The 72,089-nt window shown below is 40.0% G+C and overlaps 1 protein-coding gene and 1 non-coding gene across 2 annotated transcripts; both read right to left on the bottom strand.

Moving 5' to 3' along the window:
- Positions 1-1,134: 1,134 nt before the first annotated feature.
- Nedd1 (NEDD1 gamma-tubulin ring complex targeting factor) lies at positions 1,135-38,708 on the bottom strand. Its single transcript, XM_028783118.1, has 15 exons — positions 38,617-38,708; positions 35,915-36,058; positions 32,510-32,604; positions 29,972-30,088; positions 26,921-27,061; positions 18,703-18,932; positions 16,518-16,719; positions 15,960-16,155; positions 12,725-12,853; positions 10,650-10,697; positions 9,555-9,757; positions 8,340-8,496; positions 7,352-7,508; positions 3,094-3,160; positions 1,135-2,694 (listed from the first exon to the last, which is right to left on the bottom strand). The coding sequence occupies exons 2-15, from the start codon at positions 36,048-36,050 to the stop codon at positions 2,590-2,592; spliced, it is 1,983 nt and encodes a 660-aa protein (XP_028638951.1). The 5' UTR covers positions 36,051-36,058; positions 38,617-38,708; the 3' UTR covers positions 1,135-2,589.
- LOC114634533 lies at positions 6,619-6,764 on the bottom strand. Its single transcript, XR_003713348.1, has one exon. It is a non-coding gene; the product is annotated as a small nucleolar RNA SNORA79 (small nucleolar RNA).
- Positions 38,709-72,089: the final 33,381 nt, after the last annotated feature.

A 72,089-nucleotide genomic window follows, 5' to 3' on the forward strand; every position in this document is an offset into this window, starting at 1 on the left:
ATTTTCACATATCACATTTCACAGAACTGAGGCTTTCAACCCTATGTGCATGTCACACTTGTGAAGTTTACCTTCTCGTTGGAGAGCACAGGGCACAGGTCTTTTATCAAATCTATCTCTCATTAACTCATGTTTTTATGCTATTCTAAGTGGCATTTAACTTTCTTATTAAATGCTGCTCACATAGAAATGAGGCTTTTGCATATTCACTTGCACCTGGGCTTTAACAGGAGTGAACACTGGCTTTATCAAACACTTCTGCAACTATGAAAAGAATGTTTGCTTTGTGACAGTCTTCTCTTAGACTGCCTTGTTATCCCAAGTTTGCATCTTCAAGATGTTTCCTATATCATTTAATAGACTGCTGTATTTGAACTATTAAAATGTGATGTGGGATTGTCAGGATGCTGTCTCCTTTGAGTATCAGAGTGTTGCTGGCCTTTCTGAGTTGGGTATCCCACCCTGGTTTCATAATACTACAAGCACTTGTTCAGTACTGGGTGTTTTCTTTAAATATTTGAAATAATTCATTAGTTTTCATACTTAGCTTTGTGTGTGTCTGTGCACACCTGTGCACAAGATGGAGAAATACTTGTAGAACAGGCAATTTCTTTCACTTCCAATATTAATCATTTAAGTCTGGTTTTCTCAGTAGAGTGGCTGGTGGCTTATGAGTTTTATTACTAAGAACTACTGTTCACTTCACTATTTTTGCCAACTGATTTTGTTTTCCATTTGTTTTTCTTACATTGGGGAATACATATCCTTCTACTTGCATGTAAAACCTGAGGTCACTAATTATCAGGGTCTTTCCTTTTCTAAGATAAGCTTTGATGCCATACATGTACCTATAAATAACACACTGTGTGTTTTCCACAATTTTTAAGGATTTATTTAATTATTTAAGAGGAAGAGAAGATGGAGATGACAGAGAGGGAGGGCAAGGAGAAAGGAACAGGAGGGAAGAGGGAGAGGAGGGAGGGGAAGGGTGAAGGGGAGAGGGAGAGGGTACTGTTTTGTTGCTGTGTATTAGTAACCATCTTGTCTTTTGTTTTCAAATTCCCAGAGGACGGTTAAGTCCCCTTCTTATTATTCCATTTCAGCTAGAGGTGAAAGGTTCAAGCTCAGACTGTCTACGTTTTAAATACAAAAGTTTATTGTACTCAGTGCTTAAACCCACGACAAATGTTTCACCTATATACACGTTCTATCAGACCCCTTTTAAAACACAATATATACACCTATAGAAAAAGTAAGTAGGAAAATATTAATAGATTAAAGTGTAGTATATAGACGAAGGACTTCTGCATTCTAACATTGTTTGAGTGACATATAAGGGGACTTGTTACAAGTCATAATGCCGCCACATCTGCCAAGAAAAGACCACAGAAACTTGATACACAAATAGACTTTCTGAGTCACCTGGGAAAAGTCCTATTCCTGTTCCACTTTTGGAGATAATTATTCATAGGTTTATATTTATTAAATACACACAGCTTCCATCTCTTTTAAAAACACATAAAGTGAGTAATCTAAGCTACATTTTAGTAAACATCTTGATCCTGGAAAGCAAAAGTGGGTAACAGATCTATATATAAAGTACACAGTTGAAATCTTTGGGCAAGAGCCAACAAGAATATAAATGGGTGAGTAGCCCCTTAATCCAACCCTATCAAAGTGTGGATCACAGCAGGCAGATGAACACAGCCAGTGCTGCCAACGTGTAAATTCTTTACATGATGAACCTTTATAAATAATATTATCATAAGGCTAATGATAGAAAGTGCTGTTCACAACACACTATAATCAGAGAAAGTTAATGGTACACAACACAGAAGACATAATCTATGCCTTTCACTTGTGAGGAAAAAATGGCAACAATATTGTAATATTTAGTATCTTACAAGAAAATATCACTCACTGATCCTAAGTTGAGTCACGGTGATGATAATCTTATAATATAATTTTGCACATCGTTAATTCATTAGACAATCAGCAGATGAATAGCCCTTGAATCTTCCAAACCCTTAAAAGTTTTTCATATGTAAAGTTAGGTAACCAGAACAAAGGTACCATGTATCTGTACAACGCAAAGTTCCAAAATGTATTACATATACACTAAATAAATAAGGCATACCTGATGTCATCATGTTAACAAAATAATTCCTAAACTGTGAAAAAATCCAATTGCCAATTTAAAATTATTTCTTCATAAAATAGAAGGTATACCAAGGTTTTAAACATTGGATACCTAAAAAAATTTGGAATACAATTTGTCCATCAAAAATATATCTGTTTTAAAAAGTCATTTACAAAACATAAACCTACTCTTATGAAAATTTTCTTCTTTTAGGAAAAGGGCACTTAGTGTATGGCTAAGGCATTCAAAAAATAAATATCCTGTAGACTTCCCCACTAGGAAGATGGTATTCTGAGCAGTTTTAATATAAAAATATAAATATGTCTGACAGAGATGGAATAGTGCATGCTGCAATATCCATTTTCAAGGCCATGTGGACAATACTGATTCTGTGTATTTTAGTTACCAGAAACCTCCTAACTCATAACAAATCAAGGTGTCCTGAGTCTTCAGAAATGGGCCCGCAGCCTTTTGTTTTCTTCTCGCAGCCTTTCGATCTCAGCCACTAAGCCTTCATTCACTGAGTATCTTTCCATTAAAGAGTGCATTTCATTCTGGAAAAGGGAACATGCATCTTAAGTTATGGGCTCTTCACACTATGCAGCGAGCAGTGTTACATGTATTGAGCTGCCACTCTGATGCTTAATTAGCTAGCTAAATGGTATTTCTTGGACCTAACCAGAAAGATTGCAAGAGAAATTAAATATCGGGGAGATTTACAGTCACACTTTTGAGGATCTTTTTGTTTACTCACCAAAGAAGCCTCAACTTCCCCAAGTTAAAAGCACATGTGTAGCCGAGATTGGCTTCACTTGTTAAAACATCCAAATTCTACTTACTTATATTAGAAACTAGCTGTAACAACTAAATACAAATAGACCATTTTTTCATGGATTCCTTTTCTCAGATCCTCACCCTTCTACACTCTTTAGGGCACTATTTACTATACATACCAGTTGCATATGAAACTGTTTAATCATTTCCACTTGCAGATTCACAATGTCCCTGTGGCAAGCTTCCCTAGAAAGAAGATAAATCCCTGTTAGAACTGGAACAATGTTACAGTTTTAGATCACTCACTCACAAAGTATGTTCCCTGTTTAAATGAACAGGTATTAACCACAGGTTTACCAATGTACCAGTGATGTTTGCTGTGTGACTGGCAGAACAGTGATTCCTTTACTTGAAAATTTAGGAACTGGTTAATCTCCACAATGTAACAGGCATTTTGCCAATGAAGAAATGAAGACAGGCTCACTGGAGAGAGGGGGTTCTAGGCAAGTCAGAACGCTCATAGGTTTCAAGGCCCTCTCACTGTCAAAGTCTTAGCTACTAAGAGAGGACTGCCAGTAGAAAGGGGGTATTTGATAGGCTCTAGCTAGTTAACACTGAATAAAAGTTAGTAACTATGATAATAAAATGACAGTACATACAACACACATCATCAACTCATAGAGGCTTACCATGTGTTCCCAAATGATGTTACTGCTTAATGCTTGCAGAAAATCTTAAGTCTTCTGATTATTATGCAAAGAAATGATTTTCTTTAAAAGTATATCTGTGTACTATGCTTGGGATATTGCTCAGTGATAGAACATGTGCCTAACACACCTAAGTCCCAGCATTCGGCCTGTCTTCCAGTACAAAAATAAATAAATAGAAGAATTTTAAACTGAGAAGAATTAAAATTTATATATTTAAAATAAAAATGAAGGTATTAGAAAGGTTGGAGGCAAACTAGTAGAGTGCTTGCCAACCATACACTGGGCCCTTGGTGCAGCTCCCAGGAATATAACAAAAGGCAATAAAAAGAAAAAAGACATCAGAGCATACTACCATAGCCAGGGTTTCAAAAGTTACTGTCTTACACAAAAGAAAAGTCCCACTTCTAGATCAAGTCCATACTTACTTCTGCTCTCTCATCCCGCATGTATATTTATTTCAGTATGGAGAACGAGGCTGGGTGAAACAGGGGCCTGGCAGTTGAGATAGTCTCCTCTGGTAGGGGAGTGTTAAGAGCACATGACTACCAAGAAAGTCAAGATGAAAAGCCTCAGTAGGCTCAAGATCCGTAAGAGGAAGGTCTAAAGCAAAGCAAGCCTAATGTATGGGGGACACGGGTGAGTTCCTGCACTGGGCTGGACGGCGGGAGAGCAAAGATACAGGAGCAGCTGAGGAGCAGAGCATTTGGACATCCGTGGGGTGTTGATAAAACAAGACCCCCCAAGATAAAAAGCTGGAGTTAATACTCCAGACATTCGGCTGCTGTCCCACAAGGGCAAAGGTTAAATCGGAGGAATAAAGGGAAGCTAGGGGTGAACTAACTTACTCTAAGAAAACCTAACCCAGCGACTACAGAAACAAAGGGAGCTGTCTGACAGATGGGAATCCTGAAAGATCACTTATGATGCCATCTCTCGATGGCAAGAACAAGTCTGTAAAACGTTAACTGTTAAAATTATCCACAGTTGCAAATACAAAGAAATTTAAACTAAAGTCAAAGAAAGGAGGAATTCTTCCTGGGAGAAGAGGCTTAAGCTTCTATACTGAGCATGTGCAGGAGAAACTCCCTGTGAGAAGCTGAAGAGAATGAGCTGAGATTTCTATAGATTTTCAAGGTCAACTGAGACTGGCTACAGAGTTTAGAATTCTAAGAACCTCTGCTGTCAAGTCTGCCATGACCAACTTATCCCCCTGGGCCTTCACTAAATGCATTTATTAAAATTAAGCGATAAACAAAGAAGAGTGGAAGAAAGAGACCCCTTGGGGCACAGAGCATGTGACACCTGGGGTCAGGGAAGACATACTAAGAACAGCTTGCTATGGTCTCACAGAGAGGAGCAGCCATGAGAGCTAAAAGACATGACCAAGTGCCTTAACACTGTCCCTTCTGTGCCCACAATGACAGGGGTAGCTGTATATAGCCTACTGGAAGCAGAGGCAGAGCAACTAACTTAGAAACCCTGAGCCACTTGGGCCTAAGGCACAGAAAGCCAGAAACAGCCTTAGTTTGTAAAGGAAGCCCTGATAATGCAGAGGTGGTGGCCTAGCTTCGAACCAGACTCCACCTAGGACCCAGAGCCTTCTCAGCTGAAAGGAAGGCCTGAGCCCACATCTCTAGAATCAGCAGATCAGTGAACTGACACTCGGATGCTTGTATAATAAACAGGCAATAAGTACTACCATGTTCCATTAACTCTGTGTTTAGGCCTTCATAAACACTACCCTCTACTCTTGTGTCTGGCATAGTTCCTCCTCTCTGTGGACACACCTAAAATTTATGACCATGCCTCTTCTCATGCTGTTCCCATACTCTTCAGGGTAAAATAAACCTCTCTTCAGTGATACTTTCTTACATTTGCTGGAGAAAACTGCTCTCTTTCTCTGTTTCCAACATCATTTTATTTGCACTAGACTTAGCTGTTATCCAGTTCTCCTATCAGGTCATAAATATTTATGGTGTCCTCAAAACCTCTTATATCTTTTAAAACCATGCACTGAAAATAAGAGGACACAGAGAGAAAGGACTAAAGCAGATTACTCATAATCTATGCAACTGTCTGGGGACAAACAAGCCCTAATAAAAATACCAGCATAATTAAAAGCATGATAAAAGTCTGATACAATGAATATGATCTTACTGAGACAAACTGATGGTCACTTAATGGAAGGGGAAAGAACAACAGATTGAGGATGCGGCATTAAGAGATGGAAGGGCGGGCTGGAGAGATGGCTCAGCGGTTAAGAGCACTGACTGCTCTTCCAGAGGTCCTGAGTTCAAATCCCAGCAACCACATGGTGGCTCACAACCATCCGTAATGAGATTGGATGCCCTCTTCTGGTGTGTCTGAAGACAGCTACAGTGTACTCATAAAATAAAATAAATAAATAAATCTTTAAAAAAAAAAAAAAAAAGAGAGATGGAAGGGCGGCATGCCCAGCGACGGAAACAAGAACAGACCAACCACCACAGCAAGGAAGCAGGAGATGGCCAGACTCGCTGTATCCACTTTAATCCAGTTGCTGCTACATGACAAAATTCCCGTCGCACCGTCTACAGTACCCTATTTGCCAATCATGAATGAATTGATTCACATTAAACAAACACATACATCACAATAGGATACAATGTACTTATTCTAAAGAAACAATGGTCACTGTGGGAAGATTCCCACTTCTGATACATATGATGTCTGATACATATGTAAAGTAGGCACAACATTTTTATTACAAAGACAATCTTTTAAAAAGAAAATCTCTAATATTTAAAAGTATATTTAAAAATATTTTAAACATTAAAAAATGTACACCAATTAAAAACTATGTATCTCCAACTTTCTTCTCATTAAAATCCAAGTAATTACAGGTTAGAAAGAGGAGAAAAATCTCATAAAAAAAACACTAGCGACTGAAAATAACTTCCAAACTCTGAAATAACCATGAAAATAAGCCACAGTGTTCTAGAACACATTAATATTTTTTGTTTGATCCTGCAAATTTCAGAGAATACAAAGAGATAATCCCAATTACCTTAATGTTCTCTGAGTGAAAAAAATCTATTTTAATTTATGATGACCTAAAATCCTAGTGCCATACCTAAAGGCAACAGGAGGAACAGTCATCAAACATAACTTTATAATGAAAATTCAAATGGTAGAAAGAACAAAGTTAAGTTATAGAAAGATTTATACCTATATACATACATATTTGTAACATCCTGAAGTCATCTATCTAAAAACATTTAGAAGTACATGTATAGGGTGTCTTTCAGACCTGGTGAGGTAGCTCAATGACTAAAGGCACTTGCTGCCAAGGCTGAGACTAAAGTTTAATCTCTAGAATCCACACAGCAGAAAAAGAGAACTGACCTCGCAATCTGACCTCTGACCTTCACATGGGTGCAGAGACAAATGCTCCCTACCCTAGGTCCCACATAGAATCTAAACCAAACACAAAGGTCTGTTTCCCACATCACTTGCCATAGAGCACTTGAGGTGATCTGTAAGTATTGGATTAAGAACAACATCTGAATATATAAAAATCTGCCCCATTCTGAAGACTCAGACAGAATCTGCAAGGGCGCGCTGCACACTAGACGTCTCCATCAGGTTGGCAAATGTGCCTCTCCATACCAAGATGAACTCTGGTTCTGCTTTCACACAGGTAAAGACAAACTCAGTGACTAGGGGATAAGCAGTCTCTGAGAGATACCTGAAGTCATCCAGTGTTTCTTGGATCATGTTCTGAATAAATCGGATCTGGACAGAGGAGAGAGGTGCACTTGGCCGACTGTTCCCAAGAGTATCGACTATTTTTTCTGAGAGTGAACTGGCTACTCCAGCAGTGACGGACGATGCTGCCTTTGGTACTAAAACAAATGGAGAAAATATTGATAGTTACCTTGGACTAAAAGACATCAAGCATTTCTAAATAAGATTTGGTAAAGAAAGACTTCGGAAACTGCAAAAGAACAGTGTTCCTATGACATTTAGAAAAACCCACTGTCTGGAATACAAATTTTAGAAACTTTCTACGACATTATTTCTAATAGTCATTTATCTGTATATATAAACTGCCAACTGTCTAATGTAATAACACATGACAGAGGGATTAATCTTGAAGAATCCCTGAACCATTTCCTCTTATAAAAGATGTATGTGACAAGCCGTACCACAAAGCAGATAAACCAGAACTATTGAAAACAAACAGGAGGAACACAGGCTTGAAGCCATTGGCACTGGCAAAGCCTTAGATTTTAACAAATGGAGAACTACCTCTCTGTAAAGAGATCTTCTGAACAGGCCGCTTCTCTTAGAGACCAGCTCAGCTCCCTTAAATGCAACTGGGTCTTATGTGTCTACGGCATAAACTCTAACAATAAAACCTAATACAAATTTTCTACAGATTTCAGATATTACCCAAGCCTTTCCAAAAAGCCTTTCTTCATTATGCACACTGAGTTAAATCAAGCCCTTATATACTGGGCTGAGAATGAAGCTCACATCATAACAATTAAATCAGGGTTGATGGATTTAACCACTCCTGCCTCCTAATAAGAAGTCATGCTGGTGAGCTGTCTATAAACGCATTCCTTTAGTGTTATCTAGTCCATGGATATTCTACTTATCCTTTAACAGTGAAACAGTCAGGGACCTTTCCAACTGCACATTTCAAACCTAAGAATGTTCAATGTGCTTACCTGGAGTTGAGGATCCGTTGACTGAGGGTTCATGTATCAACTGGGCTTCAATATCTTTTTCTGGCTTTTCAAATTTCTCAAGATTTCTCACTTGGTTAGATGATGGAGAGGTATTTAGAATTCCAGGTTCAGCACCAGAGGAGATCAACTTTGTAAACTTGTATTTAAAACAAACAGTCACTTTAATATGCATTTCTTATATTATTCTATTACCCACAAACTTTGTATCTAGCTCTTACTGCATTCTCCCAATAGGCAGGGTCAGGAAAATGAAGAACAGAGACAAACTGAGAAAGAGCTGGTGCTAGCAGCGCAGCCAACACATTAATCAAAAATGTGAATGTTACAAAAACTTAAATTACTAAGCACTTGTTGACTACACTCGGAAAATGCAAATCCCTGGGAAGAGGAAAGAGGGGAGAAAAGAGAACTCTGACTTTCCTGTGGTACCTAGACAGAAATAATGAAAACTAACGACATTTTTGTACTTCTGACTTGATTCTCTTTTATCTTGTAGTTTTAAATGTAAATAAGAAGATAAACACTGTGATTTGAATATCTACAGACTTGACCTCCCTCTAACCTGTGACCTCAAGGTGCTAATCCTTTAGTCATTCTGAACAACCTCAGATTTGCCCTACCACTAAGAACCACCTGATCACCAGCTTGCTTTAAGCTACAGTAGAAATACATTTTAAAAGAATTTCCCTTTTCTACATATCTCTTTTATGTCTCCTTAAGAAATCAGAATTTTACTCAAGCAGACCCAGTGAACTAAAAATGAAATGCATAAAAATATATTCCCCAGTGTTTTAGCTTTACTTCTCAGAAGTAAGAATTAGCTGGAAATTTCTTTTCTTCAATAAGAATGAAGAATGCACAGACATAGGGTTATAATATACACTATTTTAATTTGATTTTTCTCTATTTAAACATGAGGTTTTTTCTTTCCCTTGCTTTCATGAGAATAAAAATTATTTCTCCTCAAAAAAAAAAATCAGTTATGAGGTATTCTTTTGTAGATATGTGGTTAACTGTAACACAGACACAGTTTGACAGACTATGAACTGTTCTTCAGTTATTAAAAACTGGCATCAAGATTTAAAACTATTCTCCTGCCTAGTAAGTACAAGACGTTAATAATTAAGACACATATACTGGCAGTCACCCCTTGAGTGCTAACCCTTAAGTTGGATATTCCTTTCAGGTGGATACCTGCTTCAAGGAGTCCTTAGGTTCCTGCTTCCCTAGGTATGTTCTCTTAGACTCGGCTGACAGCTCATGGCTTTCCATTTCTTCTTTCCCTGAGGACCCCATGAGGACATTAAGAGGGCTGGAGTGAAGAACCAGCGTGCTGGAGGTGCCTGCATTCTTCCTCAGGGGGAACACTGAGTTTAGCTGTGGTAGAAAGTCAAGGCCTGGGAAAGGAAAGGAAACGCCATACACATAAGATGTCTCCCAACCTTAAACATTGGGTATAAGCACTTTCTTCAAATAATGTCAAAATATTTGGCAAAAGATGGGGCATCAGGACTCGGAAGGCTGGATGACTAAAATGGTGTGGATTTGAGGGGTTACAACCTTTCAATCCTGACACGACTTCCTATCTGGAAGTACGGTAAGCCTTTAAAAAACCATGTGTCTAGGAGCTTTGCTGTGCTCAGGAGCCTTACGCAGGAAAGCCTGGCCTACACGGCAAGAATGTCTCAAGTTTCTCTCCTTGTGCAAATACTTTGAAAACTACAAAGCACAATCAATGAGTGAGGTAGCACTAGCTTTTGATAACTGAGAAGTGTAATGTGTGTGGGTCTGTGGCAGCCTGTGAGACGACCTGAGGATCCTTGCCTTTGGCTCCTACGCCGTGTGCATTCCCCTCAGTGTGCCTGAGTTAGACTAAGGAAAGGAGTATGGTTAAAGGGTAAGCTGTCACTTCCAAGATGAGTTAGTCTGGCTTCTCTCAGCTGCCCTCGATCTCACTGTCCACTAGGAGGGAAGGAAGCACCTGCTGTTTTCAATTCAGTGGAGAGGATACCCAAGGGGGCAAGAAACTGGTCTCTCCAGTCAAAAGCCACACGAATGAGCTGGGAAGCAAAGTTGAATGAAGCTCTGGCCCATTCCTTAATTGACGTATCAAGAAAGGACAGACCAGGAGCCAACAAATGGCATCCGGCCAGTGATGCTTAATGCCAAGAGGCAGTGAGATGCCAAGTGTTTGCTATCTAAAGCTAAAGGAGCTGAGGTAAGTGGTACACGGCAGCAGCAGCAACAGTACTGTTTATCTTCATGAAGATACTTCTCAAGATTTCTTACCATCTCCCTTGCCTACAGATTCATCACCTCCTTTGTTGACTACAGCATCTATAATAAAATAAGAAAGTCAAAATAACTTTTTATTGCAACATTTTTTATAATACAGTTTAAAATTTTTAAAAATTGCAAAAAAGAAAAAAAAAAAAAAAAGAAGAAGCTGAGGAAACTTGGGCTTCCTGCTTGCTCTCCCCAGAGGGCAGAGACTCACACTCCTGAGCACAAGTGAGGCCAGACACCAACACTAGACTCTTCTTTTACCTCCCACAGAATCCCATGGTCATGTAAGGAGACAGCATTGCATGACAAGCCTAAAAGTAGGTGCTGGTGTCCAACAACCCAGTTTCCCTTATTCTATTTGGTATCTTTCCAATTTGGGGCAAGCTTCCAATACAGTTAAACGTCAATGTTTTTATGTTTACACTAGAGATAATGCCTTGATTGTCTCATGAAATTGTTTGGGTAATTAACTGAATTAAGAATATCTTACAAGTATTACAATGTTACAAAAACATGTGGCTTTATTGATACTAACTTCAATTAAAGACTACTGCAATATTATAATTATTCATTTGTCAAAACATAACAAAAACTGTGAACTGAACATTAACATATTAACAGGAGAATGGGCATAAGCCACTATAAACACACCAGAAATACAAAATGGCCAATAAGCACATGATTACCTGCCCCCACCCCCTTCTCTCCAACCCTTTCTCTCTTGAGCACACCAGATTTGTGTGTTAGGCAACTGCTCAGTTGAGCTTAGATGTCAATTCCCCTAACACAAAAAATTCTTGAGTTCATCTTAATATAAAAATTATTTTTATTTAACAGATGAAGAAACAAAGATTAAGACTTTGCCTTAGAGAATTTCATCCTTGAAATTAAAACCAATTTCTAGTCAAAAAAACAAGCATTATGGTTGTCTACATTTTCCTTAAATTAAGAAGAGTTGTAGCCAGGTGATGGCGGCACATGACTTTAATCCCAGCACTCAGGAGGCAGAAGCAGGCAGATCTCTGAGTTGAAGACCTGCCTAGTCTACAGAGAGTTCCAGGGTGGCCAGGGCTACAAAGAGAAATCCTGTCTCAAAAAACAAAACAAAAACAAACAAACAAACAAAAAGGATGAAGCCTCAATGAATGGAGACGTATACCTCAAATTTTTACATTTGAAAAAATGATGCAGCAACTAAACGAAAAGCTAGGCTGCTCATTAAAAAGTCCCTCTTAAACATACAAAAGTTGCAAAAGTTGTGTGTGTGTGTGTGTGTGTGTGTGTGTGTGTGTGTGTTTAAATCCTCTACTGTGGACATTTAGAGTCTCTCTGGTTTTTCAATATTACAAATAAATCTGTAAACATACAAATCTTACAGATGTCTGTGATTATTTTGAGGTAAATTGGTAGAAATGGAATTAATAGGCCAGAAAACATGAATAATTTAACTGTCCAATTGCTCTTCAGATAGTTGCCTGGATCACTGAGTCTGCTATTAGCACTGAAACCATCCCATTAGGGACTGTGAGCTTCAGCAGAACTGAAAAGGCTCAGCTGGACAATGATATACATTGTGTCCACACATCAAGGCGGCAATGGTTTCTTCTCAGTAGTGACTTCTAAAGGGTAATGGCAGAGATAATATAACACACACATTAAACTATCATATACAAGTGCACAAGAAGAGGCAATCTCTTTCCTAGCCATGAGAAAACTAAGTAAATACCAAATAAATACTAGTAATTCTTATTTTTGCATACCGAACAATCAAGATTTTAGGGATTTATTTGAAGCAGATACAAGTCAAAGGTTGTTTATAATGGCAGAAACTCCCTTAAGAAATTCTGTTGGCACCTAAGCCCAGGGGCTCTAGCACTAGCTTAACACAAAAAAGACCCTGGGTGGAGCCCCTCCTGACAGTGGTAGGGACTGGACCCATGTACAATGACCAGCATTTGCTTGAACATGCCAACTTCTCACATATCAAATACAGGAAAGATCTAGAACAAACCACTGTATGATTTAGATACCCACATCTAACAGCCATGGGAGACTGGGCCTGATCTGAGCACACTTACCATCTCTAACTGGTGAGAACATGTCACCTAAACTATTTTTCCCAGTATCATCAAAGCTGGAGAAATCTTGACTTTTTCCAGGATCTGTTTCCTTAGATAAAATATCTGTATTTTTGCTTCGAGCCAAACCTTGGAAGAATTAGATACAAAAGTCAGTGTTTTTATATCCATGTAAACAGCTGCTAACATCAGAAGTTAGACTCTAAAATGAACATTACCCATACTGTTGCAAGTTTATAATTAAGCATCAAGAAAAGCAGCAGAATATGTCAGTGAAGGGCTTTTCTAAAGTCATTTATTCACAGACAACACTTCACTGGAAGGTTTATAAAATCATTAATATGCTTCTGCTGCCCTCTTAAAGTATACTAAATACAATCTATGTTTGTTACGCTTATAATTGCCTATAACCAACTAAAACAAATCCGCAAGGCATCCATCATGATGCCTAACATCTACAAGAGACAACAAACATTTGCTCTCCAACTTACAGAAAGCAGGCCTCTTATCCCCATCCAAGTCTTCTTCCATTCACAGTGGGAGCTTAACTTTCCCTACTCTCAGCACTACCCAACTACAGGACTCATAACGCAGTACATTACTAGCAATAAGGAGAGTACCAAACTTGTGAAGCGTGCAGGAGGCAGGAGCAAAGGGCTTGCTAGCTCTTGGCTTTAGAGCTAAGGCTCTGTGGGAGCAAGCATGGAATAAGGACCACCTTGCTGTGTTAGTGGTGAACTCTAGCTTCTGACTGGCAGCGTGCTGCTGTATATTTTCAAAGGAGCTTGACTTGACATCTCAGTCTCAGATGGAAACTGAGAAGCCAAAGATGACAGTCAACTGGATTTCCAAAGCTGACAAAGCTGGGCTAAGAAAATGAACTTAAAAACAAACTGATAAAAACCCAAAGTGCCTGTGTATCATAACCCTGAAGGGTGTTTACAGCAGGGGCTCCAGCCTGGCAGTGACACACAGCGGGAAGGAGCACTGTGAGGCCAGAACTTCAAGGTTAACTCGGGTTACACAGGCACTGGGATGAAAGCGGATCACGTGGGGAGGGAGGGGCTTACCTCCTTTTTCTAGGTTTTTAATGTACTTGAATGGATAAAACAGAGAGTTAGTATCATAAAAACATAGTACTGAAGCCTTACTTTTCACCTCTTAAATTGCTGCTTCCTACTTAAACTGAGGGTCAGCAACAAATTATAGAGGTCCTTTTCAATTACTCAATCAGTTAACTCCAGTAGAAACAGGAATTTTTTAAAGTTTAGATTAATTCAGATTAATCTCAAAATAAGTCAGCATCATGGTTATGACTATGACTACAATATCACTGTTCTATCACTTACTGTCTCATGTGCCAGACACTTGAGACACATTTTCTCTGATTGGCATAATTATCTTAAATGTTAAATGTTAACTTTGTGTATAAGAGGAAAATAATGAGACAGCAGTGGCCTGGAGATGGCTCAGTGAGAAAAGTGAGGAAAGTGCTTGCCCTAAAAGCAGTAGAACCTGAAGATGAACCACAGACCACACAAGAAAAACAAAAAAGTGCTTGTAGTCCCAGCAATGGCGGGCGAGGCAGAGGTAGTACAGGGATCTCTGTGGCTTGCTGGCCAGCTAGCTTGGCAAGTTCCAAGCCAGTAAGAAACCTTGACTCCCGAAATAAAGCAGACAGTCTGTAAGGAATGTGACACCCAAAGCTGTCGTCAGGCACACATGTATCAGCACAGACAGGCAGACAGACAGACACACACAAAACACACATGTACCTGCACAGACACACAAACACAGACATACACATATGTACCTGCACAGATTGGTGTTCACAGATACACACACACACATACACACAGCACACATGCACCTGCAGACACACTCACAGAGACACATTTACACACATACAGATACATACATACAGACATGCGCACACAGATACATACAGACACACAGACACACAGCTAGCGGGATAAGCAAAGATGTGTCTGTGTATGTAAAACAGCAGAGAGTAAGGCAACAACTGGGACTAAGCTTATAAAATTCTGAGTTTGCCAAAAGCAGAGCTCAAGACCTCAGCACTGAGTAAAACTCCTCTATAAGCTGACAGCTGCTTCAGAATAAACAAAAGTCTGTTCGTGGGGACAAAGCAAATACTTCTTGCCAGAAATTTTGAGACTGTGGAGAGTTGTCATTAGCAGTAACCCATCAGACCCGAGTCTTCATTTGCTAATGAGTGTGGTCATCCTTAAAGAAGAGCTGTTTATTAAAAACTGACACTCTACTTCACAGTTTAGAAACCATCATTTTAATTTTTTAAAGCCATGAATAAGATCAGAATTGCAGAATTAGTCATGAAAATCATGGCAAATTTTCATAATACAGTTAATTAAGCATTTTAGAAGACATTATTCAATTATAATTCAAAAATAATTTCTTCTAAGTAAACAGCCACAGTGTTTGTCTCCAAGTTCTTAAAACCAGACCTAGCTATGTTTCTGTATGTTGTGACTACTGTGTAAGAACGACACAGAACGTCACAGAAAACTGATAGTGAAAACTGATTCCACACTACCAGAGTCAACACACCCAAGCTCTGCTGTTCTTTCAAAGTAGTACATTCACACTGAGGAGCAAGGTTTACTTGGCCCGCAAAGTAAAAGTCAGTGTCCTTGCGTCACTACTGAGTGTAAGGTGTTTTTGAGAATTCATGGACTGCAGTTCTTGTTAGCAGCAAAGAGCAGAGAAACCACCACTCCACTGCACCTTCCTATGGCCTGCCAGAGTCAACAAGATTATCATTAGAGATCACCCAGACACTCTAACTTCCAGCTAACAAAATTATACTTTAATGTGTGCCAGGCAACTATTCAGCATTTCAAAATGTTTACCCTACCAGCTGACTTACTACTCATTTTGAGATATGAAACATTAAAAACCATGAGTAGCTCTTCATTTTGTCTTCTGCATGTCACTCTTCCGGCTATAAGGTCACACCAAGCAGATGGCACTGCTGTTCCCACTCTGCTTAGGACATAGGGAACATCCACCAGTTTGAGGGCGTGTTAAAGACAAATGGCTACAATCTCCCACTCTTTCTCACAACACAAAGTCAGCTGAAGAGACTGAGCACTCCCAAGAGCTCCTTAACCAGGAAACTTAACACGTTTCATTCCTTCAATGGTATCTACTAGTCAAAGACAAAGCCTTGAGATCACTCTGACAGGTGAGTTACCTGCTTCGTCCTGAGCCGCCCCTGCTCCTTTGCCCAGAGCTGTTGTCACGGGCTGTGGGAGAACTGTGGCAATGGAAGGGCTGGGTGCTTCTCTGACAATTCCAGAATTCTGGGCGGCCCCAGCGCTGCTGCTCACAGGAACACTCCGTTTGTTCACTGCAGAGGCCTTATTTGAGCAGCCTTTATTTAAACTTCCCTAAATGGAACAGAATATTTAAAAGCTCAGGTTACTAATGTGTCATCATAAACATTAATATTTTATAAGTGCCTCACTAAATTAAAGACTTAATTTTTCTTCTTATAAATTTGAAGCTTGCTGCTATATCTGAATTTTGCTCTAAACAACACATTTTAAAATTCTTACATAGAAGAATTAAATACTAAATTATTTTAAAATCAAGTCTCAAACGGCTTTATATTCAAATAATGTCTAATGTCACCATATAAAATAACTATGAAGCAATATAATGCTGCACTTAGTTGACAAGAGATAAGTTTCATTTTCTGGGCTAGGAAATCTCTAGGAAAATAGAAAATGGTGAAGAGAGAATATCTTACCTTTGTCAGAGATGTGGAGTACTGAAATGCTATACATTGCACAGATGTCTTGTGGGCATTGATGGTCTTCACTGGAGATTTTAGCATCCTCAAGTCATACTGATAGATTTTCCCACGGGAGGTTCCAATAGCCAAAGTGGCTCCATCCGGCATGAAATCTACTGCAGTCAGAGGAGTGTCAGCCACTAATGTTTTCACTAGGCTTTGGAGGAGGAGGAGAATATGCAAATAACATTAGTATATGCAGGACTATAAGCTTATATGACACATCTACCAATCAAGAACACTTAGAACTGGGCAAACAATGCATATCCCAAATACTTGTTTAAAGCACTTTGGAATATGCCTTACAGACAGATATATCTAACAGCACGACCTGGAAAGAATAAACACTCCACCCTGTTTTTCTACTTGCATTACAACTGTGCAGCCTTATAGAACAAAGAAGTAGGCTTCAGACATGAAAATGACTTTGGGCTAGGACAGGGAAGTAGCTCAAATACTTTGGTCATCCTCATAAGCCCTTAGAAACAGCGATCACGGGAGTGTTCAAGTAATTGGGTTTAAAGCCTTGCTTGTTCTTTGACTATTTGTGTTTACTGTCTTGCTTGTTCTTGACTATTTTCATCTATTGTATTGCTAGACCCTCAACCTAGAACTGACCTTAATACATGCATATAATTAAAATGTATGAAAGCATGAAGGAGGAGAGGGGATGGGATAAGGGGTTCTAGGGAGGGGAAATGGGATGACATCTGTATTGTAAATAAATAAAATATCCAATTAAAAAAAAAAGGAAGAAAAAAAAAACCAAAACAATTGTGTAGCCTACATTTTCCTGTTTCCTGGACTAAGTACTCTCAATCAACATGTGTGACAACAGGCACCAGCCTCAGGGCTGAGTGGGCGCTACATATCCAGTTTCCACTTAGTGGCCTGCTGGTCTCTGGGGGGACAGTGACCTTTCACAGGAGCAGATGCTACTCTGTTCTGAGTTGTGCAACTCTTGACCAAAAGGCTAAACAACATAGTTCATTTGTCCAGACCACAGCCAGGCAACGGATACTGACCTGTCCTTTGCTTGTCTATCCAGTACTAGAAGAAAAAAAAAATGGCTTACTGAGAGTAGAGGCTGTCGGTGAACTATTTTACAAAGAGCAGAGGTGAAACAGTAACTAACCACTGGAGCATTGCAGCAAGGCCCAATTCTGCTATCTCCCCTGACAGTAACCTTAGCATTTACAGGATCTTTAAATACTCCTTAGCACTGAATACAATGCTAGCAGCCTCCTTCTTGAGTTTTTGTTTTGTTTTGTTTTGTTTTGTTTTTTGAAGTTCTAAATTAAGCACAGTTATCACACAAGGGTTTGAATGGTTCAAAGATCATCGACCCAGGCAGGGGCAACATTTTTAGGGATATCAGGGAATGTTTGCAGACTATCATGACTCAGCAAATGTCACTGGGCTTAGTGGGAGAGAGAGATCAAGGCCAGTGCTGAAACACTGCTCGGTGTAAAACAGTGCATACAGTGTTTAGGACAGCACTCCATGACAGAAACATCAGGCCAGAATATAACTAGTTTAGAAACTCTGATACAGAAAATAAATTAATAAAATAAATTAATTTAAAACAATTAATTCATTAATTTAAAACTGTTTTTAAAAAGTATATTTAGGTGCATCTTACAAAAGAATCTTTAGACTGCTGAAATAAAGATGTATAATGATGTCTCTGTCTCTCTCTCTCTCTCTCTCTCTCTCTGTCTCTCTCCTCTCACAGTCTAAAAGTACTCTAATGTCTAGGCTGTATCAATTCTTTTCTGTGTAAGAAAACAAAGAAAATCATCATATTACATACATCAGGTGTATAAATATCGGATCCCCTTGACAGTGATCAGATGCCTGTGTAAGTCACAAATGTCTGTTTATGAGATATCTGTCAGTAAATTAAAGCATGGACACACGAAGCCTGGGGATGGAGTTCAGAAAATCGAGTGCTAGCACACATAAATCCCTAAGAGCACATACTGTAGGTGTGGCGACATACACCTGTAATTCCATCATTCAGCAAGTCAAGAACATCAGAAGTTCAAGGTCACCTTTAGCTAACTGACAAGTTTGAGACCTGCCTTTGCTATGTACGGTCCTGTCTCAAAACAAGTACTCACAATAACATCACACTTACTTCTTACTGGAAGTGTCATAGAGGATGATTCTTTTATCCAGGCCTATGGTTACAAACAGCAGTTCATTGACAGGAGAGAAGCAGATGCCTGAAGCTGGAGCTTTGTGTGTGCCGTCAAAACTGTGGTATGAACTCTGACTGTTCACATCCCAGAGGGTCACTACTCCATTATCCGAGACGCTGCCCAAGAGAGACTTCCTAAACAAGGAGTACCTGACGTGCCGGACAGGCTGCAAGATAAAGACACCCTGACGTGACTGCAAACATTCACAAACACTCATAAACTGACTCCGTCCTACCAACTCTGCTATGCCGGGTTGTCCTACCAACTCTGCTATGCCGGGTTAGGCAGTCTCTGATTTGTTTGATCACAACTTCCACCATGTTATTTAGTGTGCTATAAGATGACCCTGCAACATTTCAGTATTCTATTAGTTGAATTATCTGTCACAATTTTATTATCTTGGATAACACAGCTTCTTCAATCTCCTCCATTTCAGAGGAAAACTTTTAATATAACACATCCACATTTACTACATTATCCAGGGGGTTAAAACAGTCACCATAAATACAGGGCCCAAGCAGTCAGATCACAGGACTCTGGGAGAGGGCCAAGTTATTTTGCACTCACTTCTATAGCCCTTAGGCTCTGGGATGTATTGGTCTGTGTGGGGCCTGTGGAGTTGACATCACAACACACTAAGCAGCACAGTACAGCATAGGTACAGAGGATGAATGGGTCACCTCTACACTGGAATGGGCTAAACCTCCTTTAAAAACATATCAGCCTGGGGGCAGTGTCAGACTTGTCCTAAACACTAATCCCCACCGGAAGACAGGCTTCCTTTCTAGTTTATCTGGACCAGAAAATTCAGGCTGAATAAATACGACTTGATTAAAATTGATTGAATTATACCTACTTTTTCTAAAATACTGTGTCCAGATTTCTACTGGCATCATAATTAACTGTGCTAATAATAAAATAAAAAAAAACATTTAAAAATATCAGAACATGACAAAACAGATAGAAGAAATACGGTCCAAAAAAACAAATACAGACACAGAGAAACATTTGACTGCAGATTCAAGAACCCCACAAAATGCCACAAAAAAACTGGAGGTCATAATATATATGTAAAACCTGGAGGGTAAATAAAAAGTAAACCAAAAGTAAAAGTAAAAATCAAAAAAAATTTAAAAGCCTCAACATGCATTATGAGACAGGAACCTCAAAGGATGCCCTCGAGTTTGCTTTCCGCTGGCCATCTACCATTGGCCATCTACCGTTGGCTATATAGCCTATGCTTACGAATAAGTAGTTTGTTTCTCTGGTGAGAGTCTCTTCATTCACAAGCGGTTATCAACTGGAGACAGCTTCTGGGCTAGGGAATGGGGACATGTGTCCATTTCTTTAAGCTCTGAGTCTGCACTGGTTCAGACTGCAGGCCTTGTGCATGCTGCCTCTGTCTGAGTACATATGTGCACTGGTTCTATGCTTAGAAGGCTTAGTTTTCTTGTTGTCCCCACTCCCCACGGGCTCTTAAACTCTTTCCACCTCCTTTTCCACAGGGTTCTCTGAGCCTTGAGGGGGAGGGATTTGATGGAGACCTCTCAATTAGGGTGGAGTGGTCCAAGGTCCCTCACTCTTGCTGCATATTGCCTGGCTGTGGGCCTTTGTGTTTATTCCCATCTGCTATAGGAGGAAGCTTCTCTCATCATGGCTGAGTAAGAACCCGACCTGTGAGTATAGCAGGATGTCATCAGGAGTCATCTGATTGCTATGTTCCTTTTGTAGAACAGTAGGATTTGTTTTTCCCTAGGCCCCTTGGCTAGTCTCAGCATCTTGGTTGTCCGAGCAGTGTGAGGCATGATTCTTTCTCATGGAGTGGGCCTCACGTCCCACCGGGTATTGGTCACGCCTTTAATCCCAGCACTTGGGAGGCAGAGGCAGGAGGAATTCTGAGTTCGAGGCCAGCCTGGTCTACCAAGTGAGTTCCAGGACAGCCAGGGCTACACAGAGAAACCCTGTCTCGAAAAAAACAAAACTAGAAGGCTTCTACTATATTAGGTTTCCATACAACCTTTCAAATTACCCTCAATTTTCCTCTCCCTCTCCTCTCCACCTTCCCTTCATCGTTCTCTTCTTCTCTTCTTCTCCCCATTTATCTTCCTGTTATAGTCCCTACCCCACCCCTAACCACCCATCTACTCATAACTACCTACTCTATTACCTATTACCCCGTCCTAGAGAAATTCATTGTTTCCCAGCCACTTACTCTATACCAGTGGTTCTTAGTCTGTGGGTCACAAGCCCTTTGAGAGTCAACAAACTTTTCACAAGGGTTGTCTAAGACCATCCAGGATATCAGATATTTGCATTACAATACATAACAATAGCAAAATTACAGTTATAATGTAGCAACAAAAATAATTTTATGATTGTGAATCACCTCTGTGATTCTAAAAGACTGTAGTTTGCTTACCTTTGATTTAACAACTGGCATCCACCTATAAGTGAATACATACAGTAGTTTTCCTTCTGGGTCTGGATCACCTCACTCTAGTTGATTTTTTTTTCTAGTACTACTCATTTACCTGCCAATTTCATGACTTCATTTTCTCTAATGATGGAGTAAAATTCCATCATTAAATGTAGCACATTTTCTTTATCTGTGCATCTGCTGACAAATCTAGGTTGCTTTCAACTTCTGACTCGTATGAATAGACAACAATTGACTGAGCACGTGTCTCTGTGGTAGGATGCAACGTGCTTTGGGCTTATGTCCAACACAGGCATAGGTGGATCTTGAGGAAAACCAACACCAATCTTCCCGAGGAACCGCCATACTGATTTCCATAGTGGTTGTGTAAGTTTGCACTCCCACCAGCAATGGAGGAGTGTTTTCTTTATTCCATTTCCTCACCAGCATGAGCTGTGGTTTGTTTTATTGATCTTGGCCATTCTGACTGGTGTAAGATAATTTGCATTTCCCTGACAACTAAGGATATGGAACATTTCTTTAAATGTTTTTCAGTCATTCAAGATTCCTTTTTTTTCCCCCTTTAAGAATTCTGTTTATAGATCATTTTCTTCATTTTTTAATTGGGCTATTTGCTTTCTTGACACCCAGTTTTTTGAGTCCTTCATATCTTTTGGACATTATCCCTTTATTGGATATATAGTTGGTAAAAATCTTTTCCCATTCTGTAGGCTGCCACTTTGTCAAAATGATGGTGTTCTTTTATTACTGAACCTTTTCAGTTTCATAAGGTTCTATTTATTGTCTATCATAGTGCATGTGTCAGTGGTGGTCTATTTAGAAAGTCTTTTCCTGTACCAATCAGTTCAAGCTATTCCCCATTTCTTTTCTATCAGATTCAGTGTATCTGGCCTTATGCTGAAGTTTACGACCACGTGGAGTTGAGCTTGTGCAGGGTGATGTCTATTGGAGTCTTCTCCATGCAGCTATCTAGCTTTACCAGCACCATTTGTTGGAGATGCTGCCTGATTTCCAGTGTGCATTTCTAGCTTCTTTATAAAAAATCAGGAGTTCAAAACAGCCATCTAGATTTATGTATGGACTTTCAACTCGATGATTAATGTTTTCCATATATAACATAGTTTAAGAACCGTAAATGTTTATTTAAACATTCAACCTTTAATCTTCTGATAATAAACCATCATCTCCTTAGAATATCAAGACATTAGCCATGATACAATATAAGCAAAGTACTAATCTCTTACACTATGGAAAATAAATATTAATGTGCTTTGGTATCAGCAGTACCAAACTTATTAAGCAATCATCTTGTTTAGCACTTTCAGTAGCGATGGCTTTTTTCCTTATAACACATTATCACTTGTAAGTAAGAATGTATTTGTCTTTGTTAAGAGGTTGTTTATAAATATGAAACACTATTCATAAGTAGGGATCTGGCAAACTTATTCCTAAATAAACTGAAAGGTAACACATTATCTGACTGCAAAGGTAGCTGAAGACATCACGTCAAAGAATGACCATAACTGTGCAAACTTCATTTACTAAACGTATAAAAATAAGTAAGAAGTCCACGGGCTAAGGAATTCTTATATCCACTTCAGATATTTGTGAAAAAACTGAAGTAACAGAGTATATTCATCTGTAATCTTAGCAACTATAGAAAAACTGATTACCATCTTTGGAGGTACCTCTTAAGTACCTTTCTGTACATGCATCTTTGTGTTGAGTAGAATAGAACCAGTACCTGAGATTACATTCTACTGTGACACAGGCATGTCAGTAAATGTCTTCTATTTCATTTCACAGCTAGCATACTTTCTCCATTTCCTTCTGTGTTGAGTCTTCTTCTGGTAGAGAGCTGGTCTACAGAAACAGTCAAGACTTCTAGACAAGCTCTTCCACTATCAATTCTGTTATTTTCAAAAGCACTGGAATCTAAGGTATTCCATGGTGAAAAACTACAAAACTAAAGAAAGGAATGCTTTAAATCAGTGGTTTTCAACCTTCCTAATGTTGCAACCCTTGATATAGTTCCTCGTGTTATGGTGACACCCAACCATAAAATTGTCATTACTTCATAACTTTAATTTTGCTACTATTATAAATCATAAGTATCGGATATGTGGGGTTGCAACCCACAGGTTGAGAACTGCTGCTTTAAATGTTAATCCTTTGCTGATTTTTTCCCCAGAGTCCATAAAATATTCATTTGGTTTTGTATCTTACTATTTTTCATATCCTTGAGAATATCATAGTTTGCTATACCTGGCATTTGCTGGACACGTAAGTTTCAAAGAGTCTTTTCTTTTTAAAATGTATTTTCTACTTGCCATTTTTATGTAACACATTTTTCAGTGGTTATTTTTGTTTGTTTGTTTGTTTGTTTTTCTTCCCCCCTCTCGTGCTCCCTAGGGATTCTAAACAGCTGAACACTGGCAGCATTGTTAACTTGCTTTCTGGGTGGCCTCTTCAGCTTATGGGCTCGTGGTTCAGCTACAGGTTCATCAGCCTTAGAATGGACAGAGCCTAGAGACTCAAGCACACACAGTGGCTCTGAGTTACTAATCTAACAGTGGGGTACACGGCTGAAATAAGAGTCACTGACCCAATGGTTGCTTTTTCTTGAAGTCAGAAGGAAGTGGGCGGGGGGGACAGCATGGAAGCAGTTAAAGTTCCTGATCATGTCCATGCATGAGCAGGCTATGGTACGGTGACTTGTGGCTGTCCATTAATACGTTGCAGGGGACTGTGGGCTCCCACAGCTTGTATATTCACCCCTTACCCTTGCAATATCCCATGCACTTGCATGCAATGAGCTGGCACACCTTTCCTCTTGTTACTCTATTGTTAGTTCTTCCTGGCAGATTCAATTACTAACCTACAGGGAACACACAGTGAAGCTGTCTGCTGGGTTAATCTGCCCTTTGCAAACTTCTTTTGTTTTCCTTCCCTTTGCCAGGCATCTTACATTCTAATAAAAGATGCACCTAACTGATTAAGATAGGGTCAGGAGAAATATCATTTATTAGACTTCCTACTCACTAAACTTTATTTAGATTACAGAGCCCAGAACATCTGCTGCCTATTGATACAGTAGAATAAGTAAAAGAAACACACATCTCAGGAGTGATGACTGCTCTGGTGCCCTCTACGACTACAAGTATTAGCTCAACAGTGAACCTACTCCTAAATTTTATTGAAAAAAGTCAAAATCAGAAGTGACTTTCACAACACTATTAAAATATAGTGCTTGCTGTGATTACAAAAATTTGGAAACTAGAACAGAAGAATCTTTAGGTAAACAGTGACATTAAGTAATAAAATATATGCAATCACTAAAAATGAAGAGGACTGGTGTTAGCATGCCTGGGACACAGCACAGCAACAAAAGAAAGGCAGAAACCAAGTTTAGACGAAGAAAATGACTGCAGAATAAAGACAATGCTGCGTATGGAAACACATAAGATAATATTCTTCAAATAATTTACATTAATATTAGGAAGAGAAAAACATACGAAGAGTATCTTTGAAAATAGGCATAAAGCATCAATTTATTTTATGCTCACATTAATAAAACTACTTGAGAACATAATGCAAGGGCTAGGCAAGAATATAACAAATGTTAAAGAAATAACACTAAGATTATTAAGGAAATGTTATTGTGCCAAATATTTTCCCCAGTATAAATTATGCTAATGCCCTATAAATGTAAAGATCACTAATCTAAAAATAAAGCTCTGTAGTCAAACTTTCTGAATATAAATCCATGTAGGACATAAAGCAAATTACAATTTAAAAATTTCTGTCATGTCAGAAATAGAACCCCAGACTTCTTAAGAGTTTCTATAGCTGAGCTGTATCTCAGCCCTAAACTCATTGTTTACAAAATCATTATCGTTTTAAAAGGTAATTAATAATTATGTACATTACCAGATCTCTATATGCAAGCAGGCTTACTAATAGTTACAAAATTTATATACAAAACAAAATATATTTACTTAAGGAAAATAAATGTGTTTAACCATACTGTGGTATGTTTTAAAATCTCATCTGCTTTACCTAAACTTCCCTTCTTAATCTAGGACAGCAGTAATAGAGATCCATTTTTAACTGCTTGGGAAAAGGCAACTCTCAGTGAGCCCAAGCTGCTGGCCTTCCCCAGTGCTGGCATGCAGTGACAGCTCAGGAAGCCAGCAGCCAGCAGCTCTGCAGAAGTGGTGCAGCTCTTTTTCTCTTGGAGAAAGACAAAAACTAATAGCTTTAATTCAGCTCAGATATTTCAAAGTAAGACTCAGTAGATCCAGGCAATCCCATTTTTGACATGAATCCCAGTTGGATGTAGATTCAGTAAGATGACAAAGGTTTTGTCACTTTGTCTAGGAAGCCAATTTGGTGATTCTTACAACCTCCAATCCTTGATTGTGTATAGAAACAAACATAACATTTTCAATTTAATCATGGATATGTCCTATTACTTTTTTCTCAATAACCTAGACCCCCAGGTACAGTAAATCAACCAATGCGAAATTGAGCTGAACAACAACATATCTGAATTTTAAAATGTCAGTGTCTGACACACTTGAGGTCTTATGAACCCTTACATTTTTAAATAAATATTTAATATATTTGAAATCTTAAATGAATTTTAAGTAAGCTCATAATACAATTTTTTAATGACCAGTCAAGTGGTAATTCTGGTAATGATAGGTAAATGGCAATTAAATTGTAGGGAAAGAACTAATGTAAAAATGCCTTCAAGTACTTCATTATGTACAGTAAAACCTGCATGTGCAGAGTCATTATACTGACTTTCCTAAGAAATCCCGAACTGATCTTTCTAAGAGGCCAACTTCTATTTCCTTGCCTTAATGGTATAGCTTATCAAAGAATATGAAATAATATTGCATATAAAAAAATAACCATTTGTTCCAGGCAGAGGGAAAAGTGCACTTCAATTTTTTTACCTTCTTATTATCACATACATGCATGTGTTTGCACATGCACGCACATACACACACACCCTATGGAATTCAATTACTGTTGCCTGCACATGCATAAGTTTAAGACTGTGCACTTAAGTACTGAAAAACCTACAAGGAGTCTCCTTCCTGAAGAAAACACTGACAACCTGTAGCTCTGCAACTGAATGTGGGCCCTTGTCAGAAAAATAATTCCCGAGGGTAAATTATAACTGGTAAGCTAGCAGGGGGTTGAAGGGAGTGCACAAACTAGTTTTTTTTTTAATTGTTTTTTATTTTTCAAAATTTACTTGTCTCTACCTAAACACCATAATTCCCTGGTCACACACAGTATGAATCAATATACTTATCAGTCTTATGGCCAACACAGTTTGAAGGTTGCAATCCTTCTATAACAGAAATGCCATGGAAAGATGAAAAGCCTAGTTTTAGGACTGTGCTATTTGCAAATGTTTGCATTTTGTTAGAAATAAGATAGAGTAGAGAAAGATTATTTAACTATTTAACTATATAAATGAATTCATACAAGCACTCTAGTATGTATTAGCTTACTTTATCTTTCTCAAAAATTGCCATTACAAATTAGCTAGTTTTCCAGAAAGCTCTAAATAACAATTTTAAATGTTCAAAAATTTAAACTTACTTTCTTATGTAAAATAATTTAAAATATAAGTTATTAATTTTATTTTAAAAACACAACAAACAAACAAACAAAAATTAAAAAATAGAACAGCATACCTGCTTACTTCCATGGCCAAAAGGCGTACTGGATGTATTAGTAGTTACACTGTGTAGGATAATCTCACCACTGAGTGACCCAGAAGCAATGTAACAATCATTCCAATTGTATGCCACACAAGTCACTTCACGTTTATGATCCTGAAGGAAACACAGTGAAGAACAGCAGCCATTAACCCCATATTTTGATGAAAAGAGTATAGCTATCAATTGATACCTATGCTAACAGTTTCCTTCCAACACAACAGCACTGAGCTCATTAGGACACCACATAATCAACGTGAAGTCTCAAGAGACAATATTTCAGAACCATATTACATGTCCACAGACTCTGAAACAATAAACAGTCTAGAAAGGTAACTTACTTAATGCTCACCTTCTAGAACTGCCTGCCTTCCACTGACGCTGATAATATTTATTTCAAGTTAAACATTTGCTCTTGAGTACTACTGTTCAAGTAGAAGACACTACAATTAGCTCCAAAGTGAGAGCAAATGGTAAATGAACAGTGGCATCAAGGGGACACAAGGAGGAAACAGGCATCACTGTCAACTGACCGACTGAGAGACATACAACTGAATCCGACCTTAAAGAAAAGATGAGAGTGAGGAGTGGTAGTACACGCTTGTAATCCCTACACTAAGGAGGACCATGAGTTCAAGACCACCCTGTACCACATAGAATTCTAGGTTAGCCTGAGCTATACAGTGAGTTCTTATCTCAAAAGACAATCAAATAAACAAAGATCATAGAGATAGGAAAAGAAGAAAACCAGGCATGGCAAAGTGGGAGAAAAAGCAACAACCAAGCTTGAGACAGACAGCAGCTGTTCCACTGGCTGAGTGCCATCTCCACTGGGGTTTCTCAGGCTAACTAGTCCATCTTTAAAAATCCTAAGAGGCAATGACATTTCCCCATCTACAGATGAGGCACATGAGACATGAAAGCTTAAGAGATTGGTGCATCCCCCATATGTGCTAAGTGACAGACTAGGATTCAGCTCCAAGACAAACTCTAAAGTCCTTGGCCCTCCCAAAACATACTACCTCCCAAACACGAACAGAATCTACTCTGAGGGAATGAAAAGTCCAAGACTTTGAATAAACTGAGTTCACAAGGTTTATTTCCAAGCATCAAATTAGAGATGTTTAACAGGAATATGTAACCCTGATGTGAGTTATAAGGGTGGGGGTTTTGTTTTTAACAATGCAATGTAGTGTTCTGTCATTTACTAAGATAAATATCCTAAACTTAATAGAAAACAACCAATGGACATCACGCTATAGTACAATTTATCAGGCCATCCTCACTTCTATCACAGCACAATTGCCTGAGGGGGAAACTGACGCAAAGAATAGGCACCACTGTGTGCACTGCTGTCCTATGGAATTAAGAGTCTGTGTGTCATTCAACAGAATGTCTGTGACTTTGTAAAGGAGCACTGCCTTCCTAATTTCAGTTGTGGAAAATACATCGCCAGGAAACATTTACTATGCACTAACCAATGCCAGAAATTGTATTGCATCACTAGGGATAAGAGCATAGATAAGGAACTCAAGGCAAAAGAAAAAGTTTCATAGATGGGGAAATGCATCTAAAATAGACAATAAAGCATTCTAAGAATTCCAAATGCCATAAAAACAAAAGGTTGTCTGCATTAAGAAAACTGAAGAGAGGAAATGAGTAGAATGTGCCACACAGGAATGGAATGGGTGAAAGCCAAAAACTCTGACAATCTAGTCCAATATTCACTCTCTCAGTTCAGGAAGACACTCCCTATACAAAACAGGTCATTCTTGTAAGTAGTGTGAATTCATCAAGTGCACAACTGAAAGACTAAACAAAGAGCCCGGTGTGCATTTGCATGGACCATCACTGCAGAGTGCAGAACACACGTTCTTTGAATCTAACTCAGTTTCTGCGCCTGCTCATGAGAATAATGTGTGCTACTTTGCAGAGTTTCTGAAATAAAGAGCAAGCACTCGCAAGCTAGCAGAGTAAGGACTGAGACAAAAGTCAGCTACTTCATTAGGAGCAACTCTTCAGTTTCCTGTTTTTGCCTAAGCAGAGTTTAAAGACACTCCAAAGTTTAGCTAAGCATAAAACAATAAACTTCCAAAGGTACCACAAAGCTACTACTACAGGATCCTGTCTCAGTTTAGCTATGAGAGAGAGAGAGAGAGAGAGAGAGAGAGAGAGAGAGAGAGAGAGAGAGAGAGAGAGAGTGTGTGTGTGTGGTGTGTGTGTGTGTGTCGGGGGGCAGAAAAAAAAAACAACAAATGCAACAAATGTCTGGGATTTACTACAAACAGTCTGAAGATGGGATGGCAACAGAGGAGGGGAGGACACAGATAAAACATTACTGGCCACAAAATGCCCACCGATGTCAGGTAATGAGTAACACGGTTAACAGTTCAAGGATTTCTCCTCTGTGCACACAGGACAATTATTTTAAACTGTCTATTAAAAACCTGTAAATGACAAACTCAGAAATAACTTTGTCACGCCTTCTAAATACTTTTTTAAAAAAGCTAAAAGTAGAGTTTCCTGAGAAGAATATGTTTATTTTCTGAAAATACAAAGAGCTACCTAAAGGAACCGTGATTTTAAATAGTAAATTATTTTAAGAACTATTTCATTACCAAGTTTAAAAATATGCAAGCAAAAATATCATCAACAGTAGCAGCCAAACACACTGCAGAACTAAGAAGCTGAACTCTTAACTCTGGTTACTGAATTCCAGAACCACACGCATTTTCCCAAAATCCTTAAAATAAATAAATAAATCCCTGATGACAAAACTACACTTAAGAAAAAGAAAAACCTCCAAGAATACTTCATTCAAAACAACAGAAATACATGAAAATTAAGGAAAAGGCAACATGAGTCAACAATTTTTATGAGGAAAAGTTTCGGCTACATAGTATCTACATTTCCCTAATAGAACCCATTTTGATTCTAAAGCACTTCAATTATGAGGACAGTTTGGTAACCACTCCAAACAGGGTGTGAGCTACCCATTCTGTAAATATTTAAAATATATTCACTTACCTTAAGAGACCGATGAAGTCGCTTTGACTTTAAATCCCAAATATTAACAGTGTTATTTAGGCCTCCACTTGCCAAATACATTGATGTAGAATTTAAATCGACACATGTCTGCTTTTGCTATTTAAACAAACAAACAAACAAACAAACAAACAGAATTAGCTTAACAGAGCCCAGAGATGACCATAAGCAGGACAGAAAATCTGCAGAGTCACAACCATAAAGATGCTTACACCTGCAACCAAAGATTTCCCTCACAGGATCCAACACCTTATTCATTTTCAGATGCCAAAAAAACAGCAAACCTTACCCCAGTGAGTCTCAAGACAGTCACCCAATCCAGGCCTCAGGGGCTAGAGATGTGGCTCAGTGGCTAACACTTACTGAGCAACAGTTAAGTTGTGGGAAATCCACTATCAAATACAAATGCGCTCATAAACATATGGACAAAGCAACCTGGCCTCATACAGTTCAGCCAGAGCACAAATGATCAAGGGGACGTTATTGAATATCTTTCAGTTCCCTGTTACCCTGGTCGCAGCCTATCAACAAGGCCTATAATTCTCAATCCTATAATAAATTCTGCATGCCTTCCTTCGTCTAAATATATTATTACCACTCACCCAAACTTTGCCCAACCATGGCAGCAACCTCATTTCTAGTTTTCTTGTTTCTATTCCTGGTTCCTAAAAGTCCATCCTCCATAAATAGAGGACAAAAATAATTATAAAAAAAAGGGGGGGGGGGAGGGAAGGAAAAAAGAAAGAAAGAAAGCCAGAGCTGGGTCTAAAGGTTTGCAGTGGCTTCCAGGCATACCTAGAAGAAACCCAAACCCATCAACTGCTGCCAGAGCCATATGTCTGGGCCCTGCCCTACTCCACCGCTTGTCACCTTCTTTCTCATGCACTGATTCTCCACCAGTAACGACCATGCCGTCCTAACACAGCAATGTTTACTTTTCTAACTGTCTCAAGGTTTCTAAATTGCTGTTCTCCTTGTCCAGACACAAAATTCATGGAACCAGTACTGATGGCTCTACCTGGTCAACAGTGAAGCAACCTTCCTTGGCCACACTTAGTGTTTTTAGTTCTCTGCAAAACAACTTTCCAATACCTGCGCATCTTTGCTCAGCTTATTGTCTGCTTGAAATTAGAAAGTCAGTTTCTTAACAATTACAACTATATTCAGCCAGCATTACAGAACAATGGCTCAATTCAAGGATTACCAAGTATGTGGTACCCTGGTACCATTAGTAACACGGAACCTGGGCATCTTTGCAGTGTGTTATTTAACCTACTGAAGCAGAAGGGAGCTACACTAATCGTTCTTACTTCCAACTAAATGCCTTGAATAACAAACAAACAAACACACAAAACAAAAAAGGAGACATGAAGTTCAAAGGAGAGACTTCTGTGCAGACTTCGGCAAGTCCCCGACATGTTTAAACGTAAGCTGAGAAGCAGAGGGATGAGTACCACATACAACACATTGGGTAGTACTGTGCCTATCCAGAGAATCAGGCATCCCCAGACCAGGCACTGGTCCAAAGATCGCTTACTAATGGTCCCCAGAACTACACAGGAGACTCTGTCCAAATAAACAAACATATAATCAAATAGGCTTTAAAAAAAGAAAAGTGGACAGAGGTGCTAAACACTGCTTTGAAATCCCAATGCATGAAAGCCCAGCCAGTTGTGAAAGTTGGAGGAACCGATGTGGCTTAAATACTAAATTCAATAGCAGCTTGCTGGACACTCCTGAAAGGACCCAAAAGTCCCAAGATCAATGACACTCCGATCTTGAAGAGTGAGGTCCACTTACTGACCACGGGCAGTCTCTTCATCAACTTTCCTTAGCCCAGGCTGCCTCAAACTCCCACTGCACCTTTGTCAGACAGTTTCTAGAAAAGGAAAAAGCAGAAGCAGCAGAAAGGAGCAACCTTGTCACTAGGTGTCATTTTCTCTGAAGAATAGCTTTTTGAATGTGAGAATGGAAATGAGGAAACCAGTATTATCCTGAATAAACTTGTAAAACAAAAGGATAAAGAAATATCCAGTGAAATGGTCACTGTATGCTGTGGGCCCAAGACTCCCTGACAATGGCTCTCTATCTCCTGCAGGTGCGTAAGGAAGGCGGAGCAGATCCCTAAGTGCTGAACACTCACACTCGGCATCTACCACAGAAGGCTGCCTACAGAACTAGTCTCTGCTCCTGGTGCTGCACTACAGTCAACAGGAACACTTACGTCATGAGGGTTCACAAGGTCAAGCCAACCTAGTGACCTAGTCATGCATCCACAAAAGGGGAAACAGAGAGAGAGAGTCCCTTCCTAATGAAATCTAAGGCCTAAATAAACTGCCATCCTAGAATTCACTATAATCTCACCTAACAACCTTTCCTTAAACACACACACTCCATCTGTTACTGTATTATTCAGAGTTTGGATGAAAACTGTTTTTAAACACAAAGAACCATAACAAGTAAGTCACAGTCACTTAAGCAAACTGAGATTGTAAACACGTTAAAGAGCAAATAACTTACCCCTTCTGCAAGCTCCAAAAGTGGAACAGGCTTACATTTGCAACTTGACACCACTATTTTGTCACCATCAGAAGACGCTGTCACTAGAAAGTTATCTAAATGAAGAGTTAGGAAGCAAACAGTCCATGGGCACCCACGACACCAACTACAGTCTTAGGAGCAGTCATGGAAGCCAGCATCGAGACAAGGACATAAATGTGTCTCATATACCAGCTTTCAAAATGGTCCCAGCTACCAATTTCTAATTCTCTTTTCCAGGACTGCAGACCACCCCTTCTGACTATGCTATCAATTGAAAGATACTTAGCCCATGACAAACACTACTCCCTTCCTGGAGTGGGCCAGGTCGGCTTTTATCCTTTTGGATGTCAGAACATGAGAAAAGCAGCAAACACAAATAACAGCTTTCTTATACACAAAGTTTGCTGAGGGATTATTTTATTGAGCAAGTGCTCAGTATCATCTTCAGTTAAAAAGTTACTATCCACATCACTTTCCTACTTCTTCTAACTGAAAAATGAAGACTTACTTTCTCAGGACTAGAATCACTGGTGTAGATGCTTCAACCATGAATATATTATGAATGAGCATTATAGAGCACACAGTAAACATGACTGGGTGTGTTAAATAAAGACTATGTATGTTATGCAATTTTAAACTATTTTAAGTTAATCTTAACTTAAATTTTTAATTATTTTACTCTATATAAGTTATACATGAGTAACAAGTACAAAACAATGCATATTAAATCAAAATGATTAAATAATTTAATCAAGAGTAAGAGTCTGGTTTTGATAGCACATTAAATATCATAGGCCTTTACATTTACTTGTATGTGTGTGCAAATCCACACATCACATTCTGAGCATGGAGGTCAGAGGACAACTCACAGAAGTCAGTCTCTCCTACCACCAACTGGGTTCAGCTCAACAGAGTCAGCAAAGAGCATCCTTACCCTTTGAGCCATCTTCCTGTTTCCAGAACATAGAAATTTAAACTTTCTACTTTTAGTAAGCCAAGTCTATGCATGGAAACAATGGAAGCATCTAGGTAATCCTTATTATATTATTTTGACATTGTGCATAGTATTCTGATATTTTATGACGAGACCATGCATTGGAACAAAGTTTTGGGGGGCTTCTGTAGCCTAGGACAACCTTCAGATTCCGATCCTCCTGCTTCCACTTCCCAAATGCTAAGATTACAGGTGTGTCTCACTGTGCCTGACTTAACATATTACAATCAAACCTAGGGGCTCCATTCATGCTAGGCAGGCCTCTACCTACTGAGCTACATCCCCAGGCAGAGCGTTACTAAAAAAGATAAACAAGTTTATCTAGTTTGAACCATGTCTGAACTAGTTTGAACTGGAGTCAAGGATGGAGCATCATCTTCTACCCTAAGAATCAAGTCTCCAAGTAGCAGCTAAGCCATCAACAGGAACCGACTGTCCTAGGAACCGAGTCCACGGCTCTCCTGCTGTGGACTATCAAATGAGTCAGCACAGTGATGAAATCCAGAGCTAGTCGCCAATGTCCTCTCTTCTAACACAACTACAGGCTGGCTTTTGTAGTCCAGGTATTGCATGTTTCTGAACTGAGCAGTCCCTGACAAGTGCTGAGTGGGGCTAGAGAGTAATCTACACACATCATCTCTAGGGGAAATAGAATAATCTCTACCAACCCAAGAGTCACAGTGAGAAGCCACTGGCTTCTTCAGTTTACCACAGAAAAAGAACCTCAGAAAGATAAGAGAGGGGAGACTAGTTTCTAAGTTTTCTTGTAATTTTAAAAGTAATAAGAAGTATTGAAACCAAAGGAATAAAGAAAACTAACTTCCCTGGCACCTCATACTAACCCTGTTCTTGGAATTTAGACACTGGGACCCTGACTTGTTGTGTCTGGAACTCTGCTTTCCAGTAACAACTGAACCATGGCCTCACTAGGAGTACAGATAACACGAAGCTCTCTACACAGAAACAAGACTAGCGTCTCAAAGTCACACAGCACTGCCTCATTGCCACATTAAAGGAGTGTACTTGTCAATGCCACCCAGCTACTGGTAACAATCCCCAAAACAAAGTTAAGCAGAAGAAAAAAATAACACATCCTATTAAGAATTGTTTCTTTTCTTCAAGGGATCTAAAAAAAGTGAAGCTGTAAACACAATTAAAACCTAAAAATAGTGAGGACCAAGTTCAGACACTTGCCACTCTCCTTAAAATAGTTTCCACATGCCAGGCTGGAGAGCCCTTCCCACAGTCTGATTAATAGAGCATCCGCGTAATTGCTTTCACCACTCTCATGCAAAAATCAAGGAATGATCAAGAGGGAAATGTAATTCAATAAGAAAAGTTGTCATTTGTTATCTATGTGTAAGAACAGGCATTTGAGATTAAAAAACCCTAATATGTTTGTTCACACATCGGTCATATTTTAAAGCCCTGTCAGTTTCCCTTCCATTGGGAGAATATTAATACTTTGATACTGGCAAAAACCAGACAATTCTTAACAGTTAATGGTTGTTTCAAAACAGCATGTGTTTCACAGAAGACTCATTTCTAGCATACCAATGACAGAGTTACTTCCACATCAAGAAAACTTAGAGCGCTTCATCTACAACTGCAGGTGAGTCTAGCTCAGGGGGATTCGGATCATCACAATTGAGAGTTAAAGTGGTTGGGCAGTAGAGGCCAGGAACACTTCCTAGCATTCTACGATGCTCAGGAAAGCCCCCACAACAATGAACCGCCACCCCAAAAATGTCAATGATGTATGATAAACCCTAACTTTTGGGTTCCCCTCATTCCCCATCTGAAGCTCCCCAACACAGGGAGCTTAAACCAATAGGCAAAGTGCAGGAAAACTCAATCCATTTTGTCTATTGTGAAATGATGCTATTTTCATCATGGATGGAACAGACAAACCCAAGATACCATCAGTAAGACGTGAATGACATACAATGACTTTAATCTCCCATCCTGCTTCTGTCCCCAAGCTCACTGATTTCCACATCGGATTCAGAAATATCCAAATGGAGGTGAAAACAAACAAACAAAAAACCAAAACAACAACAACAAAAACCGTGTAAACCCTTCCAGGTGCTCTGCTATTCTTACCTAACTGATTCCATACATTCAATGCATCCAATAACTGTAGATACTATAACTAATTCTATCACCTGTATCTAAAGACGAATGGTATTTAGCAAGCTTCAATGTGGTTGAAATGGGTTGCAACGAAAATTTTTTAAAAGAAAATCATCAGAGAAAACTAAAGCGGGTGCATATGTACTACTTTTATCAGTGTTTTTTTTTTTAAAGATTTTTTTTATGAGCCAATACAATTTCACTGATCATTGAAAACTAATAAAAAGTGGTTACTTTTCTCTTTTTTTAAAGGATACTATTGCTGCTCCAACAGACTGAACTGATTCCATGCGGTGACGTGTGGGGATTGAATTTATCCACCAATGTCAGAAACGAAGCATCCCATATTTTAACGTCGTCTCCTGATGAGGCAAATCTGAGGTTTTCCTGCATGACTGAGCCTACAAAAAGTTTAAAACAACACATTTAAAATGCGATTACGGAAAAGCAAGTTTTAAAACCTGGAATGCCCCTGAGCTAAAGGCAGGGGTGTTACTTGTCCATTTCTGTCGAACAGCACACACAGAAAGCAGTATGAGTGACTTAAACGCCAGCCAATCACATACGCTCAGCTCATCATTCCAAGAGTTCCCTCCAAAAGTACAATCAATCAACCCAACCTCCTCGGCCTGCCTTACAGGACAGGCATCCCCGTGTGGCTGTCCTACCTCTCTTGCCTGACCCACCAGATCTGGACCCTGGCCTTCTTCATGTCTACAAATCAAGCCAAACTCATCGTCATCCTCAGGTATCTCTTCACCTGTCCCCTCTACCTGGAAAGTTCCTCCATGTACCTCATTATCATTCAGGCCTCAGCTCGAAGCATCTCTGCTTCTGAATGGTTGGTTCCCCACCTAATGTGGGAAAAACAGTCCTAATCAGCAGCTACCCTATGTTCCACCATCCAATTCTTTGGGTTTTTTTGTTTTGGTTTTTGGTTTTTTGTTTTTGTTTTTCGAGACAGGGTTTCTCTGTATAGTCCCGGCTGTCCTGGAACTCACTCTGTAGACCAGGCTAGCCTTGAACTCAGAAATCCGCCTGCCTCTGCCTCCCAAGTGCTGGGATTAAAGGCGTGTGCCACCACTGCCCGGCCTACCACCCAATTCTATCTTTATCATGGAACTTCTGTTGTCTTCTTTGTGCTCATAACAAAGCCTGCTTCCTCACATAGGAGCTTTGAAATATTCCTGATCCATACTAAGTACTCCACAGAGAAATGTACTAAATAATGTTTTCTCTCTCTCTTTTTTTTAAATGGGCCATAATCTAGCCTTCCTAGAAGTCTGAATTCCATTATCCCAAGTTTTCCAAACTCTAAAATTAACAACAAAGTTAAAGATGTTGCCACTGTATCCTAATACCAACTCTTGGTCCAGGACCTCTCACTTTTTATTCAATGTGATGTTCTAACACACAAATCTGACAGTGGTACCACAAGCCAAAGCCAAAGCAGAGAGGCTGTTCCAATCACTCTCAAGGGCAGCAGGTACTGTGGAAGACAGTGTATGTAAACAAACACAGGAGAGAAGAAGGCAGAGAAACAGCCTCCCACACCCAGTATGGGTGGTACGAGAACACTGTTATGTTATTACAGGGCCGGCAGTGGTGGTGGTGCAGGCCTCTAATCCCAGGCAGAGGCAGATGGATCTGTGAGTTTGAGGCCAGCCTAGTCTGTGGAGCTACACAGAAAAACCCTGTCTCAGAAACAAAACAACAAACAAACAAAAACAGCAACGAAAAAAAGTACTATATCATCCAATTAACAAATTGATAATACAATTTATCCTATTACCTATGTCTAAAGACATTACATAAACAATGAGTTTGAATGAAGTGAGTGGCAACCAATCTTTGTTTATATATAAATTATATCAATGGAGAAAACTAGGCACAAGCAAATGCTATTTTTTTAATCTATGTTCCTGTGTGTCTGTGTTTTTTTTAATCCATGGTAGCCACTCAAAACATATTTCTTTTTATAGGTCAACACGGTTTCATCGATACTTGAAGTTTAATAAAAAGTGGTTACTTTTTTAAAGGGGGATGCTACTGCTGTTCCAACATACTGAACTGATTCCATGTGGTGACATATGGGGGCTGAACTTATCCACCAATGTTATAGGCCAACAGTGATCACAGACACGCCCCCATAGCATCAACAAAGCACCATACATATTTCTAGTCGGCTCCAGAGGACAAACTAAAAAGGTAGACACCACTGATTCCCAAGAGGAAAAGGAAAGAATTTAGCCAGAAACTCCCACGATTTGTTGTGAAAATTTTGGGATACAGTAGTGGTTAGGTGGTTCCGAGTTAGAAAGGCCCCTAAGTAGGTGCTGCTAAAAACTTGTGAAGTCACCTGTTGAATTGTAAACAATGTTTCTTTTGGTGACTGAAACATATGGACTACGGTCCCTGTTCCCCAGCTCAAGTCGAACTCTTATGGGCAGTAAACACAACTGCAGGATGTTGCTACCATAACCCCACAAAAGGACCCTACTGCGCAATGTGGTGCAATGGGTGGAACAAGGCTCCCCAATAGCTGAGTTAAGTGACCCGCAAGGCTCCAGTGATGCTGACTTCACAGAGTCCTCTCAGTTTCCTAGCTTGGCTTCTGGGATCTGACATCAGTACCCTTGGAGAGGATCCCGAGAAAGAAGAGCGACAGCCACCAACTTGAAGAAGAGTTCTCTGGAGTCGCACCCCTAGTCCAGGGCGGCTGCGCTCACCCGGAGATCCTCTCACCGGAGAGCCGGACCCGAGCCTCGGGGTGAGCGAGCCGCCCGAGGCACTTCGGCCCGTAGGTCCCGGGGCCCGCGACCCCGTCCTGTCCCGTCCCGGGCCACTCTCCGCCGCGCGCGTCCGCAGCCGCCCGGCGCAGGGACGAGGAGGTTGATCTCGGGGTCCCCCGCCCAGGGCCGCGGCGTTCACAGAGCCCCCCTGTCAGACGGAACCTCACCTCTCAAGCGTGGGACCTCAGGGGGGAGGCCCGGCTCCACCCGCTCCTCACTGCGCTTCCGGCTCCCGCCTGGACTGTTAAACTTGGGCGGCCGGAAGTCCCGCCTCGCGTGACGTCACGGGAGAGGCGGTGCCGCGAGCGCTCCGCCCGCGGGTGCTGGGTGGCAACCCACACTGGGGCAGTGCAAAGGAAGTTTTCCTAGCCTGTAGCAACTACTCCTTTGTCACTCATTTGTTTGCTGGCTACTGTGTGCCAGGCACTGTGTTAGGCTGTGGGTGTGCACTACTGGGTTTAGCCTGAAGGGACAAGAGATCAGTCAACACGCAGGTCCCAGGCCTGATGAAGATTACTGTCCGGTGTAGGAAGTTAGGAGTAACAATTATGTAGGGAAAAGAAAGACAAGAATATAAGAAGGGGAGTTCGAGGCAAAGGTGTCACAGTTATCGCAAAGAAGATCGCTCTTAATAAAGGCAGTTAACATGGATGTTGGTTTAGGAGAGGATTTTATGAAGAAGCAGCCATGGAAAACTGGTGATTAAATGTCTAACTTCAAAGGGGTGTGGTGGTGCACGCATTTAATCCCAGCACTCCGGAGGCAGAGGCAGTGGGATTTCTGTGAGTTCTAAGCCATCCTGGTCTTCAGAATGAGTTCCAGGGCAGCCAGGGCGGTTATACAGAGAAACCCAGTTTCAAAAAAAGAAAGAAAGGGAGGGATGGGGAGGGAATTGGGGCAGGAGTGGGAGAAGGAAGGAGGGGAGGAGAAATGAGGGGAGCAGAGGAGAGGAGAGAAACGTCTAACCCAAAACGAACCCTAACCTTGAGAACAACCCAATGGTGACTTAAGCCTCTGAGCTAGCCTTCTTCAAATCCCAAGCTTCAAGCCGGGCGGTGGTGGCACACGCCTTTAATCCCAGCACTTGGGAGGCAGAGGCAGGCGGAGGCCAGCCTGGTCTACAAAATGAGTTCCAGGACAGCCAGACAGAGTAAACCCTGTCTCAAAAACAAACAAACAAACAAACAGCCCAGCTCAGTGGTTATTATTTTGAAGGATATTTGTCTCAAGGTGGAAAGGGGCCAATGAACTGAGTTTTCCAAAATTCTTGCTAAAAGATTGCTCTGTTGACAGTTTTTACTTCAATCATGGTACATGTTTCTATGGAAAGTGTCACTCCTTTGTCCCAGGTGCACACAGGATGTATTTCTGAATTGGATACATAATGTCCCAGTTATCTGAACCCATATCACAAACAACTGGAAACCTAAGATGAGTCCCCCACCTCCACCAGGAGAAAATGAAGTTCTATCCAGCCTCTGAAGGTGGAGAGCAACCATACGAAGACAGCCAGTAGTATATAGTAGTATATATCTCAGGTAGTCGGCAGCTTCTTTCGGTTTTATCTCCTCTCTCTCTCTCTCTCTTTCTCTCTCTCTCTCTCTCTCTCTCTCTCTCTCTCTCTCTCTCTCTCTCTCTCTCTCTCCTGGGATTTGGCCCAAAACGTTGAGATCTGAGAAAGTAGAGTAAGGGAGAACTGGAATGCTTGAAGAAAAGAATGCTTCAAGCAGAAAACACAAATGTCTAACACTGAAACCAGCAAGAAAACTTAAGACTGGATGATGTCGTAGGGAAAAACGTAGACACCAAGACTATTCCTGTATCAAAAGTGAGATATTTCATGACAAAAGAAGTAAATAAGCTGGGCACAGTAGCTCACACTAGTAATCCCAAAACACAGGAGACTGAGGCAGAAGGATTGCCATGAGTTTAATGCAAGACATTAACTGAAAAAAAGAGTTTTTTTTCAACAAGAGCTCTTAGAGGAACAGAGCTGAGATATATATATATATACATATATATATATATAGTAACTTACAGGCCATGGTACAGCTAGTCCAACAATGGAAAGTCCCAGAATGCAGTAGTTGTTTAGTCCTCACTGCTTGATGCCTCTGCTAATCTTGAATATATGTCAGAATCTGCAAGAAGTATGCTCGACTACCAGTGAAGGAATGAACTTGCCAGTGAGAGTGAGGGCGAGCAGGAAAAGAGCAAACACCTTGTGTTTGCTTAAACAACAAGCTTGTTCCTTGCATGGGCTTCCAGGAGAAGGTGTGGGCCAGACTTAGGATGTGTCCTCTGAGATCTAAGGATTCTGATTTAAGGTGGTCTTGTGACCTCAACTGATCTGGATTTAAAGGTGGGTCTTCCTACTTCAAATGATCCGGTTAACTAAAATTCCCTCGTAGATGTGCCCAATGGCTTGGGTTTTTAGTTCATTCCAGATATAGTCAAGTTGACAACCAGCCATCACAGGGGCATAGCCGTGATTCTTGTTGAAAATTTTAACAGAATTCACTCTTATCTGGGGGTGGGGTGGGAGACCATATGAGAAGTGTAGAAGATTGAGATACTGCCAAGTCTTTGCTACGTTTACAGAGGACTCTACCCTCCCCCCAACTATTGCAGGATCATCATTCTCTTCAGCAACATATCTGTAAACAAAAGGATGAAAAAGTAAACAGGTTTTTATTTTTTGGTTTTTCGAGACAGGGTTTCTCTGTATAGCCCTGGCTGTCCTGGAACTCACTCTGTAGACCAGACTGGCCTCAAACTCAGAAATCTGCCTGCCTCTGCCTCCCAAGTGCTGGGATTAAAGGCTTTTTTTTTTTTACTGTATCTTACAGAGCAGGTTTTCTGATCCTAATAATGCCAAACATAAATAGAATATAACAAAGAAACTAGAAAAGTTCCAAACATCTGAGAATTAAACAACTTTCACTTCTAGACAACCCTGGATCAAACTAAAAATAAATCACAAAAAACTTAAACACTTAACTAGAGGGCAAATAAAATATGGCATGAAGATCAATGTAGGCTTGGTGACGTATATCTGTGATTTCAGTATGCTAGAGGCTGAGGCAGGAGGGCGGCAAGCTCAAGGCTAGCCTAAGAAACTGTTGAGTTCTATCAAATACACAAGAAATGATACCAATAAACACAATTATCAGGGAGAAGCCCAAGGAATACTCTAAGTTCATTTGTTAAGGACAATATGATGCTGGTTCTAACCATTAAAAGAGGCATTAAAAGAAACAACTAGCCAGGCAGTGGTGGTGCACGCCTTTAATCCCAGCACTTGGGAGGCAGAGGCAGGAGGATTTCTGAGTTCGAGGCCAGCCTGGTCTACAGAGTGAGTTCCAGGACAGTCATGGCTACACAGAGAAAGCCTTTCTCAAAAAAAAAAAAAATAATAATAATAATAATAAAAGAAACAACTATAAACTCATACCCCTTTATATATAAAACTAAGATTATAAATGAATATCTATGTGTATAAGCAAATAAATCCACTATCATATAAAAAGGATTATGTACCATGACCAAATAAGTTTTATTCCAGAAATGCAATGTTGATGACAATAGTCAACATAATTGAGATAGGCTGACCTTCTCCACTCTCTCTGATCCCTCAGGCACAATCCACAGTGTCAGCCCTTAGCTCTGCAACGAAGCAACAGCCACAGCCTGCCCTTACCTCCTATGGCTCCCACAGATCATCCCCCTAGGCTCACCCCCATCACTACTTCAGAGGGGAAATCAGAAAAGAGAAAGACAATTGAAATATAAATAAATAAAATAACCAATAAAAAAAAGACAAAAATCTCAGGCATCGAAGATAGGATAAAAGAAAATGTTAAATCTAAAAATTCCTGATGCAAAAACTTCCAGAAAATCAGAAACACTATGAAAAGGTAAAACCTAAGAACAATGGAAATAGAGGAAGAAGAATCCCAGCTCAATGGACCAGAAAATATTTTCAACAAAATCATAAAAGAAAAGTTTTCTAACCTAAAAAGTAGATGGGTATAAAGGCACAAGAAGCTTAGAGAACACTGAATAGCTTGGATCAGAATAGAAAGTCCCCTTACCAAGTAACAACCAAACTAAACATTCAGAACAAAGAAAAAATATTAAAAAGAAAATGGAAAGGAAAAAGACCAATAACATTTAAGACAGACCTGTTAGAATTACACTTGACTACTCATTGGATACACTAAAATCCAGAAGGACCTGCAGACTCTTAAAAGACCATAGATGCCGGGCCCAGATTACTATACCCATCAAAACATTCAATCACCATTGATGGAGAAAATAAGACATTCCAAGATAAAATCAATTTTCACCAATATCACAAATCCAGTCATACAGAGTTTGCTTAAGGAAAATTCCAAACCACATTCATGGAAACACAGGAAATAATCTTAGACCAGAAAAATCAAAAGAAGGGAAACACACCACACACACACCTCCACCACCACCACCAACAACAACAACAACATTACAATAATTAACAATCATTGGTCATTGATATCTCTCTATAACAATGGTCTCAATTCTCCAATAAAAAAGACACAGATTAACAAATGAATGCAAAAACAGGATTCATCTTTCTGCTGCAACCAAGAAACACTATGCAACATCAGGGACAGGCATTACCTCAGGGTAAAGGGTAGGAAAGAGATATTTCAAGCAAATGGACCTAAGAAGTAAGTTGCTGTAGCCATTTTAATACAAAATAGACTTCAAAGTAAAATTAATCAAAAGAGATGGGAGAAGACACTACATACTCATCAAAGAAAAAAATTAACAAAGGCGACATTTCAATTCTTAACATTTATGTCACAGTCATGAGGGTCCAACTTTTATAAAAGAAACACAACTATGCTTAAATCACATATTGACCCTCACACACCAAAAGCAGAACAGATCATCCAGACAAAAACTAAACAGAGAAATGTTAGCGCTAACTAACGTTAAAAGCCAAATGAACCTAACAGAGATCTACAGACTATTTTACCCAGATACCAAAGAATATAACTTCTTCTCAGCAGCTCATGAAACATTCTCCAAAACTGACCACATACTCAGACACAAATCAGGTCTCAACAGATAGGAGAAAATCAAAATAACTCCCTGCATCCTAATCCATGGATGAAAGCTGGATATTAACAACAACAGAAAAAACAAAAGGCTCACTAACTCATGGGAACTGACCAACTCACTACTTAATGAAAAAATGGGTCAAGACAGACAGAGACAGACAGACAGAAAGAAAAATTAAAGACTTTGTAGAATTCAATGAAAATGAATACACAACATACCCCGACTGATGAGCCACAGTGAACACGTCCTAAGTGCATATCACTAAGTGCATACATTCAAAAAGAAAGACAGAAAATGGAAAGATCTCATACTAAATTAACAGCATACTGGGAAGCTCTAGGACAAAGAAGAGTAAGGACACCCAAGAGTAGACAGCAAGAAGTGGATAGTAAACTGAGGGCTGAAATCAATAAAATAGAAACAAAGAGAATACAAAGAATCGATGAAACAAAGAGTTGGTTCTTCAAGAGAATCAGGAAGATAGATAACCTCTTATCCAAACTTACTAAAAGACTCAGAGAGTGATTATCTAAATTAATAGGTCAGAAATAAAAAGAGGGACATTAAGAAGAGACACAGAGGAGATTTATAGAATTATAAGAACATACTTTATTTTTTTATTTATTTTTATTTTTTATTGGATGTTTTATTTACATTTCATATGTTATCCCCTTACCCCATCCCCAAGAACATACTTTAAAAACCTGTACTCCACCAAGTTGGAAAAATCTAAAATAAAAATGAATAATTTTCCCAAATCAAGATCAGATAAACAATTTAAATAGAACTATAACCCCTGCTGACATAGAAGCAGTCATTAAAAGTCTCCCAACAACAACAACAATGCCTGTGACCAAGTGGTTTTAGTGCAGAATTCTATCAGACTTTCAAAGAAGAGTTAACTCCAATACTACTCAGATTGTTCCACAAAATAGAAACAGAAGGAACATTGCCCAATTAGCTTTATGAGTCCACAGTTACCTTGATACCTAAACCACATAAAAACTCAACAAAGAGGATTGCAGACTAATTTTCCTCATCAACATAGTTGCAAAATACTCAATGGGATAATTGCAAACTGAATCTAAGAACACATCAAAAAGATAATCCACCATGATCAAGTAGCCTTCAACCCAGAGATGCAGAGATTGTTTAACATATAAAAATCAATAAATGTGATCCACAATATAAATAAACTTAAAATGATTCCACATGATCCTCATATTAGATGCCAAAAAAGCCTTTGAGAAAAGCCAACACCCCTTCATGATAAAAGTCCTGAGAAATTAAGGATGCAAGAGACATAATAAACAAAACAAAGGCAATTTATAGCAAGCCTATAAAAAACATCAATTAATTAGAAACTCAAAGTGTTTTCACTAAAATTAGGAACAAGACAAGTTTGTCCACTCTCTCCATATCCAAGATAGTACTTGAACTTGTAGCTCATGCAATAAAACAGTTGTAGGAGAAAAAGGGGCCAGAAAAAAACAAAAACAAAAATCCGGACAGTGATGGCACACACCTTTAATCCCAGCACATGGGAGGCAGAGGCAGGCAGATCTCTGAGTTCTGAGTTCGAGGCCAGCCAGGTCTACAGAGTGAGTTCCAGGACAGCCAGGACTACACAGAGAAACCCTGTCTCGAAAAACAAAAAAAAAAAAAAAAAAAAAGGGGAGGGGATACAAATTGGAAAGGAAGATGTCAAAGTATCATTATTTGCAGATGATGTGATGGTATACATGAGTGACTCTAAAAATTCCACTAGGGAACACCTTCAGCTGACAAACACTTTCAGCAAAATGGCTAGAAACAAGATTAACTTAGAAAAATAGTAGTCCCCATATAACAAACAAGCCTAGAAATAAATCAGAGAAACAATACCCTTCACAATAGCTTTAAAATATAAAATACATTGGGGCAACTCTAACCAAGCAAGTGAAAGAGTTGTATGACCAAAACTTAAAATCTTTGAAAACTTAAATTGTGTCACAATACTAGCTAAAACTTGCAGTGCCGTGTTAAAATAAGAATGTTGAGAGAGGACAGTTTTTATTCTTCCCAATCTTAGAGAGAGAAAAACTTAGTTTCTCATTCTTACATACAATACGATCAATAGCCAATTTAGCAAAATATATACATGTTCTCTAGTCAGCTGAGAAAGTATCTGTCCATTCCTAGTTTATTAAAGATGTGTGGGGGATGCAAATCAATTAATTAATTGACTGAAGAATATATCAGAAGATAGGAAGTTCTCCCATATTCATGGGTTGGTTAGACTAACATAGTAAAAATGGCCATCCTACCAAAAGGAATCTCTAGATTCATTGCAATCTCTCTCAAAATTCCAAAACAATTCTTTACAGACCTTGAGAGAAGAATTCTCAACTTCATATGGAAAAACAAACAAACAAACAAACAAACAGAAAACAAGAGTAGCTAAAACAATCCTGATCAATAAAAGCACTGTTTTCATTCCCAATTTTAGGCTCTACCACTGAGCTATAACAATAAGTACTCTATGGTAATGGCATAGAAACAGACATGCTAATCAACTGATTTAAACTGGGGACCCAGACATAAATTGACACACATGGACACTTGAGTTTTGACAAAGAGCCAGAAATGCACACTAATAAAAAAAAGACAGCATCTTCAACAAATGGTGCTCATCTAACTGGATGCCTGCATGTAGAAGAATGCAAATAAATACATATTTATTATCCTGTGTAAATCTCAAGTCCAAGCGGATCAAAGATGATAACATAAAACCAGATGCACTGAACCTGAAAGTGGGGAGCAGCTTTCAATGCATTTGCACATGAGATAACTTCCTGAACAGAACACCAATAGCACAGGCACTAAGATCAACAAATAATAAGTGGAACCTCATGAAACTGAAAAGCTTTTGTAAGGCAAAAGACATTGTCAATCAGACAAAGAGGCAGCCTACAGAATAGGAAACTTTATTTTTTTTTCCAACTGCACATTTAGTAGAGCTCTAATATCTTGCCTGGTGGTGATAGAAGACACCTTAAATTCCAGCACTTGGAAGGCAGAAGCAGGCAGATCTCCGAGTCTGAGGCCAGCCTGGTCTACAGAATGAGCTCCAGGATAGCCAGGGCTACACAGAGAAACCCTGCCTCAGAAAACCAAAAATAAAATACAATAAAATAGGTCTAACATCCAAAATATATAAAGAACTGAAGAAGAAAACAAATAATCCAATTTTTAAACTGAGTTGCAGGATCTAAGGAAAGAATTTTCAATAGAGGAAACCTCAAATAGCTGAGAAACTCTTAAAGAAATGTTCAACATCCTCAGCCATCAGGAAATTGGAAATCAAAACTACTTTGAAATTCCATCTTACACCTGTCAGAATAGCTAAGATCAATAGCACAAAGACAGCTTATGCTTGCAAGGATGTGGAGCAAGGGGAATACTCCTTCATTGCTGGTGGGAGTGCAAACTTGTATAGCCAGTACAGCCACTATGGAAATCAGTATGGCAGCTCCTCAGAAAGTTCGGAATCGATCTACCTCAAGACCCAGCTACACCACTCTTGGGCATATACCCAACAGATGCTCCATCCTTACCACAAGGACATGTGCTCACCGATGTTCATAACAACTTTATTCATAATAGTCAGAAACTGGAAACAAACTAAATGTTTTTCAGCTGAATGGATGGATAAGGAAAATGTGGTACATTTACACATTTTTTAACTCATCTGTTTAAAAAAAATTACATCATGAAATTTGCAAAAAAGGATGTGACTAAAATATGTATATCATCCTGAGTGAGGTAACTAAGCCCTAGAAAGACACATATGGTAGGTACTCGCTTAAAAGTGGATATTAGCTTTTAAGTAGGTGTATGGGGCAATTGGACCATGCCATCAGACAGAAGACCTGGTAACATTGCTTACTATGTGCCCATGACCTGGGCTTGATACCCAGAGCTCATGAAGAAGTCAGGCCTGCTGACATTAATTCCTGACAGAGTCAAAAGCAAACTAGACAACTGAACAACTTACTAAAAACCTAAAGGATGCTGAATGAAGAAATCGTTCAAGAACATGTGATAGGAGAAATAACTGCAGAAAACCACAGCATACCACATACGCAAATATTATAATAACTATATCGTGCATTTGGAATGCCAATTTAACCAAAGTTATAACTCACTGATATGGGTTTGATATTGGGATAGGAAGTATGTGTGGGTGTGCATGCATGTATATCAGAGTGAGTGCACGAGTGTAGGGGTGTGTGTGTGTGTGTGTGTGTGTGTGTGTGTGTGTGTGTGTGAACATGTGTGGTTAGAAGAGGGAGATGAGAAAATTGTTCTTAATTTTCTGTGGTGGAAAGTCAATGAATAAAGCCTAAAATTGGGGGGGAAAAAGGCAGCTATTCAGAGATCTGGAACTGAATACTCAAGAACATTAAAGGGAAATGCTTATAACCACAGACTATACATTATGTAATTAAAAGAAAAATGTGTTCCTCCTACCTATGTATCACCATCCACTTCCCAGAAGTAAACTGTTCCTTTGCTCTGTCATGCTGGCATTGCCCTGTGATCATGAATCTGTGAACGCTCTTAAGTTCCTAGCAAACATGGAGGGGACTACAATTACCTGGATGCCTAGCCAAGTGCCTGTGTTCTTCCAAGGGTGCAGCTAGAAATCAGCCAGTCTGCTGTTTCCCCAGGAGGCAGGAAGGGGAAAGGCGATCTCTAAGATGAACAGCATTCTTAACTTGGAAACGTTCAGATCATGCACAGGTAACATATAGGTGACACAAACTTCTATGGCATTCAACAGAACACACGCCAGACAGCAGAGGAAAGGATTAGCATTGCCTCTGGAATTAAGGAGGGCTTCAAGGGGAAGCGAGGTGACATGCATTCAAGATCCACAGCAGCCCCCCCTTTATCAGCCAAGAATACAAATGAGATCCCTGTTAATGTATGACCGTGGTTAATATCAAGCCTTGTACATTCTGTTTTCTCCTACACACACAGGCCTATAATTAAAGTTTATAATTAGGCCCCAGAAGAGCTCTATGTTAGTGATAACAAAACAACAATTACAACAGTAATAAGAGTAATATGAATGTGTTCTCACCTTCTCTCTCCATAAATAACATACTGTACTGTTCTTAGCCTTCCTCTTATGAAAGGGAGCCCTTTGCTTCTCATCAGCATCTGTAGACTGTTAGCATCACTTGCCTTCTGCATCAGAACATTTGTAATCACATAAAAGTTAAGTGTAAATGCTGAGATAAGGCAACAGTTCCCCTAATAACCAATATGTCGACCAAGTGTCTACCGAGTGCAGTAGCATATACAATGAGTTTGCTCTTGACAGAGGAAAGATCACCCTCCAGGGTGAGATGGGGGCAGAACAAAGCAAGGTTCTGTCACTCTACTCTGAAGAATGCACAACTTTAAATGTATGAATTGCCTGTTTCTGGGATGTTCCATTTAACATTCTCAGACCATACTTGACTACAAGCAACAAAACTGTGAAAAATAAAAGCATGGTTCATGAAGTCTACTGCAAGTGTTTTTGGGTACCATTAGAACCCCTTTATATCTACATCTCTTTACCTTTTTCCTCTCCCCTATAGCTTTCCCTGTCCATTATTGGAGGAGCTGGTTGCCCCACATGGTTCTTCCTTGTATGCTGTTCCCTGAATTCTCTTCTAGCTCCCTCTGGGACTTGGTTCAGGTATGTGATCATACATGATTTCTTCAAAGATGTTTCTGTCCGGACAGTCTGACAGAAATGTTCCACACACTCATTCACATTTCTTCCTCTACCTAGCTTTATCTTCAAAGGGTATAGGTGACTGACCTTCCAACATTCATTTACTTGCTTGAAAATGCCACAGGAGCAGATCCTTTGTCCTGGTTGATTCTCACTGTACCCAAGTACTTACAGTACTCCCTGCCATACAGTGGAGACACAATACCTATCTGCTCAATGAGTAAATCCATCCGAATCCCTCGGCTGAGAGCCAGCCTATATACTCTAGTGGTACCACAATCTCTCCCCAAAACTGCCTCCCTTCGGTCTCTGACACCCTGTAGGCTCAAGTCAGATATCTGCATATCAATATTTAAATTTTCTCACCCACAAACTTCCAAAGGGACATCAGACCCAATCAAATTCATTGCTGACTCTCTCCCAACTGTCCACTTCTTTCTATTGCTACCAGGACTATATTGATTTGGATCAGCCTTCACTCTTGGATAGTTGAAATAATCCCCTCCTAGTTTTCTTCCCAGACCCAGGCTTCCAACCTTCTGTTTTCCCCCATAAATCCTAATAATAGTCTTTATAAAAATGCAAATCTGATCCCACGACTATTCCTCTTAGAGCTGAGCCAAACTCCTTTGCATGGACCCTTAGGACCGTTTCCACTGCCTCATGGCTCTATCTGTGGCCACTAGCCAGCCTTAGGGACCAGATATAACATCACACCATGCACCCACTGCCTTTTCTGCTTGTTCCTATTACAGCATGGTCCCATGACTCTTTCCCTGGCTCTTTCCAGCTAGCTCTTACAGCAAGGGGATCCTGGAAACTTGCCCTTCTTGGACACCGATAGAGCTTCCTGTGTGCGCGGGCATGGTACAAAGAATACAGGCCACCTTATTGGCCTTCTGTTCTAAACCTGAGACTCTAGTAACATGATCGGCAACGAAGAAAAAAAGGTTTTGTGTCCCCGTATCCTAGCAGGATGCCCAAAACAAAGGAGACAGTTGATGAATGACTGATGAAGGGATGAACTCATGCACATTTGCATGAATCTGGTTTTGAAAATCTGCTCTAAGAATCCAGCAATAAAGAGGAAAGTGAACTACCAGTGGGGAGTCCAGAAGCACGTGGATTAGTTAAGAGCTAATCGACATATTGCAGGCAAGATGAAGGGGGTCTGGACTTGGACAGAGGCAATGGGAATGGAAATGAATCAGAATCAAGAGACTTTTGTTCCAAAAAAAAAAAAAGCTATTTTATGAACAAACACAACTGATTGACACTGGTATGCTTTCTGAAGGATGGCTCTGATATTTTAAACATAGACAAAGGGCTGGAAAGCCAGACAACCAACCCTGTAAGAAGCAATCAATCAGCAAACTTCATGAAGGTGAGAGGAAGTGATTGAAGCAGACAAAGAGATTAGAGAGGCACAGAGACTTCCTGATGGTGAAATGAAAGTGTCTTAAGCACTGAAGAGTCAAGAGGCTGACAGGAGAGTGAAGATTTTAGTGCAAAGAAGCTAAGAACTGGAACAGGTTGCTTCTGCCTTTAATCGTGTAATAAAACCTACAGGTAGTCTATGACATTGCATTGACTAGGAAGTTCTACATTACACAAGCTTCCATCCTTTGGATAAAGCAGTTATAAAAAAAAAACAAGTTTCTGGGATTTATTGAAGGAAAATAACTGACTTCCAGGACATGTCATAGGATCAGTATATGTTTGTCCCATTTACATTCGACATATCTAGACTCATAGCATGATAACTTGTTTTAAGATATACCAGAGGAATGACATCTGTGATGTTGGCCAAAATGGGAGAGAAAGTCAAGGACTTTCCCTAGGAGCCTATTGTATGTATGGTACTAAAGTGTACATGTGTCTACACCATACCCTCTTTTAAACAAAGAAGTGTGAATCACTGTGTTGTCATGACTGACTTTGAAAATTTTCACTTTGAGGAAAAGCTAGCAACCATTTTTTCCTGGATAGGAAATGAATGCATATTATAAAACGTGAATGTATTTTATCAAAAAGCTAAACTAGAAACAAACCTCTGCTTTTCCCTGATAGTGGGCGACAATTCTTCTGTTTTAGTAAAGTAACTTAGCATAATTTCTTGAGCATACTTCACAAACATTATACGCACATTCGGGTTTATGTTCTACAAAGTCTGTCCCATATACACAGAACACAAGCACTAGTTTACACCTATTCTGGGCTTTGCTTTTCTCTTATATTAAAATATAGTCCGTGGTTAGTCATTTTATGGCTAGGGAGATTGCTCATTGGCTAAAGTGCTTGTCGGGTAAGTGAAAGGACCAGATTTTAGATCCTCAGGATCTATGTAAAAGTCAGATAGGCATGGTATCCTGACTCAGAAAGTGAGAAGGTGACGTCAGAAGGTAGAGACAGGATTTCTAGAATAAGACTAGCCTTATCAATAATCTCTGTGTTTGATTGAGATACCTTGCCTCAAGGAATAGAGTGGAAGAACAATAAAACATAATTTCTGACATCACCTTTGGCCCTCCATGTGCATGTATGTGCATATGCACCCACACACATATGTGCTCATAAGCATGCAACAAGTACACACACATATCTCACATATGCATAAAAATGGAGAAAAGGAAACAGTGTTATTTTAGTTCATTCTGGCCTTATTCCTCTTGTCCACATATTGTTTTCTGCTTTTGAACGATTTTTGTTTGGCAAGACCTTTATCAGTTCATGCTCAACATTGTATCCAGAAGTCCTTTGCACATAAGGAATTTTCATATATGCAAGATGCGAATTGCTTACACTGTCAGTATTATCATGTTGTAAAGAGGATGTGTGGTTTTAAGCATTCTAGCAGCTACATGTGAAAAAAAATAAAAGAAACTGATAAGCTGTAATCTAAACAGATACTTAAACTATTACATCTAAATGTTATTAATTTAACATTTGTTACTCAATTTAAAATACAATATTGAGCAGATCACTACTAGTGTGAAAATCCTTCATTTTTTTCACCACACGAAAGTTTGTATTTGTTTTCAGAACTCAAACAGACTCTTTAAAAATGCATAGAAGCTTAGCCTTTCAAGCCTGGAAGCAAATTCAGAAGAAAAAGAAAATCTGTCTTATGCAATCGCATCTCTGCTAGGATAAATGCAACTGAGAACCCCCAAATATCCTCCTGTTTGTTTGTTAACCTATTTCCTTCATAATCCTACCTCATACCAAATAACAGTTGCACTGTCAAAAAGAAAAGAAAGCTAACCTTATGTGTAACTTAATACACCACCTAAGCCTCATGCTTGGGAGTTAAGGATGAACTAGCCACTCAGTATCTGAAGAGCCCCACCTGAAGCTCCTATAGTTCATCCTATCGAGCAAACTGAAGCCTGGTATTGTGACTCTCTCTGAGCATCAGAGCTCTTAAGCCCCTGACAGTATCAAGCTTGGTGTTTAGGTAGCCTAGAATAAATCCCCAGAGCACTTGGGTAGGGAGGGGCAATTCTGATCGTTGTATTAAAGTTTCCCCAGTTTCTACATATTGCTTGTCCCAGTGTCTTCAGCCCTTCTAGAGTCGATGCTAACTGTCACCCAGTGAGAAAGCCATCAAACCTGTGGCTTTATTCTTCTAAACCTGACATCCCACAAGCACCTCAGGCCCTTAAAGGTTTCAATGATGTCTGTTCCTGACACCAAGCCTATTTTTCCTACTGCATCTTTCTGTATTCTCCACCTGAGCCAGCTGGCCCACCAGCCACCCATGGAACCAATCTCCATTTTGTTTCCTTTTATATTCCAGCCATCGCTAGATCATAAAGGTTTGCTTTCATTTTCTAATCGTCCATCAGTCCAGGTGCTACTTTTTGACTTAACACATCTTCCCCAGTTGAAGTGATAATGTATGAATCACCTCGCTTCTAGGTCTGTCCTTTTCCACTGCATGTTCCGTGCTACTGCCTGACAGACCGTCCTGCAAAACAAACATACTCACAACCGTCCTGTTTGAACATACTTTGGTGGCCCCTAGTCACTTTAGTACAAACTCCCACATAGCCATTTATTCAATTGTTAAATATTTACTTCTGGTGCCCCAAGAGCTTGTAGCAGCTGTCATTGACAACAAAAGAAAACAAAATGTTCTGTTTCCAGAGGCAGGCAACAGAGTCAGAGACAGCCCCCTCCCCCTGTTCCAATTATTAGGAGACCCTCACAAAGACCAACATGCACATCTGCTACAAATGTGTAGGCCTAGGTCCAGCCCATGCATGCTCTTTGGTTGGTGGTTTAGTCTCTGTGAGCCTCCATGGTCCAGGTTAGTTGATGTGCCAAGGCAGATTGGTACCCACCGGGAGGGGGGGGGACTTTCCCTTCTCTGTGGATAAAAGGAAGGGGAAATGGGGGGAAGGGTATATGAGGGTCGGTCTGGAAGGAGAGGAGGGAACTTCGATCATGATGTAAAGTGGATGGATGGATAGATGAAAGAGAGAGAGAGAGAGAGAGAGAGAGAGAGAGAGAGAGAGAGAGAGAAATGTTGTTTTGTTTTTCCTAAGGAAGTTTCTAGTTTTTCTTGGGTGAATATAGATTTCAAATTTCTTGAACAAAATTATGGAACAATAGAGTTTCCTTTTCAAACCCCACAGGAGAATAGCATTGAATAAATGATCTGAGTGGTTCCATTCTGCAATTTTGCCTACTTAAGACTACTCATTCTTACTCCTGTTTGAACAGAGATGAAACTCTTCTTTAAACGATGAAAGGAAGATTCCACCCGAGAAGTGACGCCTTCGCATTCCTTGTAGCTACTGATTGATATTAACACTCCAGGAGGTTACTCACAGTAGCTCTGGACTCCTACATTTTGATGGAGAAGGCTATGTCAGTGTGTACTGGGGAGGCTTATCCGTGTGTCAGAAAACAGTCCTGTGGCTTCTAAACACAAAAGAAAGGTGTTTTGTGCCACTTATTTCAAGTAGCATCCCAAAGCTTTGAACATGACATTATGAAGTTATAGTACTTAATTGGTTTCACGCATGCTTCTTCTCCACCCCTGTGATAAAGTGTGCATTGGGTATGTTTAATGTGTGTGGCTTGATTTTGAATAGAAACAACTCATTTTAAACTTGAGGAAATACCCAGGCCCTATATCAGAAGACATTATCCTTCACCTGATGACCAAAAGGGTTTTTTTCGTTCTAATTTCTATGAATCTAGACACATCTTTTGTGAAGGGGGAGAGATGCTTTCTGAGATGTTATTTTGACAGCTGGAAGTTTTTTTCTCTGGTTCACCTGGCTTTCATCAAGGATTTCATCTGCAGGGGAAGAGAAGAGGACTCAAACAAAGTGTTCTTTAAGGCTGGCTGTAATGGTTCAGAGGTAACTCTCGATGCAGGAAGAGCTACGTTAGCAGATTGTTGAAACAGATAAAGAAAGTTGCTTGATAGAGCCCTGCCCAATCACAGGCCATAAAGGGCATCTTGGGTATCACTAAAAATGCTGTTTCTTTATATGAATGCTGTTTAGTAGGTAAATTCAAGTTTTAGTAACTTCAGTAGGGGGTATGCTGGGAACTGTTCAGTAGGTGTATTATACTTCAATGCATTACAAAATAATAGAATTGGGAACCCTGCCTCCCAAGTTAAATAAATATATACCTTCATTCATACAAGTATGCCTGCACACATCTATACTTTTCCTTCTTGCAAAGGAGTTGGTTTTGCTTTGTTTTTGTTTGTTGGTTGATTTTTGTTGTTGTTTGTTTGTTTGTTTGTTATCTTTCCCATTAAACATTAAATTCTATTTCCTTAATTCAAACTCTTGTTGGCAGGGCTGATATCTTTTTCAGCACTCATGATATCAGAGCTAGCACACAGAAGACACTTCATAGGCAGGAACTGAATGAATGAGTGAGCTAGAAGATGAAGAAATAATACATCTAAAGAATGTAGTAACAGATACCTCAAAGTAGGACTGCAATAAATCATAATCCTCTATTTTGTAAAATATAACTATGTGCATGATTATCATACACAATGGTCAGGTTCTTTGGGCAGTTTGTACCTCATAATCAGTAATGCTTGACCAAGCAAACCAGCCTCTTCCTTGGTATTACCCAATATATCCTAGGAAGAGCAAAGTCTCTGTTACATCAAAATGATCTTTGAAATGTTGTAATTAGAATACTGTAAAGTAAGACAAGAGGTGTCTTACAGTTGAGTGTTTGTTTGTTTTGTTCTGTGAGAGGTGTTTGTTTGGTTTTTTTTTTTTTTTGGTTCTTGTTAAAGACTAAATAGTAGATATTGAATAATTGTTAGGTAGTAGAAGCATATTTAGCCCCGTGGTTCTGGAGGCTTGGAAGGTTATGGTTCGTGTTGTCTTGCAGCACTTCTGGGAAGAACCTTCTGCATGGATCATGACAGAGCAAAAACATCTATCTCCTGGTAAGACAGAACGAATGAGCCAGAGAGCTTAGGACTGCAATAGGAGGTATAGTGAAACATCTGTCCTCCATGTGGTAAACCAGTGGTTCTCAACCTGTGGGTGTAACTCCTTGGGGGAAGGTGTTCAAAAACCCTTTCATAGGGGTTGCCTAAAACCATCTGCATATCATATATTTATACTGTGATTCATAATAGTAGCAAAATTACAGTTATGAAGTAGCAACAAAAATAATTTTATGGTTGAAGGTTACCACAACATGAGGAAACTTATTCCTCATAAGAAGGAAAGAAAACCATCATTATAAACTTTCATTGTGTTGTGAGAAGGTCAGAGGAAGCCAAAGCACCAAAGAAAATATGTACCATTTGGTCCGTTTAATTTTTCTTCCAATTTTAATTGTAATAAAAACTTTATGCTTAGACTCTTGAAGAATGAATAGAAAAAAATAAGAAAAATGTTTGAAAATAATTCCATTTTAAAATATCATTTTTTTATTAGTTTTCAGAAAGTCCCAGTAAAATAATAGAAATTAGACCATGACTTGGAAAGCAGGGGTATGTGATAAAAATGTTAGTTACATATTTTTGTGTAACAAATGACTCCAAGGTATAATGGCTTTAATGGACTAACACAATAACAAACACTTATCTTTCATAGCTTCTGTGAGTCAGGAATTTGAAATCCATTTTTCTCGTCACACTGAAGTTAGAAAAGGTTTCATCAGAGTCACACAGTTAATCACCAGCTGGGTTAGTCTGTGGAACCAGGTTCTCTGACTTTACTGACGGGTGATGGTGACTGTGGAGCTACCAGCTAGGAACCAGCACTGGCTGGAGTGACAAATGTGTTTAAATAATTGTGCCTTTTAAGAAAGGTTAAAATATTTGGTGATTGTGAAGCCATCCTAAAATCTAGCTCGATACAATACTTTAAAGACTATATTCTGGCTATTCCTCTCCACAGAAGAAGGTCTACAGGTTTCAATAAACTGTCTCATCTCAGCACACATTTCTCCTCTCAACTCAGATACAAATGAGATTTAGGAGAGGAGAAATAGAACCGACTAGAAGACAAAATGATCAGGAATGGTTAAACATCAGGATCGACACACCAAGAGTACCGTGTACTAGAGAAAACTACCACAGAGAAAGAATAACAACTATGTTGCTGATAACTAGCACCAAAAAATAAAATAATCAAGATGCTATGAGACAAGAACAGGAAGACTTAATAAAAAGCAAACCAAAAAAAAAAATCTACAAACGAGAAAAAATATAGGTTTTGAAATTAAAGACTCAATTGATAGGTTAAGAGGTTTGATAGAGCCGGGCAGTGGTGGCTCACGCCTTTAATCCCAGCACTTGGGAGGCAGAGGCAGGCGGATTTCTGAGTTCGAGGCCAGCCTGGTCTACAGAGTGAGTTCCAGGACAGCCAGGACTACACAGAGAAACCCTGACTCAAAAACAACAACAACAAAAAGAGGTTTGATACAGTTAAAAAGAGTATTACCAAAATGAAGTGAAAATGAAGTCATCGTCCAGAAAGTCTTAGGGGAGAGGGACAGATAACATGAGAAGAAGTAAGAAACAGAATACAAGGATACAAGGAGAAATCCAAAGCTTCCTTTACAGGAGTCCTCAAAGAAGAGATCTGAGTGGAACTGAAGAGATGTTTGGAGAGCTATTGTGTATGTCTTGAACCTAATAGCCATGTCAATCAAGAACAGTGAAGAAAGGGAGATGACAATATCTATTAATTTCCATTTGTTGTCTTAGAAAAATAAATATTTCATATTGGAGAATCCAGTGTGCATAATATGCATTCATTCACTGCCAAAACATAATCTTCAAAACTTGAAAACATCAGACTTACAAAATCCAAAATGAATGTGAATCAAGAGTTGCTGTTTTGCTCACTAAAAAGGATACTCACTAAAGTAAGAGAGCAAACGTGCTCCAAATAGCATTCTTCAAGTCTTAGAGTGAGGTTGGTATCAGCTGGTGAAGGGGCTCAGTGGGTGAAGGACTGCTGACAAGCTTGACGACCTGAGTTCGATCCCTGGTGCTCACACATTGCAGGAGCCAACTCCTGTAAGTGGTCCTCTGATCTCCACACATTCACCATGGCATACAGACATGTGCATACACATGTGCGCGCACGCACACACACACACACACACACTAAATGATGATGAATATGATGATAAACAAATACGGGTAAAAATTAATAGGATTATAAGCTAGATACAAAACTGGTTATATCCAACAAGGTGATAAATGACAAATTTTGGGCTATGTCTCAACATAGCCTTTGGAGATAAAATTTATTTATTCATAATGGAAATGAACCATCTGACTTACTACCCGTTTTTACATTCTAACCTCTGCATAAAATTCCCTAATCAACAGTAAATATAGTGCCTGTAGCAGCAATGGTGGCGCTGCCTCTATGTAAATACGGGGTTGGGAGGACTGGCACAGCTGCAAAAGAATCTCCTGCAGGAGGACCTAATTGAAGACTGCCTGAAAGACCAAGGATTGCTGATGCAGACAATGCCAGCCAATTGGGAACTGCTGTTTAGAAGAGATGCTTTCTTGGAACCAATGGGCCATGGGTGGAAGGTATGAAAGGAGCTAGCAGCAGCATTCAAATGAGCTTGCTCCAGTGTTTCTCCCCTGCTCTGGGAGTCTGTGTCCTTCACTCTGTGCCACCTCATCTCCAACCCTCAAGGGTAGTAGGGTCGGTTGATGAGCAGTCCAAGGCACAGACAACAGATGTCCAGCAAAAAGTTTCTAGAGAATCAGAGGACACAGCATGATAGCTATGTTTGTGTCCGTTGGTTAGACCACGGCACAGGTTCAGGTAAGTGCAGGGCGCAGAGGATATGAGGACAATGAGAGGGGTTGGGTCCTTGGCATGGTGCCTCCAGATTCCTGTCACCATCACACTAAGAATTCAGAGCCAGACAAAAGAAACAATAGTAACATAGAGGGCTGTTTTTCTTACTAGTGAAAGTATGCATGCAAGAAGAGGCGAGGCTTCTTTAGAGTCTCACATTACATTCTAGATAGTGTTAGGGATATATAGGTTATCTTTGACTAGGATATGATTCTTTTAAGATTTATTTTTATTTATATGCATATATGTGTGTCTATGTCAGTATGTGCATGTATGTGACTGCCCACAGAGGCCAGAAGAAGGCATTTGTTCCCCTAGAACTGAAGTTACAGGCAAATGTGAGCTACCAGGCATAGAGCCTTAGGAACCAAACTTAGGTCCTCTGCAAGAGCAGCAAGCATTCTTACCACCAAGCTCCCTGACTAGGGGGATTTGATAAGGAACATTGTATTTCCTTTGCATATCCTGCAAGGTACTGGTTAGAACATCAGATATAATATGGGAAGTTGAAGCCATTGCTTTTCAATATGACTCAGTTTGAGAGTTACTGATCCCATAACTAGATCCTGCCTGACTTAGGAGTGATGGATTACTTTGTAGTTTCTACATCCCTTCTTGCTGTCACTAAGTTCTCCTTCTGACCCCATTTTGCTCCTTGGTGAGACCTTATGTCAGTACCCAACAATTGACTCACACATGAGTGTGGATGTTACTATGAAGGTGCTAAGACACTGAGGATCCAAGAAGCACACTGGTTGTCCAGACTTGCCATGCAGGCTTAAACTAAGAGACCTGTCTCAGTGAATAAGGTGGAGAGTGATTGGAAAAAGACTCATGACATAAACCTCGGGTCACTATATACATGTGCACATACCTACACATACATGTAAACGGAGAGAGGGGGTGCAAAGAGAGATGACTAGGGTCCTCAGAGGAAGAGGGAACTCTGCCCCAGACTGCTGGTGTCTAAAGCTGCAACATCAGCTGCTTCTCCTCCTCCTCCTCCTCCTCCTCCTCCTCCTCCTTCGAAGATTAACATTGCATCAGGAGCATCTGAGTAATGCTGAATACTTCATGTTGTAGTTAAGGCTTGTGCTATCAGTTGACTGCCTCAAGAGAAGATTAAGAGAGCAAGGAGATGGCTCAATGGTTTAGAACTCACCTTCTGCAAGCATGAGGACCAGAATTTGAATCCTAAGAACCCATATAAATGCCAGGTAGGCATGGAAGCCTGCCTGCAACTCCATCACTCCAAAGGCAGACACTGAGTGTCATGGTTTGAGTGTGCTTGGCCCAGGGAGTGGCATGAGTTGGAGGTGTGGCCCTGTTAGAGTAGGTGCATCACTGTGGGTGTTGGGTTAAGACCCTCACCCTAGATGCATGGAAGTTAGTCTTCCACTAACAGTCTTCAGATGAAGATGTAAAACTCTCAGCGACTTCTGCATTATGCCTGCCTAGATGCTGCCATGCTGCCATCTTGTTTGTTGATAATGGGCTCTAAACCTGTAAGCCAGCCCCAATTAAATGTTGTCCTGTTTAAGACTTGCATTGGTCATGGTGTCTGTTCACAGCAGTAAAACCCTAACTAAGACACTGAGGATCCAAGAAGCACACTGGTTGTCCAGACTCGCCATGCAGGCTTAAACTAAGAGACCTGTCTCAGTGAATAAGGTGGAGAGTGATTGGAAAAAGACTCATGACATAAACCTCGGGTCACTATATACATGTGCACATACCTACACATACATGTAAACGGAGAGAGGGGATGCAAAGAGAGATGACTAGGGTCCTCAGAGGAAGAGGGAACTCTGCCCCAGACTGCTGGTGTCTAAAGCTGCAACATCAGTTCTTCCATGCTTCTGCAAAATTTAAGCTTCACACCTGAGTGAGCTTGCTCATCCACACCCCCATATATCCTGTGTGTTCTATTTCTCTGAAGGACCCTGGCTAAAACAGAGCTTCTGAAAATGGGAGACATAATCCCATTTGGAGTCAAGTAATGGAATGTGGGAGCCACACTGTGTTAGGTAATAGTAAGAGGTTCGAAATGTTCAACAAGCAGAATTTAGTTCAGATGTTTCTGGTGATGTTTGCTCATGTTGCATTATATAACCTCCCGGAAACCTTGGTCCTGAACACACAGCACAGACATTGCCCTGGATACACCATCATACCACACAGCATCAACTGATGCTGTCTGACACATCTTGGCTCATGTATGAAACTGCTACATGTTCTAAATTGTTGTGTTTTTATTGTACAAAGATTTCTGCTCTTATGAAACATTATTTAATTACAGAAAACAAAGACAATATTTTCTCCCCATCATTCCTCAGGATGTATCAAACTAGTGTATCTTTGGGTTGTATTGTGTTAGAATGGTTGGTTTTTAAAATGGTTGAGTATTGACTTGAGCTTCATGGAAGAAAATGTTAAATAAATTTTGGCTTGGAATTAGGACAGAATTCTCAGCAATGTCTGAAATGACACTAAACATGTTTCTTCTATCCTGTACTACATCTATGTGGCAAGAGACATTCTCGGGATTCATGATTATAAATTAAAACATCAACCAACTCTGAAAAAAATTAAAAATGTTTTACACCCTGAGTATCATTCAGCTAGAATTTAATATTTTATGTAAAAAAACCAAGAACATTTATCTCATTAATATTCAAATGTTTTCATCTTCAGTAAAGGGTACAATTATGTATGTATGTATGTATATATATGCATATACATCTACAAAATAACTATTTATAAGTAAGTATAGGATTTATTATCAGTAAATGTTAGATTTGTGTGCCTATTACACACACACACACACACACATATATATATATCTTCTTGGGTTGTAACAAATTAAAAAGCTTAAGAAACCTTGAGTTGGCACTGCCCATTATGGAACTAAAAACTGGAAGGGCATCTAATAATTTAATTTGTCTATTTCCAATTTTTAGGTCAGTTTTTTCCCTAAATACCTCATACAGTTAGATATATTTCTAACACATTCCAATTAATTATTTACTAACACCTGTCAAAAACCAACAATTACAACATTGTATAGGTTTGAAGTGTTGCTTAGAATCAATCAATACTTCAGTCCATAAAGTAGAATAGGATTTCAGAGAAAACAAGGAGAGCTTGGTTTTAAAGTTAGAAATCAGCTAGAGGGGAAAACAAAAATCTGAAGCAAAGAACAAAAAGCAGATAGGTCATCTCACAGCTATGTCCTCGTAAGGCACAGACTGGTTCAAAGGCCGCCATCTTTTGCATCAATATTAAAGCACAGGGACTCCATAACTCTACTGACTGAAACTAACTCATATGGGAGAAAATAGTTCTGGCCTCCTCATTTCATGACCTTGACAGTTGAAAGAACCAGTGTGATTTTGATTTGGTACCACAGAACTTTAGCATCAGTAAGTTGTCTTACGTTTTGGTCTAGTCTGCTAGGGTCCAGTGCAAGAGTTGGTCTAAAACAACGTTCTCCTCTTCTTATCTAGCTCTCCAGAATTAGCCTCCAATTCTGCTTCCTGAGCCGTGCCCAGAGTAACTTCATATACTTGATTTGGTAGATGACATTCCGGTTACATTACTTAATTTAAAATGACATACTGAGTGTATGAGACTACTTGTATTTTATAATAAACATCCACAGGAAGGTCACAGTCTGAGTGAACATTTGCAAAGATGACTCCATCTTCCTGGTCTGCTCACATCTCCCCTCAGCATCCCATTTCCAGTCCTTCTGTAACTTCGCAACCTCCTTACCATAGCCCATTCCATAACTCGTGAGTAGATGGATCTCTCCATCGGCCTCTCTTACAATCCCTGCATCATCAGAGCTATTGTTCTCTGACTGACATATCTCTTGAAAAGTCCAAGGCAGTGAAGGGACTGGATGCTCAGGCCCTTCCCAAATGCACATGTTGAAATCCTGACCCCAGAGGTTATGGGATCAGGGAGTGGGACTTTGAGGAGTGATTAGATTAGATCAGAATCACTGTCTTTAAGAAAAATATCTAGAAGAAACCCAGAAGGTGAAGGAAGTCCCTTATGGTATATGTAGACAGAGTTAAACGTTACCATCCATGAACCAGGGTGTGGGCCTTTAACAGGTGCCAATTTTCCTAGCACCTTGATCTTGGGCCTCCCAGCCTCCACAGCTGTGAAAAATAAATGTCTGTTATTTATAAGCCATACAATCATGGCTTATTATTCTCTAGAGTATGATCAAAAAATAAAGGCACATGCCAATTTGCCTTGAGACCTCCAAACATGGAATTCCCAGAGCTTAGAATATTATCTTCCATCTTCAGGAGGCCATTTCTTACTTTGGTCTACAGTTTTAGTTTAAAAGTTGTCTTAAGCTTGGTTTCCTAGACAACAGAGCATAAAGAAAGAGATTGGTGCTGCTTATTTCTGGAGAGGGCAGGCATATGAAAGCAATGTTAAAAAAAGAAAGAATAAAGGGAAACAGGAAAGAACAGTAAACGCGTTATAGAGCCAACCACACAGCATCATGATGACCCTTGAAGAGACACGTTTTTAAGCACATTAGGTTCCTCAGATGTCCCAGGGAAATGATGCTTCAGAGAATAGAGCAGTATCCATTCACCCCAGTTCTCTCTGACTCCTGCTTCCCACTGGTCTGTATCTGTGAGTGTGATGTGACCTAGGTATAAGGGTGCCTGAGGACTCCACATTGGGGGTTGAGGGGGAGCTGCTACTCAGAGGTCACAGGCAAACTCAGGGGCAGAGATCCTATGCGAAATTTTAACCCTTACCTTACCAGCCTTCTGCCAGGGCTCCCCAAACATGAGATGTCAGAAAGATCTGGAAGAGTGGAGATGAAATGATATGAAGAAATGAGAAAGGCAGCTTGGCTTCTTCCTCACTGCAGGCCACCGGGCTTCTTCGGCATGTAGAGAAAAGAAGTTTCTGAATTGGATGAAAGATTGAAAATGTTATGTATCCTGGGCTGGCTCTTGTAGTAATTGAGAGCATACCTCAACCTTTTCATATGGGATTTGTTCAAATATGCACAATGGCAAGGAAACAGTGACCTTCCTGGCAAGAATATATCCATGCGGTAGAGGGATTGTCAAGGGAGTTTGTCCAAAGGGCGATGTAATAAGTCTGGTTATGTCTTTTGGAGGATTTGAGAGACAAAGGGATAATGAGAAAAATAAAACACATCCATGAAATCACTTTGAAACTTCCCGTCCAAGTTGTCAAAAGATAAGGTTGAATTGCACTGAGAAAACACACTTGAAAATCACACATGAGATGACAGCTATTTCCTAAGAGGACTTTTCAGAACAGAGTCTTGAAGCTGTGTTTTGTTTTTTAAGGCAAGACAAGGCATGTGTGCCATAGGATTCAAAGCCCTTTCCGAAATGAGTTGAGAGCAGCTTTTCTAAATGGTCTAAAGTTGATGCACCATGAACCAAGCTCAAATCTGAAATATTCATGCTGGAGAGTAACAGCCAAGCTCAAAATAAAAATACCATTTTGGGACATAATATTCCATGAGTTTTACTACTGATAAACAGTGAGCATGACTGCAGTCTCTTCCATGAAACAAGAGTTCCTGCAATCTTCTCTCTCATTCAAGTGTCTTGGGCCAGCGTCTTAGCTAACGTGCTGTAGACTCGATGCTTCCGTGATCCTGCATGTATCTACCTCCATGTGTTCATCTTCACTCCTCATGCAGGATCTGCCCTGCCTCATCCTGATGCCAACCAGACACTTTTCCTTGGTTTACTCCTTTATGCCTACGTCACAGAGGATATGAATGCCAGGGTGGAGGTGGAGGGGTGATCTTTATATGTCGTTCTTGCCTCTTGTCCTTCCTCTCTCTAGGCTCTCCTTTCTCTCAGTTCTCTTTGCGTGGTCTTCCTTGAGAAACCAATTGACCTTTTACCTGGTCCTAGAAAACCCATCTGGACCACCACCTGTTTGCTCAGAGCTTCCTTTTACCTATGTGCTACCTGCCGTCAGAAATGAGCCCCCTTTTAAAAGTATTATGAAACCTCACCCTTGAGTAGCATTAAGAAATGTCAGAGGCTTTGTAACTTCAACCTATCTCTCCTTTCTCTGATACCAATCTTGAAAATCATTCACCTGAAACAAAAGATTCAGAGATTAAGGAAAATAATCAACAAGCCATCCCCTTCCCCTCCTCCGTCTCCCACATTGTACCTTAGAAAGGTTGGTAAAAGGGCACATGGCATCACCTTCATCATGGTGAGGATGGGTCTCTAGGCAACCTCTGAGAGGGAAGGAATATATATTTGCCCTTAGATAAACTACCCTGCAGCAAATACAAACACAGAGTCACACACATAGGTACACACACAGATGAACACAGTGCCACCCCCCACAGGCACATACACAGATACATAGGCACATATACTATACAGACACACACAGCCACATGCACAGGCACACACACACACACATAGGCACACAGGTATATACACAAGCACATAGACATACATGCACACAGGCACACACACACAAGTACATATACATACACTACACAGGCACACACACAGGCACACACACAGAGGCACATACACATAGGCACACAGGTACATACACAGGCATACACACAGGTAGACACCGATACACATACACTGTACAGACACACACATTGGCACATGCACAGGCACACAGACACACAGGCACACAGGTATATACACAGGCACACAGACAGGCATGCGCATAGGCACACACATACGCACACAGGTACACACACATATGCACTACACAAGCACACACATACAGGCACATAGACATGCACACAGGCACACACACACACACAGGTACACACATACACACACACATGCACTACACAGGTACACACATACAGGTGCACAGGCAGAGATATACACACACAGACACACGCACACTCTATTGTCAGCAGATACCACTAAAGTCCTAAAGTCAGTTTGCATGTTCAGAGACACATTTTCATCCTCTTCATCTCACATCTGTCAAATGAACTATGCCAGAATGCATTCAACAAAGAGCCCGTTTTAATCATTAATTATGATACCAATATACTGGTTGCATTGTGTTATAATGTGACTCACACTTGCAGACTTCAAAGAGCTTGCCCAGATTTAATTAATCTTTCGCTCTGCTAATGAAAGGCATCTCTTTTGCCCGGCATGGGTTTGGGTTTCTAATCTGTTCCTTAAGGTCACCTCATTTTTCTCAAAAATGTACATTTATAATTTAACACCGCAGATCTTTCACATTCCCTATTAAGCAATTATTTTGATTACTTCATTATCTTTCATTTTTTTCCCTAGACTATTATAGGTTGGTTTCTGCCTACGACCAGCCAAGTGTAATTTCAACATTCTCCCCCGCTCCCTTTATTAGTGTGATCTGCATTAGCAAGGGATTCATTTTCATTCTGAAGACTGAAAACAATTTCATTATCTGATAAAAATTATCTCCTCATACACGGTAAGAAGCAATTCTCCTCATTTATGGACTCATTAGGCATTTCATCTACCCAATCCATCTTCCCAATATTTCTTTCCGGAAGTAATCATCTTATGACTCAACTTGGGAAACTTTGGACCAGGGATTTTTGTTTGCACCTTCTGTCTTCTCCCTGTTTTCTTTTCCCAATGGAGTCACCCCATCAACTCCTCTGTGAATCTTTGCTATGTCCCTGTCTTCCTTTACCATTCTGTTCAGGTTTCATTCTATTGTCTACAAGGTTATGTTGTAAATTGTAAATGTATGTATCAGTTGCCCTTCATACATTATGAACAGCCTTTGTGCTGGGCTGCAGCGTACAGATCTTTGTCTCTTCAGGGCCTGGCATTGAATCTAGTGTGGTGTAATGCTCAAACATATGAGAGGAAAACACTCATGCAGACTTATTTTTATAAGAACTAAGCTTTAATTTGCTTGAAAATTTATTCTTTTCAAAACATGGAAGAGTATTAGGAAGCCAGGCCATTGCAGGAAGAAAATAAAGCAGGTATATAAACTAAGGCCAAGCAGGAGAGATGTACAGACCTCCAAATACCAGGGAAGGAAGTAGTTAGGCTGCCTCCCTGGGAACTAACTCTTGCAATGTTGCAGAGGAGCAGCTGAGGAATAACAGACACTCAGAGTAGTGCCTGGAGAGTCTGGGAGCATATTTGGATGGGGCAAGATCTAAGTCTGATCTGGAAGCTTCTCTGCTACAGGACACTGAACCATAACTGTGTCTTTCTACCACAGCTCCTAGGACTGATACAAGCCTCTGAGGAGTTTCTCAGTCTGATGTCAGATTTCTGATTGATTGCTGTTTTATTCATCCCATGGATGGATTAAAGGGGGGGGGGTTCAGACTGCCTGCTCACTTCATTACACATGTCAGAAATACAAGAATGTAGAAGAAGAACGGCAGAGCCCTATGGTCTTGGTAGTTCCATGGGACAGCTCCAGTACCTCTGCCTGATGCCTTAGATTGGATCGACGGTTCTCAACCTGGGTGCCATGACCTTTCTCAGGGGTTGCATATCAGATAAATATGTTACAATTCATAGCAGTAGTATAAGAGTCTGCAATTCGCAAAGAATGATATCCCAGACTCAAATCGTATGCAACAGCAAAGAGTGTTTATTCTGCAGAGCCTGCATTCAGGAGTCCAACATTCATCAGGATGGAAGAGGTACAGACTTTGCAGAGTCAATTTAAAGCCTGTTACAGTAGGAGTCAGTGACTTTTACCTTTCTTTCCCTTGATTGGTTAGTTCTATCTCCAAGGGTATAGGTGCCTGCATGATTGGTTAAAACACTGAGGGATTTTGGGGGACTTTTGCTGATTAACTATACTTGGCTCAAGTTAGGTGATGAGGCAGCTTCATGAATTGACTTGTTTTGGGCTTTTCCAGTTCTGGGAAACAGAAACTTAGGCCTAGTCTCCCAAACTGTCAATTTGCGGCCTGTCATGGAGTCAGCATGGCTCTGGCTAATTCAGTCCTCTGGTCAGCAAAATAACAGTTATGAAGTAGCAACAAAAATAATTTTATGGTTGGTGGTCACCACAGCATGAGGAACTATATTAAACAGTCACAGCTTTAGGAAGGTTGAGAACCACTGGACTAGAATAGACCCTTTTGAAAGAAACAGGAGTTGCTGACAAGTGTTGAGCATTCTTAATTTAAAACTCTATTTGTCTTCTACATAAAGACATGGAACAAGCAGGTGGCCATGGGGGAATGGAAATATGGGATTTGACTGGATTAAAGACTAAAAGTTTGGAGTGTTGTGGCATATAAGTGGCATTAAATACAATCATCTCGGATGAAAACATGGAACAAAGTGTCTATATGCCTGGAAGGAAGGAACGCATGCTCCTTGCCTTAAACATAGCCTGTAGGTCAAATCTGGCACACCACTTAACTTTGTTCCACTTTTAAACTAAGGAAGATTTTATGTTTTTAATTTGAGGACATTTCCAAAAGGTAATATTTTATAATACAGAGAACTTATAATATCAAATAGATAAAGTTCTATTGGAAAACAGCCGTACTTTGAGTGGATGGATTCTCTATGGCCTCCTTGGATGCAAACTGCTGAAGTCGACTAGGTTCAAACCTGAGATATTTCCTATCTTGTCTTTTGCGGAAGAAGTTAGCTGATGTGTGGTGTTCTGTGAGCCTGGGCGTCTTGGAATCTCTATGGGCATCATTGTTATCAGGGTATAATGAGGGAAACCAGCATGCAGGTGAGAATCTGTAATGAAAATGGACTAAGCCACTTTCTCGGAGGTGGGTCAGAGCTCACGTGTGATTGGATACTCCTGCACTGATGAAGCCTGAAGTCCCCTTACCTCTGAACTTCTGAGTCCTGTGAGTCGAAAATACCCTTTATTGTGTGACTCAGGTGGAGGTCTATTTTCTATCATGCAAACCTCAAAGTCTTTTAATGAATACAGTTATAAAATGCAGATGCGATTTCGGTCTTCTCACTCTTAAAAATATTGAGATAGAGCCACTTGACAGAATCTAGAATCACCCAGGAGATAGGTTTTTGGGCACATGTGTACAGGGTTACATAGATTGTATTAATTGATGTCTGATGATCTTTATTATGGAAGGAACCATTTCCTAGATGGTGGATGTTGGGCAGTATGAAATAAAGAAAGTATGCTGAGCAAGCACTCATTACCCTCTTTTCATTATTGGGGACACAGTGTGACCAGTTGCTTCAAGTTCATGCCATCTTCACTTCCCTGCTATGCTGGAATGTGCTCTTGAATGACCGAGATAGGATAAGCTGTCTCTTCCTAGGGTTGTTTTTGCCAGGGTACTTAATTGAAGCAACCCAAAAAAGAAACCATGACATTGACCTTGTTCCAGCTTGCTTCTTTGTCACTGTGATAAAACCCTGATCAAAACCTTGGAGGAGGAATGGGTTTATTCGGCTTACATCAACCAAGGAAGCCAAGGCAGAATTCAAGGCAGGAGTATCAAGGGATAATCATGGAAATAAAAGGGAATCATGGAAAGGCTTGCTCAGCAAGCTTTCTCAGACAACTCCAGGATACACCCTTAATATAGAGGGAGCACCACTCACAGTGGGCACCAACCTCAGTGGGCTAGGCCTTCCCATATCAATCATTAACGAAGAAAATGCAATGTACCCAGAAACAAGCCAGTCTGGTGGAGACAATTCTTCAGTGAGGTTCCTTCTTTATAGGTGACTCTAAATTTGAGTTGACAAAAGCTAACCGGCTTACACATGGACTACATTTTGACTCAGATCCGATTCCATAGCTCATCGATATTCAGAACCCATCCCATGATTTCTACAAAGTCACCAAAACAATACTCCCATGACCCCCAAATATCATATACATAATGAACAATGTTTTTACCCCTTGTCCATCACTGTTAGCTTCCTAAATATGCTTTAGGGATTGAGCAGCATTTCCTAGGATCCGAGGAACTAGTGAAAGAGCTCATTGTCTCCCCTGTGCAGCCTGTCATCTAACAGCTATCTCTTTTCCTCTTCCCTAATTCCCTCTTACTCTCCCATCTCCAAGACAAAGAGCCTCTCTTTACAGGATAGCAATCCTAGTTTGCCTGGACCCTGTTCATTTTGGGACAGTCCTCGCAATTTATACTATAAGGTGCATGTTGAAAGACTGATGATTTCTATGCAAACTGAGATATGTCACTCTTCTCAAGTAGTTTCACCTGCTTCCCTGAAGCATCAAAATGAGTCCTTATCTGTGGCCAAGAGTGGCCCATGGTCTAGTTTGAGTGCTAAAATAATTTTCTAATCAAGGTAAAGTTCTCCTTTGAGGGAACCACTGAACGGACATGTAGAAAACAAACTTGAGGTGATTGAGAGATGGCTCGGCATTTAAGAGTGGTTGCTGTGTAATCATGAGGATCAGAATTTGGGTGTCAGAACTTTTGTAACATGCCAGGTACCCTCCTTCTCACCCCCCCCCCACACACACTGTGAGGATCACTGGAAGTTTTGTCTTTCCACAGAGCTGAGAAAACATGAATCCCAGATTCAGGGAGAGACCCTGTCTCAAAGGAATAGCAGAGAGTGATAGAGAATTCTGATGTCCTCTTCTGTCTGCACACACACACACACACACACACACACACACACTTGCACACATGTACATACACACATGCATGAACTGACACAGACATAGACACTGTCTTAGTGAGGTTTTCTATTGCTGTGAAGAGACATCATGACCATGGCAACTTTTATAAAAAAAAACATTTCATTGGGGTTGGCTTATAGTTTCAGAGGTTTAGTCTATTTTTATCATGGCAGAAAGCATGGCAGCACACAGGCAGACACAGTGCTGGAGGAGCCAAGAGTTCTACATCTAGGCCTGTGGTTCCCAGGGAAAGAAAGACATATTGAGCCTAGTTTGAGTGGCTGAAATCTCCACGCCCTTTCCCAGTGACACTCTTCCTACAAGGCCACAACTATTCTAACAAGGCCATACCTCATAATAGTGCCATACTCTATGGGCCTGTGGGCACCATTTTTACTCAAACCACCATGGATACAAATAAGAATAAGTAAAAAGTGCATAAAACCCACCTTATTAATAGAACCACAGCAGTTTTCTCAGGTTCAGTGTCCGTATGATATCCATGTCTCCATCCTTCATTTTCAATCTGTTAGTGCATATAATTTCTGCTTTTAGGGGAGTGAGGGGAGAAGTTAAAGATAGGCTATATTTTAGGCTAGCATGTAATACACTATGTATCTCAGGCTAGCCTTCAACTCACAACAATACTTCTGTTTCAGACCCCCAACTCCTGGCATAATACTTGGCTATAATAAGGCATCAGAAGCTTTGGTCTATTTATATCTAATATAATTAATGACATGCTTGAATAAAAATCTGGTATGAATCATCTAGACTAGTCAGCTGATTTATTGACTTATTGGAGAAATATACATATACATACACATACACATATGGGTACACACATACTGTAGTGCATAAGTGAGGTCAGAGGAAAACTTTGTGAAGTCCATTCTCTCTGCCTACCTTTTCATGGGCCCAAGAGATCTAACTCAAGCCATTAGGTTTGAATAACAAATGTTTTTACTGACACTTTTAAGAAAACTCACTATCATCATTTAGCTTCGAATGTTTCTGATAAGAAATTGGCTCTCACTCTTATCATTCTTTTTCTTGGAGTTTTGTAATGTATCCTTTCTTGCTGAGTCTTGCATGGCCATGTAAGAAGCAGTATGACATGGTTTCCTGCCCCTGAAAAAGAGCCAGCAGTGAATAGGCCTCCACAAGTGTTGATGGCTGCTGTGGGCATAAGGCTTGTGTGTATAATAGTGTGCATATTTTCACATTCCTCGTTCAAGGAATGTCCTCTGTGCCAAGGTTAATGACTCCATGATAATCATAGACAGCAAGAGTCAGGGAGGTGAGGGTGTGTCTGCATCTCAGCCAATTGTTAAATGCTGAGACCTTCAGGACAGCCCTTAAGGCTGTGGGAAAGAGTGCTGTAAATATGAGTTCAAAAATATATAATTCCTCAACTATGCAAAACTTAAGCATGCAATATGCATTGCATAAGGAACTTCACAGATCTAAAGGAACAAAGGCAGCTGTATTATAAACCAGCTTGTCAGAAAGGTACTAAGGAAGGAGATGAAGAGATTTAGGGAGAAGTGATCCCAAAGCAAGATCCCACCCATCTCAGTTTTTGTTTGTTTGTTTAAGCTTACAAAGGAAGGTGGATTCCTGAGTTTCAAGGTCAGCCTGAGACAGAGCTAAATTAGATCCAGGGCAGAATGATAATTACAGAGCAGGATTTCACCCATCTAACTTATCATTTATGCTTATGTTTGCTGTTCTCTTTCTAAGAATCAAGGGGCTAGGGTCCTGGGAT

Source organism: Grammomys surdaster, unplaced genomic scaffold (genome assembly GCF_004785775.1).
Source record: "Grammomys surdaster isolate TR1022 unplaced genomic scaffold, NIH_TR_1.0 958, whole genome shotgun sequence".
NCBI classification, from domain to species: domain Eukaryota; kingdom Metazoa; phylum Chordata; class Mammalia; order Rodentia; family Muridae; genus Grammomys; species Grammomys surdaster.

What these genes read in the sequence shown, in the direction of transcription:
- Nedd1 (XM_028783118.1), bottom strand. Translation starts at nt 36,050, where the DNA reads ATGCAGGAAAACCTCAGATTTGCCTCATCAGGAGACGACGTTAAAATA. An exon ending in AGTCTGTTGGAGCAGCAATA is followed by an intron (nt 32,605 to 35,914) that starts GTATCCTTTAAA and finishes CTCTTCATTTAG; the next exon opens with ATAACTTTCTAGTGACAGCG. An exon ending in GGCGGCTCAGGACGAAGCAG is followed by an intron (nt 12,854 to 15,959) that starts GTAACTCACCTG and finishes AATTCTTCCAAG; the next exon opens with GTTTGGCTCGAAGCAAAAAT.